Below are 69,272 nucleotides of genomic sequence, written 5' to 3'. Positions count from 1 at the left end.
TAGAACTAACCTCCAAGTTATAATCGTTGTAAACACTGTTGATGTACCGTTGATAGACAAATAGAACTAACCTCCAAGTTATAATCGTTGTAAACACTGTTGATGTACCGTTGATAGACAAATAGAACTAACCTCCAAGTTATAATCGTTGTAAACACTGTTGATGTACCGTTGAAAGAGAAATAGAACTAACCATGCATGTTATAATCGTTGTAAACACTGTTGATGTACCGTTGATAGACAAATAGAAGTAACCATGCATGTTATAATCGGTGTAAACACTGTTGATGTACCGTTGATAGACAAATAGAACTAACCTCCAAGTTATAATCGTTGTAAACACTGTTGATGTACCGTTGAAAGACAAATAAAACTAACCTCCAAGTTATAATCGTTGTAAACACTGTTGATGTACCGTTGATAGACAAATAGAACTAACCTCCAAGTTATAATCGTTGTAAACACTGTTGATGTACCGTTGATAGACAAATGTGTACACATCACTCAGAAGATCAACAACTGGTTCACCTTCACCTGGATACATGACCTTTGCTCGTGTCTGTATATACTGTTTCAGATCTGTCAGGACAGACGAAACGTTGTTCTGGATATAGCCAATTTCCAGAGTTCTAAACTGATACACAACATACAACAATCAAAACTAAATCATGCGAACATACTAGCCTCTGGGTTAATTCAAAGCTATGTAAACTTTTACTTTTAAAATAGCATTTTATACCATTGACAAAATGACTGTAAATCTTATAGTTACAAGAAACATGAGAAAAATAAAAGTTACATTACAAATACACAAAACTATGACATCACACTTCTTACTTGATCATATATAAGATTACAAAACTTTAACATCACACTTCTTACTTCATTATATATAAGATTACAAAACTATAACATCACACTTCTTGCGTGATTCTATATATGATTACAAAACTATAACATCACACTTCTTACTTGATTATATATAAGATTACAAAACTATAACATCACACTTCCTGCTTGATTGTATATAATATTACAAAACTATAACATCACACTTCTTGCGTGATTATATATATGATTACAAAACTATAACATCACACTTCTTACTTGATCGTATATAAGATTACAAAACCATAACATCACACTTCTTACTTGATTGTATATATGACTACAAAACTATAACATCACACTTCTTACTTGATCATATATATGACTACAAAACTATAACATCACACTTCTTACTTGATTGTATATAAGATTACAAAACTATAACATCACACTTCTTACTTGATTGTATATATGACTACAAAACTATAACATCACATTTCTTACTTGATCATATATATGATTACAAAACTATAACATCACACTTCTTACTTGATTATATATAAGATTACAAAACTATAACATCACACTTCTTACTTGATCATGTATATGATTACAAAACTATAACATCACACTTCTTACTTAATTATATACAAGATTACAAAACTATAACATCACACTTCTTACTTGATTGTATATAAGATTACAAAACTATAACATCACACTTCTTACTTGATTGTATATAAGATTACAAAACTATAACATCACACTTCTTACTTGATCATGTATATGATTACAAAACTATAACATCACACTTCTTACTTGATCATGTATATGATTACAAAACTATAACATCACACTTCTTACTTGATTGTATATATGACTACAAAACTATAACATCACACTTCTTACTTTATCATATATATGATTACAAAACTATAACATCACACTTCTTACTTTATCATATATATGATTACAAAACTATAACATCACACTTCTTACTTGATGATGTATATGATTACAAAACTATAACATCACATTTCTTACTTAATTGTATATAAGATTACAAAACTATAACATCACACTTCTTACTTGATCATATATATGATTACAAAACTATAACATCACACTTCTTACTTGATCATATATATGATTACAAAACTATAACATGACACTTCTTACTTGATCATATATAAGATTACAAAACTATAACATCACACTTCTTACTTGATCATATATAAGATTACAAAACTATAACATGAGACTTCTTACTTGATCATATATAAGATTACAAAACTATAACATCACACTTCTTACTTGATCATGTATATGATTACAAAACTATAACATCACACTTCTTACTTAATTATATATAAGATTACAAAACTATAACATCACACTTCTTACTTGCTCATATATAAGATTACAAAACTATAACATGAGACTTCTTACTTGATCATATATAAGATTACAAAACTATAACATCACACTTCTTACTTGATCATGTATATGATTACAAAACTATAACATCACACTTCTTACTTGATTATGTATAAGATTACAAAACTATAACATCACACTTCTTACTTAATTATATATAAGATTACAAAACTATAACATCACACTTCTTACTTGCTCATATATAAGATTACAAAACTATAACATCACACTTCTTACTTGATTATATATAAGATTACAAAACTATAACATCACACTTCTTACTTGATTATGTATAAGATTACAAAACTATAACATCACACTTCTTACTTAATTATATATAAGATTACAAAACTATAACATCACACTTCTTACTTGCTCATATATAAGATTACAAAACTATAACATCACACTTCTTACTTGATTATATATAAGATTACAAAACTATAACATCACACTTCTTACTTGATCATGTATATGACTACAAAACTATAACATCACACTTCTTACTTGATTGTATATATGACTACAAAACTATAACATCACACTTCTTACTTGATCATATATATGATTACAAAACTATAACATCACACTTCTTACTTGATTATATATAAGATTACAAAACTATAACATCACACTTCTTACTTGATTATATATAAGATTACAAAACTATAACATCACACTTCTTACTTGATTATGTATAAGATTACAAAACTATAACATCACACTTCGTACTTAATTATATATAAGATTACAAAACTATAACATCACACTTCTTACTTGATTATATATAAGATTACAAAACTATAACATCACACTTCTTACTTGATTATATATAAGATTACAAAACTATAACATCACACTTCTTACTTGATTATATATAAGATTACAAAACTATAACATCACACTTCTTACTTGATTATATATAAGATTACAAAACTATAACATCACACTTCTTACTTGATTATATATAAGATTACAAAACTATAACATCACACTTCTTACTTGATTATATATATGATTACAAAACTATATATATATATATATATTTAAACATATATTTTGACTGGTTATTATTTTACTAACTTTATTTTTTATGGTCACAAAAGTTTTCTGTAAACAATTAGAGAAATCAGGATCTTCCCATTGTGCTGTTGTTTGTTTCAAAGTACAAAACCGTCTTACGATTCCTACATAGTGAAAGAAAATAGGTGTACTGATATGTATTGGTAATCTGTTATATATGTAACACAATTAGAATATCTTGTCTAGTTAAATAGTTACATGGATCAGAGAGGCAACACAATTAGACTATATAGTCTGGTTAAACACTTACATGGATCAGAGAGGCAACAGAATTAGACTATATAGTCTGGTTAAACACTTACATGGATCAGAGAGGCAACACAATTAGACTATATAGTCTGGTTAAACACTAACATGGATCAGAGAGGCAACACAATTAGACTGTATAGTCTGGTTAAACACTTACATTGATCAGAGAGGTAACACAATTAGACTATAAACTCTGGTTAAACACTTACAGGGATCAGAGAGGCAACACAATTAGACTATATAGTGTGGTTAAACACTTACATTGATCAGAGAGGCAACACAATTAGACTATATACTCTGGTTAAACACTTACATTGATCAGAGAGGCAACACAATTAGACTATATACTCTGGTTAAACACTTACATGGATCAGAGAGGCAACACAATTAGACTATATAGTCTGGTTAAACACTTACATTGATCAGAGAGGCAACACAATTAGACTATATACTCTGGTTAAACACTTACATGGATCAGAGAGGCAACACAATTAGACTATATAGTCTGGTTAAACACTTTCATTGATCAGAGAGGCAACACAATTAGACTATATAGTCTGGTTAAAAACTTACATTGATCAGAGAGGTAACACAATTAGACTATATAGTCTGGTTAAACAGTTACATGGATCAGAGAGGCAACACAATTAGACTATATAGTCTGGTTAAACACTTTCATTGATCAGAGAGGTAACACAATTAGACTATATAGTCTGGTTAAACACTTACATGGATCAGAGAGGCAACAGAATTAGACTATATACTCTGGTTAAACACTTACATGGATCAGAGAGGCAACACAATTAGACTATATAGTCTGGTTAAACACTTACATTGATCAGAGAGGCAACACAATTAGACTATATACTCTGGTTAAACACTTACATGGATCAGAGAGGCAACACAATTAGACTATATGGTCTGGTTAAACACTTACATTGATCAGAGAGGCAAAACAATTAGACTATATAGTCTGGTTAAACAGTTACATGGATCAGAGAGGCAACACAATTAGACTATATAGTCTGGTTAAAAACTTACATTGATCAGAGAGGTAACACAATTAGACTATATAGTCTGGTTAAACACTTACATTGATCACAGAGGCAACACAATTAGACTATATACTCTGGTTAAACACTTACATGGATCAGAGAGGCAACACAATTAGACTATATAGTCTGGTTAAACACTTACATTGATCAAAGAGGCAACACAATTAGACTATATACTCTGGTTAAACACTTACATGGATCAGAGAGGCAACACAATTAGACTATATAGTCTGGTTAAACACTTACATTGATCAGAGAGGCAACACAATTAGACTATATAGTCTGGTTAAACACTTACATTGATCAGAGAGGTAACACAATTAGACTATATAGTCTGGTTAAACAGTTACGTGGATCAGAGAGGCAACACAATTAGACTATATAGTCTGGTTAAACAGTTACGTGGATCAGAGAGGCAACACAATTAGACTATATAGTCTGGTTAAACAGTTACATTGATCAGAGAGGCAACACAATTAGACTATATAGTCTGGTTAAACAGTTACATGGATCAGAGAGGCAACACAATTAGACTATATAGTCTGGTTAAACAGTTACATTGATCAAAGAGGCAACACAATTAGACTATATAGTCTGGTTAAACACTTTCATTGATCAGAGAGGCAACACAATTAGACTATATAGTCTGGTTAAAAACTTACATTGATCAGAGAGGTAACACAATTAGACTATATAGTCTGGTTAAACAGTTACATGGATCAGAGAGGCAACACAATTAGACTATATAGTCTGGTTAAACACTTTCATTGATCAGAGAGGTAACACAATTAGACTATATACTCTGGTTAAACACTTACATGGATCAGAGAGGCAACACAATTAGACTATATACTCTGGTTAAACATTTACATTGATCAGAGAGGTAACACAATTAGACTATAATCTATTTTTTTCTACCTGTCTTTTTCAAGGTTTTGTTATAAGTTTTCACCTTCCCTGGCTATCATTTAACAAATTAAAAATTCCAGGACTCTTTGAATTTTCAGGATACTTTATCAGTTTCCTAACTGTCTTCTTGACTTATTCAAATTTTTCCTGATTTTGTTACAATTTTTTATAACTGTCTTTGAACAAATTCCATAAATTTTCTTGGTTTTAGGATAATTTTTCATTTATCTAGCTGTATCTAGATTGTCCAGTGGATCATGTGACACATGTCACATTACACTTGTTCCACTCTCACTACTTATCACTGCAGTGCCCAATATCCTTATTATGGTGTAAATAATCTTTCAAATACAACTTGTTTGTTTATAGATAAGCACAAAATTACACAATGGGCTACCTGTGCATTGTTCACCACAGGTATCAAAAACAAGTTTCTAGCATTATAAGTGCATAGATATACTGCTGTGCCACTGGGAAACATACAACTTGATCCCAGATAATAGCATGGAGTTTGAATACATTTAGATTCCTGTTAGTGGATATAGATTGAAAACCTCTCAGTCGGAATTTGTTACAGACCACCAGATGACCCTAATGAAATTAGTGAGAAACTTTATAGTGAGATTGATATTTCAGCTGTTAATGAAGCCATAATGATGGATGAGTTTAATTTCAGACATACTGACTGGAAGAGGGGTTTATGGAAAGCGTTCAAGGTGGCTATCTTCACCAATTAGTCAAGGAACCTACTAGAAACAGTATTGTTTTAGATACATTGTTAACGTCTGACATAGAAATGGTTGAGATCGTGTAAACTGGGGAACACCTTGGTACAAGTGGTCATTACTGTAATAGGTTTGATGTTTTGCTGCTTATGTAAATCCGGAATAATAATATTTTGGTTACAAATTTCAAAACAAATTTTGAATGGATGCAACAAGAATTATCTATTGTTCTTTTGGTGGCTGAATTACTTGGAGACACAGATGAGATGTGGAAAGTTTTTAAAGAAACACATACATTCTTTACAGAAATAAAATGGTAGCTGCAAGTTACAAAACAGGTTGGCTGACAAAGGTTATAAAGTTAAAGAAAGGCTTCACAGATTTAAAACATTTAAATTGACTAATGTTACAGTAGATTCAGAATATCATGGAACTCAAACAGAAGGATGTATGAAAAAACATTTGGATGAAAACTTAACTGTAAGGATTTTATATAAATACATTAGGGATAAACAAAACATTATAATGGGGATCTTTGAGTGATGACAAAGGAAGACTTCTATCTGATGATCATTAAATGAATAGGTTATTAAATTGATGGATGAACACAAAGTTGAACAAGACAGTTGTATAAATTGATAGATGAAAACAAAGTTGAACAAGACAGTTGTATAAATTGATGGATGAAAACAAAGTTGAACAAGACAGTTGTATAAATTGATGAATGAAAACAAAGTTGAACAAGACAGTTGTATAAATTGATGGATGAAAACAAAGTTGAACAAGACAGTTGTATAAATTGATGGATGAACACAAAGTTGAACAAGACAGTTGTATAAATTGATACATGAAAACAAAGTTGAAGAGGACAGTTGTATAAATTGATGGATGAAAACAAAGTTGAACAGGACAGTTGTATAAATTGATGGATGAAAACAAAGTTGAACAAGACAGTTGTATAAATTGATGGATGAAAACAAAGTTGAACAAGACAGTTGTATAAATTGATGGATGAAAACAAAGTTGAACAAGACAGTTGTATAAATTGATGGATGAAAACAAAGTTGAACAAGACAGTTGTATAAATTGATGGATGAAAACAAAGTTGAACAGGACAGTTGTATAAATTCATGAATGAAAACAAAGTTGAACAGGACAGTTGTATAAATTGATGAATGAAAACAAAGTTGAACAGGACAGTTGTATAAATTAATGGATGAAAACAAAGTTTAACAAGACAGTTGTATAAAGTGATGGATGAAAACAAAGTTGAACAAGACAGTTATATAAACTGATGGATGAACACAAAGTTGAACAAAACAGTTGTATAAATTGATACATGAAAACAAAGTTGAAGAGGACAGTTGTATAAATTGATACATGAAAACAAAGTTGAAGAGGACAGTTGTATAAATTGATGAAGGAAAACAAAGTTGAACAGGACAGTTGTATAAATTGATGAATGAAAACAAAGTTGAACAGGACAGTTGTATAAATTGATACATGAAAACAAAATTGAACAGGACAGTTCTATAAATTGATGGATGAAAACAAAGTTGAACAAGACAGTTGTATAAATTAATAAATGAAAACAAAGTTGAACAAAACAGTTGTATAAATTAATGAATGAAAACAAAGTTGAACAAGACAGTTGTATAAACTGATGGATGAAAACAAAGTTGAACAAGACAGTTGTATAAATTGATACATGAAAACAAAGTTGAACAAGACAGTTGTATAAATTGATAGATGAAAACAAAGTTGAACAAGACAGTTGTATAAATTGATAGATGAAAACAAAGTTGAACAAGACAGTTGTATAAAATAGACAAAGTTGAACAAGACAGTTGTATAAATTGATAGATGAAAACAAAGTTGAACAAGACAGTTGTATAAATTGATAGATGAAAACAAAGTTGAACAAGACAGTTGTATAAATTGATAGATGAAAACAAAGTTGAACAAGACAGTTGTATAAATTGATGGATGAAAACAAAGTTGAACAAGACAGTTGTATAAATTGATGGATGAAAACAAAGTTGAACAAGACAGTTGTATAAATTGATGGATGAAAACAAAGTTGAACAAGACAGTTGAATAAATTCATGGATGAAAACAAAATTGAACAGGACAGTTGTATAAATTGATGGATGAAAACAAAGTTGAACAAGACAGTTGTATAAATTGATGGATGAAAACAAAGTTGAACAAGACAGTTGTATAAATTGATGGATGAAAACAAAGTTGAACAAGACAGTTGTATAAATTGATGGATGAAAACAAAGTTGAACAAGACAGTTGTATAAATTGATGGATGAAAACAAAGTTGAACAAGACAGTTGTATAAATTGATGGATGAAAACAAAGTTGAACAAGACAGTTGTATAAATTGATGAATGAAAACAAAGTTGAACAAGACAGTTGTATAAATTGATAGATGAAAACAAAGTTGAACAAGACAGTTGTATAAATTGATAGATGAAAACAAAGTTGAACAAGACAGTTGTATAAATTGATAGATGAAAACAAAGTTGAACAAGACAGTTGTATAAATTGATGGATGAAAACAAAGTTGAACAAGACAGTTGTATAAATTGATAGATGAAAACAAAGTTGAACAGGACAGTTGTATAAATTGATACATGAAAACAAAGTTGAACAAGACAGTTGTATAAATTAATGAATGAAAACAAAATTGAACAGGACAGTTGTATAAATTGATGGATGAAAACAAAGTTGAACAAGACAGTTGTATAAATTGATGGATGAAAACAAAGTTGAACAAGACAGTTGTATAAATTGATGGATGAAAACAAAGTTGAACAAGACAGTTGTATAAATTAATGGATGAAAACAAAGTTGAACAAGACAGTTGTATAAATTGATGGATGAAAACAAAGTTGAACAAGACAGTTGTATAAATTGATGGATGAAAACAAAGTTGAACAAGACAGTTGTATAAATTGATGGATGAAAACAAAGTTGAACAAAACAGTTGTATAAATTAATGAATGAAAACAAAGTTGAACAAGACAGTTGTATAAATTGATAGATGAAAACAAAGTTGAACAAGACAGTTGTATAAATTGATAGATGAAAACAAAGTTGAACAAGACAGTTGTATAAATTGATAGATGAAAACAAAGTTGAACAAGACAGTTGTATAAATTGATGGATGAAAACAAAGTTGAACAAGACAGTTGTATAAATTGATAGATGAAAACAAAGTTGAACAGGACAGTTGTATAAATTGATGGATGAAAACAAAGTTGAACAAGACAGTTGTATAAATTGATGAATGAAAACAAAGTTGAACAAGACAGTTGTATAAATTGATGGATGAAAACAAAGTTGAACAAGACAGTTGTATAAATTGATGGATGAAAACAAAGTTGAACAAGACAGTTGTATAAATTGATGGATGAAAACAAAGTTGAACAAGACAGTTGTATAAATTGATGGATGTTGAACAAGACAGTTGTATAAATTGATGAATGAAAACAAAGTTGAACAAGACAGTTGTATAAATTGATGAATGAAAACAAAGTTGAACAAGACAGTTGTATAAATTGATGGATGAAAACAAAGTTGAACAAGACAGTTGTATAAATTGATACATGAAAACAAAGTTGAACAAGACAGTTGTATAAATTGATAGATGAAAACAAAGTTGAACAAGACAGTTGTATAAATTGATAGATGAAAACAAAGTTGAACAAGACAGTTGTATAAATTGATGGATGAAAACAAAGTTGAACAAGACAGTTGTATAAATTGATGGATGAAAACAAAGTTGAACAAGACAGTTGTATAAATTGATGGATGAAAACAAAGTTGAACAAGACAGTTGTATAAATTGATGGATGAAAACAAAGTTGAACAAGACAGTTGTATAAATTGATGGATGAAAACAAAGTTGAACAAGACAGTTGTATAAATTGATGGATGAAAACAAAGTTGAACAAGACAGTTGTATAAATTGATGGATGAAAACAAAGTTGAACAAGACAGTTGTATAAATTGATGGATGAAAACAAAGTTGAACAAGACAGTTGTATAAATTGATGGATGAAAACAAAGTTGAACAAGACAGTTGTATAAATTGATGGATGTGGATGAAAATAACAGTTGTATAAATTGATGGATGAAAACAAAGTTGAACAAGACAGTTGTATAAATTGATGGATGAAAACAAAGTTGAACAAGACAGTTGTATAAATTGATGGATGAAAACAAAGTTGAACAAGACAGTTGTATAAATTGATGGATGAAAACAAAGTTGAACAAGACAGTTGTATAAATTGATGGATGAAAACAAAGTTGAACAAGACAGTTGTATAAATTGATGGATGAAAACAAAGTTGAACAAGACAGTTGTATAAATTGATGGATGAAAACAAAGTTGAACAAGACAGTTGTATAAATTGATGGATGAAAACAAAGTTGAACAAGACAGTTGTATAAATTGATGTGAAAACAAAGTTGAACAAGACAGTTGTATAAATTGATGGATGAAAACAAAGTTGAACAAGACAGTTGTATAAATTAATGAATGAAAACAAAAACAGTTGTATAAATTGATGAATGAAAACAAAGTTGAACAAGACAGTGATGTATAAATTGTATAAATTGATGGATGAAAACAAAGTTGAACAAGACAGTTGTATAAATTGATGGATGAAAACAAAGTTGAACAAGACAGTTGTATAAATTGATGGATGAAAACAAAGTTGAACAAGACAGTTGTATAAATTGATAGATGAAAACAAAGTTGAACAAGACAGTTGTATAAATTGATGGATGAAAACAAAGTTGAACAAGACAGTTGTATAAATTGATGGATGAAAACAAAGTTGAACAAGACAGATGAAAACAAAGTTGAACAAGACAGTTGTATAAATTGATGGATGAAAACAAATGAAAAACAGTTGTATAAATTGATTGAAAACAAGACAGTTGTATAAATTGATGGATGAAAACAAAGTTGAACAAGACAGTTGTATAAATTGATGGATGAAAACAAAGTTGAACAAGACAGTTGTATAAATTGATGGATGAAAACAAAGTTGAACAAGACAGTTGTTGATATAAATTGTATAAATTGGATGAAAACAAAGTTGAACAAGACAGTTGTATAAATTGATGGATGAAAACAAAGTTGAACAAGACAGTTGTATAAATTGATGGATGAAAACAAAGTTGAACAACAGTTGTATAAATTGATGGATGAAAACAAAGTTGAACAAGACAGTTGTATAAATTGATGGATGAAAACAAAGTTGAACAAGACAGTTGTATAAATTGATGGATGAAAACAAAGTTGAACAAGACAGTTGTATAAATTGATGGATGAAAACAAAGTTGAACAAGACAGTTGTATAAATTGATGGATGAAAACAAAGTTGAACAAGACAGTTGTATAAATTGATGGATGAAAACAAAGTTGAACAAGACAGTTGTATAAATTGATGGATGAAAACAAAGTTGAACAAGACAGTTGTATAAATTGTATGAAAACAAAGTTGAACAAGACAGTTGATTGGATGAAAACAAAGTTGAACAAGACAGTTGTATAAATTGATGGATGAAAACAAAGTTGAACAAGACAGTTGTATAAATTGATGAAAACAAATGAAAAACAAAGTTGAACAAGACAGTTGATGAAAACAAATGAACAAACAGTTGTATAAATTGATGGATGAAAACAAAGTTGAACAAGACAGTTGTATAAATTGATGGATGAAAACAAAGTTGAACAAGACAGTTGTATAAATTGATGGATGAAAACAAAGTTGAACAAGACAGTTGTATAAATTGATGGATGAAAACAAAGTTGAACAAGACAGTTGTATAAATTGATGAAAACAAATGAAAACAAAGTTGAACAAGACAGTTGTATAAATTGATGGATGAAAACAAAGTTGAACAAGACAGTTGTATAAAGTGATGGATGAAAACAAAGTTGAACAAGACAGTTGTATAAATTGATGGATGAAAACAAAGTTGAACAAGACAGTTGTATAAATTGATAGAAGAAAACAAAGTTGAATAAGACAGTTGTATAAATTGATGGATGAAAACAAAGTTGAACAAGACAGTTGTATAAATTGATGGATGAAAACAAAGTTGAACAAGACAGTTGTATAAATTAATGAATGAAAACAAAGTTGAACAAGACAGTTGTATAAATTGATGGATGAAAACAAAGTTGAACAAGACAGTTGTATAAATTGATGGATGAAAACAAAGTTGAACAAGACAGTTGTATAAATTGATGGATGAAAACAAAGTTGAACAAGACAGTTGTATAAATTGATGGATGAAAACAAAGTTGAACAAGACAGTTGTATAAATTGATGGATGAAAACAAAGTTGAACAAGACAGTTGTATAAATTGATGGATGAAAACAAAGTTGAACAAGACAGTTGTATAAATTGATGGATGAAAACAAAGTTGAACAAGACAGTTGTATAAATTGATGGATGAAAACAAAGTTGAACAAGACAGTTGTATAAATTGATGGATGAAAACAAAGTTGAACAAGACAGTTGTATAAATTGATGGATGAAAACAAAGTTGAACAAGACAGTTGTATAAATTGATGAAAACAAAGTTGAACAAACAGTTGTATAAATTGATGGATGAAAACAAAGTTGAACAAGACAGTTGTATAAATTGATGGATGAAAACAAAGTTGAACAAGACAGTTGTATAAAGTTGATGGATGAAAACAAAGTTGAACAAGACAGTTGTATAAATTGATGATGATGAAAACAAAGTTGAACAAGACAGTTGTATAAATTGATGGATGAAAACAAAGTTGAACAAGACAGTTGTATAAATTGATACATGAAAACAAAGTTGAACAAAAGTTGATGGATGAAAACAAAGTTGAACAAGACAGTTGTATAAATTGATGGATGAAAACAAAGTTGATGTATAAATTAATGAATGAAAACAAAGTTGAACAAGACAGTTGTATAAATTGATGGATGAAAACAAAGTTGAACAAGACAGTTGTATAAATTGATGGATGAAAACAAAGTTGAACAAGACAGTTGTATAAATTGATGGATGAAAACAAAGTTGAACAAGACAGTTGTATAAATTGATGGATGAAAACAAAGTTGAACAAGACAGTTGTATAAATTGATACATGAAAACAAAGTTGAACAAGACAGTTGTATAAATTGATGGATGAAAACAAAGTTGAACAAGACAGTTGTATAAATTGATACATGAAAACAAAGTTGAACAAGACAGTTGTATAAATTGATGGATGAAAACAAAGTTGAACAAGACAGTTGTATAAATTGATGGATGAAAACAAAGTTGAACAAAACAGTTGTATAAATTAATGAATGAAAACAAAGTTGAACAAGACAGTTGTATAAATTGATGGATGAAAACAAAGTTGAACAAGACAGTTGTATAAATTGATGGATGAAAACAAAGTTGAACAAGACAGTTGTATCAGTTGATGGATGAAAACAAAGTTGAACAAGACAGTTGTATAAATTGATGGATGAAAACAAAGTTGAACAAGACAGTTGTATAAATTGATGGATGAAAACAAAGTTGAACAAGACAGTTGTATAAATTGATACATGAAAACAAAGTTGAAGAGGACAGTTGTATAAATTGATACATGAAAACAAAGTTGAAGAGGACAGTTGTATAAATTGATGAATGAAAACAAAGTTGAACAAGACAGTTGTATAAATTGATGAATGAAAACAAAGTTGAACAGGACAGTTGTATAAATTTATACATGAAAACAAAGTTGAACAGGACAGTTGTATAAATTAATGAATGAAAACAAAATTGAACAGGACAGTTGTATAAATTGATGGATGAAAACAAAGTTGAACAAGACAGTTGTATAAATTGATGGATGAAAACAAAGTTGAACAAGACAGTTGTATAAATTGATGGATGAAAACAAAGTCTAACAAGACAGTTGTATAAATTGATGGATGAAAACAAAGTTGAACAAGACAGTTGTATAAATTGATGGATGAAAACAAAGTTGAACAAGACAGTTGTATAAATTGATGGATGAAAACAAAGTTGAACAAGACAGTTGTATAAATTGATGGATGAAAACAAAGTTGAACAAGACAGTTGTATAAATTGATGGATGAAAACAAAGTTGAACAAAACAGTTGTATAAATTAATGAATGAAAACAAAGTGAACAAGACAGTTGTATAAATTGATGGATGAAAACAAAGTTGAACAAGACAGTTGTATAAATTGATGGATGAAAACAAAGTTGAACAAGACAGTTGTATCAGTTGATGGATGAAAACAAAGTTGAACAAGACAGTTGTATAAATTGATACATGAAAACAAAGTTGAACAAGACAGTTGTATAAATTGATAGATGAAAACAAAGTTGAACAAGACAATTGTATAAATTGATAGATGAAAACAAAGTTGAATAAGACAGTTGTATAAACTGGTGGATGAAAACAAAGTTGAACAAGACAGTTGTATAAATTGATGAATGAAAACAAAGTTGAACAAGACAGTTGTATAAATTAATGAATGAAAACAAAGTTGAACAAGACAGTTGTATAAATTGATGGATGAAAACAAAGTTGAACAAGACAGTTGTATAAATTGATGGATGAAAACAAAGTTGAACAAGACAATTGTATAAATTGATAGATGAAAACAAAGTTGAACAAGACAGTTGTATAAACTAGTGGATGAAAACAAAGTTGAACAAGACAGTTGTATAAATTGATGAATGAAAACAAAGTTGAACAAGACAGTTGTATAATTAATGAATGAAAACAAAGTTGAACAAGACAGTTGTATAAATTGATGGATGAAAACAAAGTTGAACAAGACAGTTGTATAAATTGATGGATGAAAACAAAGTTGAACAAGACAGTTGTATAAATTGATGGATGAAAACAAAGTTGAACAAAACAGTTGTATAACTTGATAGATGAAAACAAAGTTGAACAAGACAGTTGTATAAATTGATGGATGAAAACAAAGTTGAACAAGACAGTTGTATAAATTGATACATGAAAACAAAATTGAACAAGACAGTTGTATAAATTGATGGATGAAAACAAAGTTGAACAAGACAGTTGTATAAATTGATACATGAAAACAAAGTTGAACAAAAGAGTTGTATAAATTGATGGATGAAAACAAAGTTGAACAAGACAGTTGTATAAATTGATGGATGAAAACAAAGTTGAACAAAACAGTTGTATAAATTAATGAATGAAAACAAAGTTGAACAAGACAGTTGTATAAATTGATGGATGAAAACAAAGTTGAACAAGACAGTTGTATAAATTGATGGATGAAAACAAAGTTGAACAAGACAGTTGTATCAGTTGATGGATGAAAACAAAGTTGAACAAGACAGTTGTATAAAGTGATGGATGAACACAAAGTTGAACAAGACAGTTATATAAACTGATGGATGAACACAAAGTTGAACAAGACAGTTGTATAAATTGATACATGAAAACAAAGTTGAAGAGGACAGTTGTATAAATTGATACATGAAAACAAAGTTGAAGAGGACAGTTGTATAAATTGATGAATGAAAACAAAGTTGAACAAGACAGTTGTATAAATTGATGAATGAAAACAAAGTTGAACAGGACAGTTGTATAAATTTATACATGAAAACAAAATTGAACAGGACAGTTGTATAAATTAATGAATGAAAACAAAATTGAACAGGACAGTTGTATAAATTGATGGATGAAAACAAAGTTGAACAAGACAGTTGTATAAATTGATGGATGAAAACAAAGTCTAACAAGACAGTTGTATAAATTGATGGATGAAAACAAAGTTGAACAAGACAGTTGTATAAATTGATGGATGAAAACAAAGTTGAACAAGACAGTTGTATAAATTGATGGATGAAAACAAAGTTGAACAAGACAGTTGTATAAATTGATGGATGAAAACAAAGTTGAACAAGACAGTTGTATAAATTGATGGATGAAAACAAAGTTGAACAAAACAGTTGTATAAATTAATGAATGAAAACAAAGTTGAACAAGACAGTTGTATAAATTGATGGATGAAAACAAAGTTGAACAAGACAGTTGTATAAATTGATGGATGAAAACAAAGTTGAACAAGACAGTTGTATAAATTGATGGATGAAAAGAAAGTTGAACAAGACAGTTGTATAAATTGATGGATGAAAACAAAGTTGAACAAAACAGTTGTATAACTTGATAGATGAAAACAAAGTTGAACAAGACAGTTGTATAAATTGATGGATGAAAACAAAGTTGAACAAGACAGTTGTATAAATTGATGGATGAAAACAAAGTTGAACAAGACAGTTGTATAAATTGATGGATGAAAACAAAGTTGAACAAGACAGTTGTATAAATTGATAGATGAAAACAAAGTTGAACAAAAGACAGTTGTATAAATTGATGGATGAAAACAAAGTTGAACAAGACAGTTGTATAAATTGATGGATGAAAACAAAGTTGAACAAAACAGTTGTATAAATTGATGGATGAATGAAAACAAAGTTGAACAAGACAGTTGTATAAATTGATGGATGAAAACAAAGTTGAACAAGACAGTTGTATAAATTGATGAACAAGACAGTTGTATAAATGAAAACAAAGTTGAACAAGACAGTTGTATCAGTTGATGGATGAAAACAAAGTTGAACAAGACAGTTGTATAAATTGATGGATGAAAACAAAGTTGAACAAGACAGTTGTATAAATTGATGGATGAAAACAAAGTTGAACAAGACAGTTGTATAAATTGATGGATGAAAACAAAGTTGAACAAGACAGTTGTATAAATTGATACATGAAAACAAAATTGAACAAGACAGTTGTATAAATTGATGGATGAAAACAAAGTTGAACAAGACAGTTGTATAAATTGATACATGAAAACAAAGTTGAACAAAAGAGTTGTATAAATTGATGGATGAAAACAAAGTTGAACAAGACAGTTGTATAAATTGATGGATGAAAACAAAGTTGAACAAAACAGTTGTATAAATTAATGAATGAAAACAAAGTTGAACAAGACAGTTGTATAAATTGATGGATGAAAACAAAGTTGAACAAGACAGTTGTATAAATTGATGGATGAAAACAAAGTTGAACAAGACAGTTGTATCAGTTGATGGATGAAAACAAAGTTGAACAAGACAGTTGTATAAAGTGATGGATGAACACAAAGTTGAACAAGACAGTTATATAAACTGATGGATGAACACAAAGTTGAACAAGACAGTTGTATAAATTGATACATGAAAACAAAGTTGAAGAGGACAGTTGTATAAATTGATACATGAAAACAAAGTTGAAGAGGACAGTTGTATAAATTGATGAATGAAAACAAAGTTGAACAAGACAGTTGTATAAATTGATGAATGAAAACAAAGTTGAACAGGACAGTTGTATAAATTTATACATGAAAACAAAATTGAACAGGACAGTTGTATAAATTAATGAATGAAAACAAAATTGAACAGGACAGTTGTATAAATTGATGGATGAAAACAAAGTTCAACAAGACAGTTGTATAAATTGATGGATGAAAACAAAGTTGAACAAGACAGTTGTATAAATTGATGGATGAAAACAAAGTCTAACAAGACAGTTGTATAAATTGATGGATGAAAACAAAGTTGAACAAGACAGTTGTATAAATTGATGGATGAAAACAAAGTTGAACAAGACAGTTGTATAAATTGATGGATGAAAACAAAGTTGAACAAGACAGTTGTATAAATTGATGGATGAAAACAAAGTTGAACAAGACAGTTGTATAAATTGATGGATGAAAACAAAGTTGAACAAAACAGTTGTATAAATTAATGAATGAAAACAAAGTGAACAAGACAGTTGTATAAATTGATGGATGAAAACAAAGTTGAACAAGACAGTTGTATAAATTGATGGATGAAAACAAAGTTGAACAAGACAGTTGTATCAGTTGATGGATGAAAACAAAGTTGAACAAGACAGTTGTATAAATTGATACATGAAAACAAAGTTGAACAAGACAGTTGTATAAATTGATAGATGAAAACAAAGTTGAACAAGACAATTGTATAAATTGATAGATGAAAACAAAGTTGAATAAGACAGTTGTATAAACTGGTGGATGAAAACAAAGTTGAACAAGACAGTTGTATAAATTGATGAATGAAAACAAAGTTGAACAAGACAGTTGTATAAATTAATGAATGAAAACAAAGTTGAACAAGACAGTTGTAAAAATTGATGGATGAAAACAAAGTTGAACAAGACAGTTGTATAAATTGATGGATGAAAACAAAGTTGAACAAGACAATTGTATAAATTGATAGATGAAAACAAAGTTGAACAAGACAGTTGTATAAACTAGTGGATGAAAACAAAGTTGAACAAGACAGTTGTATAAATTGATGAATGAAAACAAAGTTGAACAAGACAGTTGTATAATTAATGAATGAAAACAAAGTTGAACAAGACAGTTGTATAAATTGATGGATGAAAACAAAGTTGAACAAGACAGTTGTATAAATTGATGGATGAAAACAAAGTTGAACAAGACAGTTGTATAAATTGATGGATGAAAACAAAGTTGAACAAAACAGTTGTATAACTTGATAGATGAAAACAAAGTTGAACAAGACAGTTGTATAAATTGATGGATGAAAACAAAGTTGAACAAGACAGTTGTATAAATTGATACATGAAAACAAAATTGAACAAGACAGTTGTATAAATTGATGGATGAAAACAAAGTTGAACAAGACAGTTGTATAAATTGATACATGAAAACAAAGTTGAACAAAAGAGTTGTATAAATTGATGGATGAAAACAAAGTTGAACAAGACAGTTGTATAAATTGATGGATGAAAACAAAGTTGAACAAAACAGTTGTATAAATTAATGAATGAAAACAAAGTTGAACAAGACAGTTGTATAAATTGATGGATGAAAACAAAGTTGAACAAGACAGTTGTATAAATTGATGGATGAAAACAAAGTTGAACAAGACAGTTGTATCAGTTGATGGATGAAAACAAAGTTGAACAAGACAGTTGTATAAAGTGATGGATGAACACAAAGTTGAACAAGACAGTTATATAAACTGATGGATGAACACAAAGTTGAACAAGACAGTTGTATAAATTGATACATGAAAACAAAGTTGAAGAGGACAGTTGTATAAATTGATACATGAAAACAAAGTTGAAGAGGACAGTTGTATAAATTGATGAATGAAAACAAAGTTGAACAAGACAGTTGTATAAATTGATGAATGAAAACAAAGTTGAACAGGACAGTTGTATAAATTTATACATGAAAACAAAATTGAACAGGACAGTTGTATAAATTAATGAATGAAAACAAAATTGAACAGGACAGTTGTATAAATTGATGGATGAAAACAAAGTTGAACAAGACAGTTGTATAAATTGATGGATGAAAACAAAGTCTAACAAGACAGTTGTATAAATTGATGGATGAAAACAAAGTTGAACAAGACAGTTGTATAAATTGATGGATGAAAACAAAGTTGAACAAGACAGTTGTATAAATTGATGGATGAAAACAAAGTTGAACAAGACAGTTGTATAAATTGATGGATGAAAACAAAGTTGAACAAGACAGTTGTATAAATTGATGGATGAAAACAAAGTTGAACAAAACAGTTGTATAAATTAATGAATGAAAACAAAGTTGAACAAGACAGTTGTATAAATTGATGGATGAAAACAAAGTTGAACAAGACAGTTGTATAAATTGATGGATGAAAACAAAGTTGAACAAGACAGTTGTATCAGTTGATGGATGAAAACAAAGTTGAACAAGACAGTTGTATAAATTGATACATGAAAACAAAGTTGAACAAGACAGTTGTATAAATTGATAGATGAAAACAAAGTTGAACAAGACAATTGTATAAATTGATAGATGAAAACAAAGTTGAATAAGACAGTTGTATAAACTGGTGGATGAAAACAAAGTTGAACAAGACAGTTGTATAAATTGATGAATGAAAACAAAGTTGAACAAGACAGTTGTATAAATTAATGAATGAAAACAAAGTTGAACAAGACAGTTGTAAAAATTGATGGATGAAAACAAAGTTGAACAAGACAGTTGTATAAATTGATGGATGAAAACAAAGTTGAACAAGACAGTTGTATAAATTGATGGATGAAAACAAAGTTGAACAAAACAGTTGTATAAAATAATGGATGAAAACAAAGTTGAACAAGACAGTTGTATAAATTGATTGATGAAAACAAAGTTGAATAAGACAGTTGTATAAACTGATGGATGAAAACAAAGTTGAAAAAGACAGTTGTATAAATTGATGGATGAAAACAAAGTTGAACAAGACACTTGTATAAATTGATAGATGAAAACAAAGTTGAACAAGACAGTTGTATAAACTAGTGGATGAAAACAAAGTTGAACAAGACAGTTGTATAAACTAGTGGATGAAAACAAAGTTGAACAAGACAGTTGTATAAATTGATGAATGAAAACAAAGTTGAACAAGACAGTTGTATAATTAATGAATGAAAACAAAGTTGAACAAGACAGTTGTATAAATTGATGGATGAAAACAAAGTTGAACAAGACAGTTGTATAAATTGATGGATGAAAACAAAGTTGAACAAAACAGTTGTATAACTTGATAGATGAAAACAAAGTTGAACAAGACAGTTGTATAAATTGATGGATGAAAACAAAGTTGAACAAGACAGTTGTATAAATTGATACATGAAAACAAAGTTGAACAAGACAGTTGTATAAATTGATGGATGAAAACAAAGTTGAACAAGACAGTTGTATAAATTGATACATGAAAACAAAGTTGAACAAAAGAGTTGTATAAATTGATGGATGAAAACAAAGTTGAACAAGACAGTTGTATAAATTGATGGATGAAAACAAAGTTGAACAAAACAGTTGTATAAATTAATGAATGAAAACAAAGTTGAACAAGACAGTTGTATAAATTGATGGATGAAAACAAAGTTGAACAAGACAGTTGTATAAATTGATGGATGAAAACAAAGTTGAACAAGACAGTTGTATCAGTTGATGGATGAAAACAAAGTTGAACAAGACAGTTGTATAAAGTGATGGATGAACACAAAGTTGAACAAGACAGTTATATAAACTGATGGATGAACACAAAGTTGAACAAGACAGTTGTATAAATTGATACATGAAAACAAAGTTGAAGAGGACAGTTGTATAAATTGATACATGAAAACAAAGTTGAAGAGGACAGTTGTATAAATTGATGAATGAAAACAAAGTTGAACAAGACAGTTGTATAAATTGATGAATGAAAACAAAGTTGAACAGGACAGTTGTATAAATTAATGAATGAAAACAAAGTTGAACAAGACAGTTGTATAAATTAATGAATGAAAACAAAGTTGAACAAGACAGTTGTATAAATTGATGGATGAAAAGAAAGTTGAACAAGACAGTTGTATAAATTGATGGATGAAAACAAAGTTGAACAAGACAGTTGTATAAATTGATGGATGAAAACAAAGTTGAACAAGACAGTTGTATAAACTGATGGATGAAAACAAAGTTGAACAAGACAGTTGTATAAATTGATGAATGAAAACAAAGTTGAACAAGACAGTTGTATAAATTGATGAATGAAAACAAAGTTGAACAAGACAGTTGTATAAATTAATGAATGAAAACAAAGTTGAACAAGACAGTTGTATAAATTAATGAATGAAAACAAAGTTGAACAAGACAGTTGTATAAATTGATGGATGAAAAGAAAGTTGAACAAGACAGTTGTATAAATTGATGGATGAAAAGAAAGTTGAACAAGACAGTTGTATAAATTGATGGATGAAAACAAAGTTGAACAAAACAGTTGTATAAATTGATAGATGAAAACAAAGTTGAACAAGACAGTTGTATAAACTGGTGGATGAAAACAAAGTTGAACAAGACAGTTGTATAAATTGATGAATGAAAACAAAGTTGAACAAGACAGTTGTATAAATTGATGAATGAAAACAAAGTTGAACAAGACAGTTGTATAAATTGATAGATGAAAACAAAGTTGAACAAGACAATTGTATAAATTGATAGATGAAAACAAAGTTGAACAAGACAGTTGTATAAACTGGTGGATGAAAACAAAGTTGAACAAGACAGTTGTATAAATTGATGAATGAAAACAAAGTTGAACAAGACAGTTGTATAAATTAATGAATGAAAACAAAGTTGAACAAGACAGTTGTATAAATTAATGAATGAAAAGAAAGTTGAACAAGACAGTTGTATAAATTGATGGATGAAAAGAAAGTTGAACAAGACAGTTGTATAAATTGATGGATGAAAACAAAGTTGAACAAGACAGTTGTATAAATTGATGGATGAAAAGAAAGTTGAACAAGACAGTTGTATAAATTGATGGATGAAAACAAAGTTGAACAAAACAGTTGTATAAATTGATAGATGAAAACAAAGTTGAACAAGACAGTTGTATAAACTGGTGGATGAAAACAAAGTTGAACAAGACAGTTGTATAAATTGATGAATGAAAACAAAGTTGAACAAGACAGTTGTATAAATTGATAGATGAAAACAAAGTTGAACAAGACAATTGTATAAATTGATACATAAAAACAAAGTTGAACAGGACAGTTGTATAAATTGATGGATGAAAACAAAATTGAACAGGACAGTTGTATAAATTGATACATGAAAACAAAGTTGAACAAGACAGTTGTATAAATTGATAGATGAAAACAAAGTTGAACAAGACAGTTGTATAAATTGATAGATGAAAACAAAGTTGAACAAGACAATTGTATAAATTGATAGATGAAAACAAAGTTGAACAAGACAGTTGTATAAATTGATGGATGAAAACAAAGTTGAACAAGACAGTTGTATAAATTGATGGATGAAAACAAAGTTGAACAAAACAGTTGTATAATATGATAGATGAAAACAAAGTTGAACAAGACAGTTGTATAAACTGGTGGATGAAAACAAAGTTGAACAAGACAGTTGTATAAATTGATGGATGAAAACAAAGTTGAACAAGACAGTTGTATCAGTTGATGGATGAAAACAAAGTTGAACAAGACAGTTGTATAAATTAATGAATGAAAACAAAGTTGAACAAGACAGTTGTATAAATTAATGAATGAAAACAAAGTTGAACAAGACAGTTGTATAAATTGATGGATGAAAAGAAAGTTGAACAAGACAGTTGTATAAATTGATGGATGAAAAGAAAGTTGAACAAGACAGTTGTATAAATTGATGGATGAAAACAAAGTTGAACAAAACAGTTGTATAAATTGATAGATGAAAACAAAGTTGAACAAGACAGTTGTATAAACTGGTGGATGAAAAGAAAGTTGAACAAGACAGTTGTATAAATTGATGAATGAAAACAAAGTTGAACAAGACAGTTGTATAAATTGATACATGAAAACAAAGTTGAACAAGACAGTTGTATAAATTGATAGATGAAAACAAAGTTGAACAAGACAATTGTATAAATTGATAGATGAAAACAAAGTTGAACAAGACAGTTCTATAAACTGGTGGATGAAAACAAAGTTGAACAAGACAGTTGTATAAATTAATGAATGAAAACAAAGTTGAACAAGACAGTTGTATAAATTGATGGATGAAAAGAAAGTTGAACAAGACAGTTGTATAAATTGATGGATGAAAACAAAGTTGAACAAGACAGTTGTATAAATTGATGGATGAAAAGAAAGTTGAACAAGACAGTTGTATAAATTGATGGATGAAAACAAAGTTGAACAAAACAGTTGTATAAATTGATAGATGAAAACAAAGTTGAACAAGACAGTTGTATAAACTGGTGGATGAAAACAAAGTTGAACAAGACAGTTGTATAAATTGATGAATGAAAACAAAGTTGAACAAGACAGTTGTATAAATTGATAGATGAAAACAAAGTTGAACAAGACAATTGTATAAATTGATACATAAAAACAAAGTTGAACAGGACAGTTGTATAAATTGATGGATGAAAACAAAATTGAACAGGACAGTTGTATAAATTGATACATGAAAACAAAGTTGAACAAGACAGTTGTATAAATTGATAGATGAAAACAAAGTTGAACAAGACAGTTGTATAAATTGATAGATGAAAACAAAGTTGAACAAGACAATTGTATAAATTGATGAATGAAAACAAAGTTGAACAAGACAGTTGTATAAATTAATGAATGAAAACAAAGTTGAACAAGACAGTTGTATAAATTGATGGATGAAAACAAAGTTGAACAAGACAGTTGTATAAATTGATGGATGAAAAGAAAGTTGAACAAGACAGTTGTATAAATTGATGGATGAAAACAAAGTTGAACAAAACAGTTGTATAAATTGATGGATGAAAACAAAGTTGAACAAGAAAGTTGTATAAATTGATGGATGAAAACAAAGTTGAACAAAACAGTTGTATAAATTGATGGATGAAAACAAAGTTGAACAAAACAGTTGTATAAATTAATGAATGAAAACAAAGTTGAACAAGACAGTTGTATAAATTGATAGATGAAAACAAAGTTGAACAAGACAGTTGTATAAATTGATGAATGAAAACAAAGTTGAACAAGACAGTTGTATAAATTGATAGATGAAAACAAAGTTGAACAAGACAGTTGTATAAATTGATAGATGAAAACAAAGTTGAACAAGACAGTTGTATAAATTGATAGATGAAAACAAAGTTGAACAAGACAGTTGTATAAATTGATAGATGAAAACAAAGTTGAACAAGACAGTTGTATAAATTGATGGATGAAAACAAAGTTGAACAGGACAGTTGTATAAATTGATACATGAAAACAAAGTTGAACAAGACAGTTGTATAAATTGATACATGAAAACAAAGTTGAACAAGACAGTTGTATAAATTGATACATGAAAACAAAGTTGAACAAGACAATTGTATAAATTGATGGATGAAAACAAAGTTGAACAAGACAGTTGTATAAACTGATGTATGAAAACAAAGTTGAACAAGACAGTTGTATAAATTGATACATGAAAACAAAGTTGAACAAGACAGTTGTATAAATTGATAGATGAAAACAAAGTTGAACAAGACAGCTGTATAAACTGATGGATGAAAACAAAGTTGAACAAGACAGTTGTATAAATTGATGGATGAAAACAAAGTTGAACAAGACAGTTGTATAAATTGATACATGAAAACAAAGTTGAACAAGACAGTTGTATAAAGTGATGGATGAAAACAAAGTTGAACAAGACAGTTGTATAAATTGATACATGAAAACAAAGTTGAACAAGACAGTTGTATGAATTGATGGATGAACACAAAGTTGAACCAGACAGTTGTGTAAATTGTGAGTTTCATAAAATATTAGGAAATCTAACGAATCACAAGGATTTTAGGCCAGGTAATATTTCTATGAAGGTTTTAAAGGAAGTGAAGGGTTGGATATGTGAACCACTTTTTGTAAGTCATTGAATAGTGAACAAGTACCAACAGATTGAAAGTCACCTAATGTCACTACTGTCTTCAACAGAGGTTACAGAAATACTTCCAGTAATTATATGCCTATTAGTTGTTGGTTGGTTGGTTGTATTTAAGCGCAAAGCAACACAATGGGTTATCTGCAATATGCTCACCATAAGTTGTATTTACAGAAATATTGAATACAAGTCTAAAGAGGTTATAATTTTATTGTACAAGTCACTGGTTAGGCCACTTTTAGAATATTATGTTCAGTCTTGGGATTCTTACTTTAGGAAAGACATCAACTTGTTGGAAAAAGGTCAGAGAAGGGTCACTAGAATGGTGACTGGAGAGAAAGAGTTGACATGTAACGAGCATCAGAAATCTTGGAAACTGCTTTCTTTTGAAAAATGAGGAGTTAGTGAGGATCTGATTGTGTTGACATGTAACGAGCAGCAGAAATCTTGGAAACTGTTTTCTTTTGAAAAATAAGGAGTTAGTGAGGATCTGATCGTGTTGACATGTGATGAGCATCAGAAATCTTGGAAATTGTTTTCTTTTGAAAAATGAGGAGTTAGTGAGGATCTGATCGTGTTGTCATGTGATGAGCATCAGAAATCTTGGAAACTGCTTTCTTTTGAAAAATGAGGAGTTAGTGAGGATCTGATTGTGTTGACATGTAACGAGCATCAGAAATCTTGGAAACTGCTTTCTTTTGAAAAATGAGGAGTTAGTGAGGATCTGATTGTGTTGACATGTAACGAGCAGCAGAAATCTTGGAAACTGTTTTCTTTTGAAAAATAAGGAGTTAGTGAGGATCTGATCGTGTTGACATGTGATGAGCATCAGAAATCTTGGAAATTGTTTTCTTTTGAAAAATGAGGAGTTGGTGAGGATCTGATCGTGTTGACATGTGATGAGCATCAGAAATCTTGGAAACTGCTTTCTTTTGAAAAATGAGGAGTTAGTGAGGATCTGATTATCATGTTTGACAATAAGAACAGTAGAACTAGGGCACAGAAGTATACATTGTGACATGGTAGGAGCTACAGCAGTCTCTGTTTTGTAACAGGGTGGTTGGCCACTGGAAATTGTCACTATCAGTTGTAGAAGCAGTAAATTTGAGTTTTTAAGAAGAAACTTGATATGAATGACCAGAACTAGTTTTAGGTTTATTTGTTTGTTCTTAAGTTAATTTATTTAAAATATGGAACAGTCGAGATGGACCAACAGGTCATCCAAAACACTATGTTAGGTTAGATGTTACCATATATAAAAAGTTGAGGCATGAACTTTAAGTTAACATACTTTCTAAAACAAAATTTCTGTATTGAATATTATCTTTTTTTAAAACTTAAAACTCAAAAACCTCATGCTGCTGAATTTTCTGTTTCATATGTTTGTTTGTTTTTGAATTTTGCACAAAGCTACTCAAGGGCTAGCTCTGCTAGCCATCCCTAATTTAGCAGTGTAAGGCTGGATGGAAAACAACTGGTCATCACCACCCATTGCCAACTCTTGTGCTACTCTTTTACCAACAAATGGTTGGATTGACTGTCACATTATAACACCCCCATGGCTGAAAGGGCGAGCATGTCTGGTGTGACAGGGATTCGAACCTATGACCCTCACATTAGAAGTCGAGAGCCTTAACCATCTGGCCATGCCAGACCCTGTTTGATATGATTAAAATATTCGTGAGGCAGTTCTCCACAGACATATATGTAAATATTACTAAACACAGAAATGCCCACCTCTGAATCCTCTTGGACAGTGAAACTTATGTTCAGAGTTTCCTGCTGTTATTTTCCATGTTAAACCTTCAAAGTGTTGTGCAGGACAGACTGGAAAGTCTTTAAAAGGAAGAGATAAAATAATGTATTATGTAGTAAACAGGTATTGTGGGAAGTATGTTGAAAAACACAGGATAAATTATCTTTAATTTGAGATTTAAAACATCCTGTCAATCATTCCATGGTGGATACTTCATGAGTTAAGTTGATTTAGAACTATAATACAGAACTACTGAATTAATATTAGAAACTATTTCCTTCAAAATAAAATACGACACAATTTAAGCTTTAAGCATACATTTATAGTACCTAAAATATGAATTCTGCCCAATTTAAAATAATGAAACTGTGTTCCAGATTATAATGCAAAAATCAATTTACATCAATTTAAGATGACAATACCAAAACGGTGTACAACCTGAATTACAAGTTCTAAAGGCCTGTCTACATCTACGTCAACTATACATATATCTTCTAACTTAACAAATACATACTCATTGAATGAGATGTTTTATAACTTATAAAAAATACCAATATATTAACACACGAGTAACAGATGACAAATAAATGTTTATATAATATAATATAATATAATATAATATAATATATATATATATAAATGTTTATTAAATACAGTTACTTATCATCAACTTTCAGACTCACCTTTAGACTTCAGAACAGTGATGATACTTTTCCTGCTTGTCTTCCCTGCAGAGCTTGTTACAATACATGTGTACGTAGCTGAGGAATTGATAGATCTAATGACGAGTCGACTCCCGGTTCGGAACAAATCTTCAATGATCTCTGGTTCTTTGGAGGGATTCAAAGTCTTTCCATTTCTTAACCAAATATAGCCAAACTTCTCAGAAGCATCTTCCTGTAGAAGACACCGGAGTTCGATGTTGTCTCCTTCCACCACAGTTGCAGTCAGGGGTATGAGCTTCGGTCGTGGTAGGCCCCTGGTATAAATCTGTTTGTTCATTCTTTTAATTATGCCCCATTCTACGACTTCACAAGTAAAAACCCCTAAAGAAATAACAGAGGATGACTAACAAAGGTGCTAACATATATGGTTCAGTTCTTCATTTGCTGGAATGCATGAAAAGATATCTAGCATTAATTCCGTGATTCGGATATGGAAAACAACAGACTAAACTGATAGTTGACACTAGCTACTTTTTGTTGCCAACAAAAAGTGTGATTAACTATTACATTTCTCCAAAGATAAAAGCAGAACATGTTTGGTTAGGTCATTCAAACCCATGACCAACAAGTTGAGAAACAGGACAAAGCGTCATCTGTTTGTATTCAGTCAGATCACTTAACACACTTACATACAGACATACTGACATCAGGTGCTGTATTGAAATTGTAAAGTCTAGTACTAACATCAGGTGCTGTATTATAATTGTAAGGTCAGTTACTAACATCAGACGCTGTTATTTAATACTAAATTCAACTACTAACATCAGGTGCTGTATTATAATTCTAAATTCAACTACTAACACCAAGTGCTGTATTATAATTGTGACGTCAGTTACTTACATCAGGTGCTGTATTATAATTCTAAATTCAACTACTAACGTCAGGTGCTGTATTATAATTCTAAATTCAACTACTAACGTCAGGTGCTGTATTATAATTCTAAATTCAACTACTAACATCAGGTGCTCTATTATAATTCTAAATTCAACTACTAACATCAGGTGCTGTATTATAATTCTAAATTCAACAACTAATAACAGGTGCTGTATTATAATTCTAAATTCAACTACTAACAACAGGTGCTCTATTATAGTTCTAAATTCAACTACTAACAACAGGTGCTCTATTATAATTCTAAATTCAACTACTAAATCAGGTGCTGTATTATAATTCTAAATTCAACTACTAACAACAGGTGCTCTATTATAATTATAAATTCAACTACTAACATCAGGTGCTGTATTATAATACTAAATTCACCTACTAATGTCAGGTGCTGTATTATAATACTAAATTCACCTACTAATGTCAGGTGCTGTATTATAATACTAAATTCAAATACTAATGTCAGGTGCTGTATTATAATTCTAAATTCAACTACTAACAACAGGTGCTCTATTATAATTCTAAATTCACCTACTAATGTCAGGTGCTGTATTATAATACTAAATTCAACTACTAACATCAAGTGCTGTGTTATAATTATAAAGTCAGTTATTAACATCTATCATTTCATTACGAAATACAATTTTAATATATACATATTTGTCATATTCTTAAGTACTTGCTTACCTTTATCAACACATTTGTATCAATGTTCCACAACAAAACAAAACTGCCTATGAGCTTGCACTAATCAGTTTCATTACCTAAATGTCTATTCATTCTTTGAAGAGAAACCCATACACATGTTACCTGCATCGAGTATGTCGGTGCTGTCAAACCCAAGTAAGTGTGTAAATTGGTCTTGAGAGTTTTTGGGTACAACAGCTGTCCACATTCTTTGGTGAGAGACATTTTTGTTTATTGGAAAACCATCCTTGTACCATGTGACTTCCATCTTGCTTGACCCACTGACAATACACTCAAGGGTCAGTTGGCTTCCCACAGTAACTGGTAACTTCTCCGAAGTCTTCAGACTTAAGATGTTGAGGGCTGAAAATGTAAAAATATCCTCCTTATAAAGATATTGATTGGTCACAAAACTAAATCGTAATAATTAGTTGAATGTTGTCATTTTAACACTATAATTATGACACATGTAACTACCATATATAGTTGTTGATTTGTAACATTATTATCAATGTGAAAACACTCTTCACATCAGTTTATGGAGGAGTATTTACATACATTTACTGTCTTTGTCCAATTTTCAGCCTTATTGTTGAAATGCATCAGTAAACTCAATGTTGCATTTTATATAATTTTAAGATACATTAAACCAGAGTTGAGGGGAAACCAGCATTACTCTCAAGAGCTACTTCCTTCTGAGTTCTGCTTTCTCTTAGTTTTCTTCCTTATGGAAAATCTCATTTCCATTTATATCCTCTTTTCAGTGAACTTCTCGTCATGGACACATCAACAATACCTTTATTTACTGCACTTGAAACAGCTTTTTACTCCACAGTTACAAGTGAACACTTTTCACTCTACATTTACAAGTAACAGGAGGCACCGAATAACGCCTTTTTACTTTACAAATAAACATTTTTCTCTTTATATGTACAAGTAACAGGAGGCACAGAATAACACCTTTTTACTCTACAGTTACAAGTGAACACTTTTCACTCTACATTTACAAGTAACAGGAGGCACCGAATAACGCCTTTTTACTTTACAAATAAACATTTTTCTCTTTATATGTACAAGTAACAGGAGGCACAGAATAACACCTTTTTACTCTACAGTTACAAGTAAACACTTTTCACTCTACATTTACAAGTAATAGGAGGCATGTAAGAATACATTTTTACTTTACAAATAAACTTTTGGTGTTTTTATTCATTTCCTATGTTTAAAATAAGATACAGTGAAAGAAAGAAATGCAGTTGACTTTGGATCAACATATGAGAACTAAAAGGGACTGAAAATACTGTTGAATAATGGAAGTTACTGACATTCCAGCTTCAAAGAGTGTGAAGCTCTAATCCTAGTTCCTTTTCACAAAAATGTGAAGCCATAATCTACACCTCATCTTCACAGAATGTGAAGCCCTAATGAACAGCTATTGTTTTAAAAGTTTATGGATGTTATGCACTTAAGCCTTATTAACAATCTAGACCTAACTACACTAGGCCTGACTAAGTCCTGAATTTAAGGTTGAAATACACAATTTTTAAGTCATAATTTACTGCATTACTAAATAAATACTACAAAATATAAGCAATACTACACTAAACAAAAGCATGTGAAGTAATGTGACTTTATTTATATGTCTATAAGTGCATATTTAGTTTGGAATGAAAATAAAAAGTTATAACTTTACTGCTTATTTCAAAACCAAATTAACTCTAATAACACATTTTAAAATGAATTTAAAGTAATAAAAGTCTGAGAGATTAAAACAACTTGCATGGCCTCAAAATAAATTTCTGTTCCAATTCTGTATACTTAAATTCCAAAAAGTGAATATGCTTGTCTTAACTCAAGGACCACAATCTTATGTATGTGACCCCCACTTATTTTCCTTAATCTTTATTTTAGGTATTTCGAGTGGTTTCTACATACTTATAAATATATAAGATATCAAAACTCAAAATACAAAATCAACACTTTAAAATTACTGTACTTTAACTGAAAATAACCCACTTTCACCACTTGGTTGTTACCTCTTCTAATGATTCGGTGAACATACCCACTCTGTTGTAATACATGCTTTCCTTCAACACTAGAACTATGAGCACTTCTTCTCTCAACTCACTCTCTACATCAGCTGAACATTAACAATTTTGTTTCTCACATCTGACCTTCAACATCTTGACAGTACATCTGCTGGTTGTTCTCTCAGTTCACAATAATTAGTGGCTTTGCAGGGATCTCAGTAAGTTTTGTATTACAACAAACTATGATAACAATGAAAACTTAGCAAAAACGTCTCTTTCTACAAAATGTAGAAAATCATTGTATATGTTTTCTTAGTTTTTATGAATATCATTGGATGCCTCATACAAAAGTTCATGTTTTGTAAGAACGTTGAGGAAGTAACAAACCTTCCAGAAGGTGGAATGCCATACATAGTCTCTCATTATCACAGTTTCACTTTTGAGTCCTACCTTAATAAATAAACTCTAAATTATCACTACATACAGTATAATCCATCATCTAAGTACATCTATTGTCTACACCATTGTTATTGTATTTTGTATCACAAATCACTAAGATACAACACTTACAAGGTTTTCTTTCAAACTGGAAGTAGTGAGGGTCAACCCTGTAGCCACTAATTTCACCATTTCTCACAACCTTTTCCATCAATGTCTTCACATTTTCGCTTTCTCTTTTCTCACCAAAAAAGTGAAACTGGACAACTTCTACGTCACTGAAATGACATAAAGACCTCACGTGTCTGTGGTGATTTGGATAACAAATATTTTTTTCATTCAATCAAGATTTATTTAAATCTTTAAAAGTAAGATTACCTTTTACATTGCTCTCAACAAACATCAAGAAAACTGATATTATGTAATGTTCAGAAGTTTCTTTTGCCATCTTACTACTTATACATTTTTATCTAATTACTTACTTGATAGATAAGACCAGTAGGTTCTTTAATGTGGACAAACCAGGTTGAAGTAAAGACACCAACTAAACAAACATAGAAGATTTGCAGGTAAAAATGTATTACCTAGTGAATGTTACGTTATACTAACCGTGGTGTTACAAATATAAACATTAAAAAGATTCATTAAAAGACCTTTAGGTTCCATAAATTGAGATTTCAAAAGCTGTAGACTTAATTTTAAGATTGTATTAAACATTGTTCTCAACACAATTTTCTGAATATGATTTATACTTACTACATTTAACACAATTGTACCAATAAATACTTCTGGTTACTAGAGTTAACATAGCTGTGTAAATAGTTACTAAATATAATATAGCTGGATACATAGTCACTTCTAGTAACTGCAGGTAACATAGCTGGGTACACAGTCACTTCTAGTAACTACAGGCAACATAGCTGGGTACATAGTCATTTCTAGTAACTACAGGTAACATAGCTGGGTACATAGTCACTTCTAGTAACTATGGGTAACATAGCTGCGTACACAGTCACTTCTAGTAACTACAGGTAACATAGCTGCGTACACAGTCACTTCTAGTAACTACAGGTAACATAACTGGGTACACAGTCACTTCTAGTAACTACAGATAACATAGCTGTGTACACGGTCACGACTAGTAACTACAGTTAACATAGGTGTGTGCATGGTCACTTCTAGTAACTACAGATAACATAGGTGTGTGCATGGTCACGTCTAGTAACTACAGATAACATAGGTGTGTGCATGGTCACGTCTAGTAACTACAGGTAACATAGGTGTGTGCATGATCACTTCTAGTAACTACAGATAACATAGCTGTGTGCATGATCACTTCTAGTAACTACAGATAACATAGGTGTGTGCATAGTTACTTCTAGTAACTACAGATAACATAGGTGTGTGCATGGTCACTTCTAGTAACTACAGGTAACATAGGTGTGTGCATGATCACTTCTAGTAACTACAGATAACATAGCTGTGTGCATGATCACTTCTAGTAACTACAGATAACATAGCTGTGTGCATGATCACTTCTAGTAACTACAGATAACATAGGTGTGTGCATGATCACTTCTAGTAACTACAGATAACATAGCTGTGTGCATGATCACTTCTAGTAACTACAGATAACATAGCTGTGTGCATGATCACTTCTAGTAACTACAGATAACATAGCTGTGTGCATGATCACTTCTAGTAACTACAGATAACATAGGTGTGTGCATGGTCACTTCTAGTAACTACAGGTAACATAGCTGTGTACACAGTCACTTCTAGTAACTACAGGTAACATAGGTGTGTGCATGATCACTTCTAGTAACTACAGGTAACATAGCTGTGTGCACAGTCACTTCTAGTAACTACAGATAACAGAGGTGTGTGCATGATCACTTCTAGTAACTACAGATAACATAGCTGTGTGCATGATCACTTCTAGTAACTACAGATAACATAGGTGTGTGCATGATCACTTCTAGTAACTACAGGTAACATAGCTGTGTACACAGTCACTTCTAGTAACTACAGATAACAGAGGTGTGTGCATGATCACTTCTAGTAACTACAGATAACATAGCTGTGTGCATGATCACTTCTAGTAACTACAGATAACATAGCTGTGTGCATGATCACTTCTAGTAACTACAGATAACATAGCTGTGTGCATGATCACTTCTAGTAACTACAGTTAACAGGTATGTAGTGGCCACTTCCATTTAATTAGTTAACGCTATTGAATGTTTAGGTGACCGTCTATACTTACAGCAGTTTGTAGATGTCGTTTTAGTTCCATTGAAGTGACTGGACTCCATGTTTGAAGATCAGTGTTTGAGTACGTATATTCCACTGTTGGCGATAGTATCTTGAAGCTCATAACGTATCGCACCGTTTCTAAATGAATATATACCAATAAGAATCAGATATAAAACATTGAACATTTTCACTGAGTTTTCTCTCTTCTTAAGTAGTTTATTGTTTTACTTACATCTCAATAGATGGCACAAGAAGTAAACAAACAATAAAATACAAATAAATCCTGCTCAATCTCGTATTCACCTTTCAGTTTGTTTTGATACGTTCTGTGTGTATTTTATTAACTGTTAAAACGCCCATATTATACAAAAATATCGCATTACTGTTGAATTATGTGACTAAATCATTCAAAGAAGTATTCTTTTATGCCTATAAAACATTGCATTATCTACTTTATCAAATTGTGACAGGAGAATCAATATATGACACGACTTTATTAAACATTTAATATAAACTAGTAATTTAAACACTAAGTTATTCTTTACGTGTTGTCTCATTCACATATTTTTATAACACAGTCATACATATTACTTAGTTATAATCATGGTATAACTGCGGGCTTGTACTACTAGAAACAGGGTTTCGATACCCATGGTTGGCCGAGCACAGATAGCCCTTTGCGCACGACAAAATAAATACACGACCATATCGAATATTATTTTAAGCCATGTGATTACGTAAAGTTTCTGAAACTTAAAGTAAACACCAAGAAATAATTGTGGTTTAGTAAACAAAAACCTATCTGGTTCTGAGCTCCAGAAAACAAAATCAAAACACTATAATAATAATTAATCTTATAAACTGCTGGTGTGGGTGTTAAAACTTTTATTAAAGTAGAGAACAACATTTGTACCTTCGTATAGTTTGCAAACTCGCATTGTTAACCTGAAGATGACCTAGGAAGGTCGAAACTTTGTTCTGTATTTTAATTAAAGTTTTAACACCCATACCAGCCATTTTGAGAATACAGAATGGTGCAAACATTAGAACACCTAGAACGATTAAGACTGTAAGTCGTAGGTCAGCCAAATAATTCTGTCTTCTTCAGGTTTTTGAATGATCTGGATAACACCCAGAATACTGCTGCATTTACTTTTACTTTGAAAGTAAACTTTGCTGAGGCTCTAAAATACATGCACAATGAAATGTAAGACTTGACCACGTGAAAACAAGGGATATTCGGTTGATCTTTAAACTTGCCCGGTACTGAACAGTTGCGTTTTTATTACTATGCAAAAATATTACAATGTCCAGTTGTGTAGTGGGGGTCAGGTGAAAGCTCATGAAACATTTTTGGCCGAAAATATAATTTAAAAATACACAAATATTTTATAATGTTAAGATGCTATACAAGGTACAGATATTAATACCAACTGCATTTCTATGACTCATATAAAGCTGTTGGTTATATAGGCTTAAATTTTAGTTGTAAGTAAATTAACACAACTGAAATATAGCTTACATGCGCACCTATAATCAAAGGGTTAGGTATTTGTTAGCATGTAGATGGCGCTCCAACACAAAATATTTTATTACTATGGTACCTTTGTTACATATATAGTCTAACTGTTAGACTCTAACACTTATTGAGAGATTCCCCCCAATATTGTCTTTAGTAAACCTTCATCACTAACGTTTAAGGTAAATAATAAATTTAAAGACTCACTTCATTGACAAAAAACACACCTCTTACAATACAATGTTCAGAATCATCTGCCAACTGCTTTCTTGGTGGGCATGTGCACACTTGAGTACCGTTAGGGGTGTTTTCACATTTGAGAAACTTTGAGCCTAGGTGAGAAATATTTGAAGCAATCAAGGAAGGTAATGTTTGTGTGCAGGCTGAAGATTCTTGTATTCTGTTCCTAGTTTTTACAAGTATCAATTTCTTTGACACAATTTAGATACTAGTTTTAAGACGTGTTTATTTTTCAAAGAATATATTCCGGTACAGCTAGATCTAAATATATACAAATACAGTCTCACAGTACTAGCTTTCATTTATTCGGCAGAGGGCGCACCGATCTACCCAAGAAAAAAATCTTGGTAAAAAAATAGGCCTAAGTAATCGATCAGTAGTTTGTGTGATCTATGGATCAGGTATAATTCACTACCAGATGAACTTCTTTTGTAAAAGCAGATAAAAATGGTGGGAACCAACACCTACCAAATCTGAATTAATAAATATGCATTTGTAACTTTGTAACATAAGAAACAATTAATAGTTTTCTAGTTTCGTGAAACCAGTCTGTCACGAAAAATATGTACTTTACGTAAATAATTCATTGATCGCACTTATTTTATAATAACACTAGTTTCACTGTTGCAAAAATTATATTAACACTTCATTTATCGTTAATACTCGACTGTCGTTCAAAAACTTTCCTTCGTAACAAACGACAAATTAATTTCACTCGGTGACAAATAAACCCTTAGTATAAAAACTCCCTTCTTTATAGGCTTCTATATAGCAGAAAACTATTGAAATGTAAGAAATATTCACGGTTATTTTAGCGATTTAATTAAATTATAATGGGAACGGATCATCAAAAGGGGAAGTATCATGAAAAAAAGTGGAATTTGCCTTATGTAACTCAAATTTCGGTAGAGGGCGCTTTGACCTACCCAACAATAAACCTTAGGTAAGATAAAGTACAAATAATTCATTAAAAACGTTCCTAATGAAAGACAGATAAGAGTATTTTTTGTCACTCTGCATCAAACGGTAAAAACTAGTCGGTGCTTTAAAAGTTAAGATGATTTCAAAAATATTGTGATCCAAAAAACAACTATCCAGTAGCAACTGCCCAAAACACTGACGCAAGAAACAACCATCCAGTGGCAGTTGTCCAAAGCAGTGATAAAACGACGTAAACGACATTAAATGAACTAATTCTCTCTTATTTAAAACAAACTTATCTGAAGTTATATGAAATAGTGTCATCTACCTCTAAGTTACGACCTATCCAGCTCCTGTCTTAAACCAGCGATTCCAAACTTTTAAGATGTTTACCCCCTCCCAGTTAGAACTTTGACACACTAGCATATCCTTGAAACATAACACTTACTAAGAGTCCTTCTTTTATACTAATGAAGAATGATTTAAATGAAATAATTTATGGGTGATCTCTACGTGTTTGTTCTTATATATCCAGCCGCCAGCAGAACTCGTATACCACAGTGTGGGAGAAAACTATTAACAGAATGTTGGCATAAAAGGTCTCGAGCTTGCTGGAAGGTCAACACTGGACTTACCGTCCATACTGTGAACTTTCTGCTGTCTTCTTTCACAGAAGACTCCCTCGTAGCCCAAAGGGCACTCGCATTTCCGAGCTCTAGATCCAATGTAGTGTCTAAAGTAATAGATACAATCCGTATAATATTAAACAGTATATATCTTCAAACCAATGACTGAACATCATCAGTAGTGGACAATTAATTCTCTTCTTCTGTGTTATTACTTTAGGTTCAGCTTCCTGAGCTGCTTTATATCAGTATCGGTCAGCACAAGTAAAGTGGACAATTAACAAACACCATTCAAACAAACACAAAACACACGTGGAATTGCATAATGACAGTAAAGTGGACAATTAACAAACACCATTCAAACAAAACACGAAACACACGTGGAATTGCATAATGACAGTAAAGTGGACAATTAACAAACACCATTCAAACAAACACGAAACACACGTGGAATTGCATAATGACAGTAAAGTGGACAATTAACAAACACCATTCAAACAAACACAAAACACACGTGGAATTGCATAATGACAGTAAAGTGGACAATTAACAAACACCATTCAAACAAACACAAAACACACGTGGAATTGCATAATGACAGTAAAGTGGACAATTAACAAACACCATTCAAACAAACACGAAACACACGTGGAATTGCATAATGACAGTAAAGTGGACAATTAACAAACACCATTCAAACAAACACGAAACACACGTGGAATTGCATAATGACAGTAAAGTGGACAATTAACAAACACCATTCAAACAAACACGAAACACACGTGGAATTGCATAATGACAGTAAAGTGGACAATTAACAAACACCATTTAAACAAACACGAAACACACGTGGAATTGCATAATAACAGTAAAGTGGACAATTAACAAACACCATTCAAACAAACACGAAACACACGTGGAATTGCATAATGACAGTAAAGTGGACAATTAACAAACACCATTCAAACAAACACAAAACACACGTGGAATTGCATAATGACAGTAAAGTGGACAATTAACAAACACCATTCAAACAAACACAAAACACACGTGGAATTGCATAATGACAGTAAAGTGGACAATTAACAAACACCATTCAAACAAACACGAAACACACGTGGAATTGCATAATGACAGTAAAGTGGACAATTAACAAACACCATTCAAACAAACACGAAACACACGTGGAATTGCATAATAACAGTAAAGTGGACAATTAACAAACACCATTCAAACAAACACGAAACACACGTGGAATTGCATAATGACAGTAAAGTGGACAATTAACAAACACCATTCAAACAAACACAAAACACACGTGGAATTGCATAATGACAGTAAAGTGGACAATTAACAAACACCATTCAAACAAACACGAAACACACGTGGAATTGCATAATGACAGTAAAGTGGACAATTAACAAACACCATTCAAACAAACACGAAACACACGTGGAATTGCATAATGACAGTAAAGTGGACAATTAACAAACACCATTCAAACAAACACGAAACACACGTGGAATTGCATAATGACAGTAAAGTGGACAATTAACAAACACCATTCAAACAAACACGAAACACACGTGGAATTGCATAATGACAGTAAAGTGGACAATTAACAAACACCATTCAAACAAACACGAAACACACGTGGAATTGCATAATAACAGTAAAGTGGACAATTAACAAACACCATTCAAACAAACACGAAACACACGTGGAATTGCATAATGACAGTAAAGTGGACAATTAACAAACACCATTCAAACAAACACAAAACACACGTGGAATTGCATAATGACAGTAAAGTGGACAATTAACAAACACCATTCAAACAAACACAAAACACACGTGGAATTGCATAATGACAGTAAAGTGGACAATTAACAAACACCATTCAAACAAACACGAAACACACGTGGAATTGCATAATGACAGTAAAGTGGACAATTAACAAACACCATTGAAACAAACACAAAACACACGTGGAATTGCATAATGACAGTAAAGTGGACAATTAACAAACACCATTCAAACAAACACGAAACACACGTGGAATTGCATAATGACAGTAAAGTGGACAATTAACAAACACCATTCAAACAAACACAAAACACACGTGGAATTGCATAATGACAGTAAAGTGGACAATTAACAAACACCATTCAAACAAACACGAAACACACGTGGAATTGCATAATGACAGTAAAGTGGACAATTAACAAACACCATTCAAACAAACACGAAACACACGTGGAATTGCATAATGACAGTAAAGTGGACAATTAACAAACACCATTCAAACAAACACAAAACACACGAGGAATTGCATAATGACAGTAAAGTGGACAATTAACAATAATATCAGAGACTATATTACTTTCAGTGTTCTCTTATTCTAACAATAACTGTGTTTCTTCTATTTTAAACGTTAATAACTCTTCAAGTCAGATGTTTGTCAGACAAAGACTCACGGACCTGCAGAAGCCCCCATTCAAGCACATGGTATCGTTTGAGTGTGGTCCACAGACCGGAGAATATGTACAGTCATCACCGTAGTAGGGCTGGAGACACGTGCATGTGTAAGTCTTGAAGTCTGCAGTAGCGTAGCAGATCCCGTTGAAGGAACAGTGGCTATCAATGCAAGAATCTGTTCGTCCATCTTTCTGTTTGTCGATGACTTCATACGTCACATTAAAACCGTAGACGTCCAAGAAAAAGTCCATCACTCTCATGTGAATGTTGTCGTTTTCTCGGACGTCCAAGTCCAGCACCAAATGGCTCTTCAGACCAATGTACCGAGTAGGTTCAGCGTCCGAACTTACTACACTAGAAACCTGCTTCGAGCGTGCGAGTGGTTTATCAAAGAAGTCGTATTCCGAAATTCGAACCCTCGTCTCATATAGAACTGTGTAAAATATATGGCAATGCCTTTACCCTTAGGAGCTTCTATAACCCACGTGCATGTAATAGGAACAGGAAAAGGTTTCGGAAAATTAGGGTAGAAATCACACCAAAAGGTTCTTTCAACCATGCACCACATTGTACAAGCTCGTCTTCTCTACTATTCGCTGGATTTCCTTCGTACACGCTGATTAAGAACAGCAAAAGACGTAGTAACCACAACGGTTTGAATCGTGGAAGTGTTCGAGAAATTTCCCGATACATGTGTTTATTTTCAGTCACTCACACGAGCTACAGTAAGTCCTGATCATTCAATATTCCACCAGTCTTTAGGACCGGTTCCAAAGAAGGGTAGAAAATAAACTGTAACGCCATCTGTAAAATAAAAGACAATATTCACGTCATGAGCCGTTAGAATTGATTCACAATAACAATATGATTACAGGAATTTTCGTTAACTTACATTTTTAGTTTTGGTGTCTTATGATAATAACAAATTGCTATTTATATCAACTTAACCACAGTTACAAGATGATCAGTGATTAATTTAACCACAGTTACAAGATAATCAGTGATTAATTTTAACGAAAACTTTTAGTCCAGACACAAAAACAGCTTACACAAAACAAGGGTGTCTCATTTACACAGAACAGGGGTGTTTCATTTACACAGAACAGGGTGTCTCATTTACACAAAACAGGGGTGTCTCATTTACACAGAACAGGGGTGTCTCATTTACACAGAACAGAAGTGTTTCATTTACACAGAACAGGGGTGTTTCATTTACACAGAACAGGAGTGTGTCTCATTTAAATAGAAGAGGGGTGTTTCATTTACACAAACAGGGGTGTTTCAGTTACACAGAACAGGGGTGTCTCATTTAAATAGAACAGGGGTGTTTCATTTAAATAGAACAGGGGTGTGTCATTTACACAGACAGGGGTGTGTCATTTACACAGACAGGAGTGTTTCATTTACACAGAACAGTGGTGTTTCATTGACACAGAACAGGGGTGTTTCATTTACACAGAACAGGGGTGTCTCATTTACACAGAACAGTGGTGTTTCATTTAAATAGAACAGGGAAGTTTCATTTACACAGAACAGGGGTGTCTCATTTACACAGACAGGGGTGTTTCATTTACACAGAACAGGGGTGTTTCATTTACACAGACAGGAGTGATTCATTGACACAGAACAGGGGTGTTTCATTTACACAGAACAGTGGTGTGTCTCATTTAAATAGAAGAGGGGTGTTTCATTTACACAAACAGGGGTGTTTCAGTTACACAGAACAGGGGTGTCTCATTTAAATAGAACAGGGGTGTTTCATTTAAATAGAACAGGGGTGTTTAATTTACACAGAAAAGGGGTGTCTCATTTACACAAAATAGGGGTGTTTCATTTACAAAGAACAGGGATGTTTCATTTACACAGAACAGGGGTGTTTCATTTACATAGAACAGGGGTGTGTCATTTAGACAGATAGGGGTGTCTCATTTACACAGAACAGGGGTGTTTCATTTAAATAGAACAGGGGTGTGTCATTTACACAAACAGGGGTGTATCAGCTACACAGAACAGGGGTGTTTCATTTACACAGAACAGGAGTGTTTCATTTACACAGAACAGGGGTGTCTCATTTACACAGAACAGTAGTGTTTCATTTAAATAGAACAGGGGTGTCTCATTTACACAGATAGGGGTGTCTCATTTACACAGAACAGGAGTGTCTCATTTAAATAGAACAGGGGTGTCTCATTTACACAGAACAGGAGTGTCTCATTTACACAGAACAGGGGTGTCTCATTTAAATAGAACAGGGGTGTGTCATTTAGACAGATAGGGGTGCTTCATTTACAAAGAACAGGGATGTTTCATTTACACAGAACAGGGGTGTTTCATTTAAATAGAACAGGGAAGTTTCATTTACACAGAACAGGGGTGTCTCATTTACACAGACAGGGGTGTTTCATTTACACAGAACAGGGGTGTTTCATTTACACAGACAGGAGTGATTCATTGACACAGAACAGGGGTGTTTCATTTACACAGAACAGTGGTGTGTCTCATTTAAATAGAAGAGGGGTGTTTCATTTACACAAACAGGGGTGTTTCAGTTACACAGAACAGGGGTGTCTCATTTAAATAGAACAGGGGTGTTTCATTTAAATAGAACAGGGGTGTTTAATTTACACAGAACAGGGGTGTCTCATTTACACAGAAAAGGGGTGTCTCATTTACACAAAATAGGGGTGTTTCATTTACAAAGAACAGGGATGTTTCATTTACACAGAACAGGGGTGTTTCATTTACATAGAACAGGGGTGTGTCATTTAGACAGATAGGGGTGTCTCATTTACACAGAACAGGGGTGTTTCATTTAAATAGAACAGGGGTGTGTCATTTAAAAAGAACAGGGGTGTGTCATTTACACAAACAGGGGTGTATCAGCTACACAGAACAGGGGTGTTTCATTTACACAGAACAGGAGTGTTTCATTTACACAGAACAGGGGTGTCTCATTTACACAGAACAGTGGTGTTTCATTTAAATAGAACAGGGGTGTCTCATTTACACAGATAGGGGTGTCTCATTTACACAGAACAGGAGTGTCTCATTTAAATAGAACAGGGGTGTCTCATTTACACAGAACAGGAGTGTCTCATTTACACAGAACAGGGGTGTCTCATTTAAATAGAACAGGGGTGTGTCATTTAGACAGATAGGGGTGCTTCATTTACAAAGAACAGGGATGTTTCATTTACACAGAACAGGGATGTTTCATTTACACAGAACAGGGGTGTTTCATTTACATAGAACAGGGGTGTCTCATTTAGACAGATAGGGGTGTCTCATTTACACAGAACAGGAGTGTCTCATTTAAATAGAACAGGGGTGTCTCATTTACACAGAACAGGAGTGTCTCATTTACACAGAACAGGGGTGTTTCATTTACACAGAACAGGGGTGTGTCATTTACACAGACAGGGGTGTGTCATTTACACAGACAGGAGTGTTTCATTTACACAGAACAGTGGTGTTTCATTTAAATAGAACAGGGGTGTCTCATTTACCCAGACAGGGGTGTTTCATTTACACAGAAAAGGGGTGTTTCATTTACACAAAACAAGGGTGTCTCATTTACACAGAACAGTGGTGTTTCATTTAAATAGAACAGGGGAGTTTCATTTACACAGAACAGGGGTGTCTCATTTGCACAGACAGGGGTGTCTCATTTACACAGAACAGGGGTGTGTCATTTACACATACAGGAGTGTTTCATTGACACAGAACAGGGGTGTTTCATTTACACAGAACAGGGGTGTCTCATTTACACAGAACAGTGGTGTGTCTCATTTAAATAGAAGAGGGGTGTTTCATTTACACAGAACAGTGGTGTTTCATTTAAATAGAACAGGGAAGTTTCATTTACACAGAACAGGGGTGTCTCATTTACACAGACAGGGGTGTTTCATTTACACAGAACAGGGGTGTTTCATTTACACAGAACAGTGGTGTGTCTCATTTAAATAGAAGAGGGGTGTTTCATTTACACAAACAGGGGTGTTTCAGTTACACAGAACAGGGGTGTTTCATTTACACAAACAGGGGTGTTTCAGTTACACAGAACAGGGGTGTCTCATTTAAATAGAACAGGGGTGTTTCATTTAAATAGAACAGGGGTGTTTAATTTACACAGAACAGGGGTGTGTCATTTACACAGAAGAGAAGTGTTTCATTTACACAGAACAGGGGTGTCTCATTTACACAAAATAGGGGTGTTTCATTTACAAAGAACAGGGATGTTTCATTTACACAGAACAGGGGTGTTTCATTTACATAGAACAGGGGTGTGTCATTTAGACAGATAGGGGTGTCTCATTTACACAGAACAGGGGTGTTTCATTTAAATAGAACAGGGGTGTGTCATTTAGACAGATAGGGGTGTCTCATTTACACAGAAAAGGGGTGTCTCATTTACACAAAATAGGGGTGTTTCATTTACAAAGAACAGGGATGTTTCATTTACACAGAACAGGGGTGTTTCATTTACATAGAACAGGGGTGTGTCATTTAGACAGATAGGGGTGTCTCATTTACACAGAACAGGGGTGTTTCATTTAAATAGAACAGGGGTGTGTCATTTAAAAAGAACAGGGATGTTTCATTTACACAGAACAGTGGTGTTTCATTTAAATAGAACAGGGGTGTCTCATTTACACAGATAGGGGTGTCTCATTTACACAGAACAGGAGTGTCTCATTTAAATAGAACAGGGGTGTCTCATTTACACAGAACAGGAGTGTCTCATTTACACAGACAGGGGTGTGTCACTTACACAGACAGGAGTGTTTCATTTACACAGATAGGGGTGTCTCATTTACACAGAACAGGAGTGTTTTATTTAAATAGAACAGGGGTGTTTCATTTACACAGAACAGGGGTGTGTCATTTACACAGACAGGGGTGTGTCACTTACACAGACAGGAGTGTTTCATTTACACAGAACAGTGGTGTTTCATTTAAATAGAACAGGGGTGTTTCATTTACACAGAAAAGGGGTGTTTCATTTACACAAAACAAGGGTGTCTCATTTACACAGAACAGTGGTGTTTCATTTAAATAGAACAGGGGAGTTTCATTTACACAGAACAGGGGTGTCTCATTTGCACAGACAGGGGTGTCTCATTTACACAGAACAGGAGTGTTTTATTTAAATAGAACAGGGGTGTTTCATTTACACAGAACAGGGGTGTGTCATTTACACAGACAGGGTGTGTCACTTACACAGAACAGGAGTGTTTCATTTACACAGAACAGTGGTGTTTCATTTAAATAGAACAGGGGTGTTTCATTTACACAGAAAAGGGGTGTTTCATTTACACAAAACAAGGGTGTCTCATTTACACAGAACAGTGGTGTTTCATTTAAATAGAACAGGGGAGTTTCATTTACACAGAACAGGGGTGTCTCATTTGCACAGACAGGGGTGTCTCATTTACACAGAACAGGGGTGTGTCATTTACACATACAGGAGTGTTTCATTGACACAGAACAGGGGTGTTTCATTTACACAGAACAGGGGTGTCTCATTTACACAGAACAGTGGTGTTTCATTTAAATAGAACAGGGAAGTTTCATTTACACAGAACAGGGGTGTCTCATTTACACAGACAGGGGTGTTTCATTTACACAGAACAGGGGTGTTTCATTTACACAGACAGGAGTGATTCATTGACACAGAACAGGGATGTTTCATTTACACAGAACAGTGGTGTGTCTCATTTAAATAGAAGAGGGGTGTTTCATTTACACAAACAGGGGTGTTTCAGTTACACAGAACAGGGGTGTCTCATTTACACAGACAGGGGTGTTTCATTTACACAGAACAGGGGTGTTTCATTTACACAGACAGGAGTGTTTCATTGACACAGAACAGGGGTGTTTCATTTACACAGAACAGTGGTGTTTCATTTACCCAGAACAGGGGTGTGTCATTTACACAGACAGGGGTGTCTCATTTACATAGAACAGGGGTGTTTCATTTACACAGATAGGGGTGTCTCATTTAAATAGAACAGGGGTGTGTCATTGACACAGACAGGGGTGTTTTCATTTACACAGAATAGGAGTGTCTCATTTACACAGAACAGGGGTGTTTCATTTACACAGAACAGGGGTGTTTCATTTACACAGAAGAGGGGTGTTTCATTTAAATAGAACAGGGGTGTGTCATTTACACAGAACAGGGGTGTTTCATTTACACAGAAAAGGGGTGTTTCATTTACACAGAACAGGGGTGTTCCATTTACACAGAACAGGGGTGTTTCATTTACACAGAACAGGGGTGTGTCATTTACATAGATAGGGGTGTCTCATTTACTCAGAACAGGGGTGTCTCATTTAAAAAGAACAGGGGTGTTTCATTTACACAGAACAGGGGTGTTTCATTTACACAGAACAGGGGTGTTTTATTTAAATAGAACAGGGGAGTTTCATTTACACAGAACAGGGGTGTCTCATTTACACAGACAGGGGTGTCTCATTTACACAGAACAGGGGTGTCTCATTTACACAGAACGGGGTGTTTCATTTACACAGAACAGGGGTGTTTTCATTTACACAGAACAGGGGTGTGTCATTTACATAGATAGGGGTGTCTCATTTACTCAGAACAGGGGTGTCTCATTTAAAAAGAACAGGGGTGTCTCATTTACACAGAACAGGGGTGTTCCATTTTCACAGAACCGGGGTGTTTCATTTAAATAGAACAGGGGTGTTTCATTTGCACAGACAGGGGTGTCTCATTTACACAGAACAGGGGTGTGTCATTTACACAGACAGGGGTGTTTCATTTACACAGAACAGGGGTGTTTTATTTAAATAGAACAGGGGAGTTTCATTTACACAGAACAGGGGTGTTTACATTTACACAGAACAGGAGTGTTTCATTTACACAGAACAGGTGTGTCTCATTTACACAGAACAGGGGTGTGTTATTTACACAGACAGGGGTGTCTCATTTACATAGAACAGGGTTGTGTCATTTACACAGAACAGGGGTGTTTCATTTACAAAGAACAGGGGTGTTTCATTTACACAGAACAGGGGTGTTTAATTTACACAGAACAGGGGTGTTTCATTTACACAGAACAGGAATGTTTCATTTACACAGACAGGGGTTTCTCATTTACACAGACAGGGGTGTTTCATTTACACAGACAGGGGTGTTTCATTTACACAGAACAGGAGTGTTTCATTTACACAGAACAGGTGTGTCTCATTTACCCAGAACAGGGGTGTGTCATTTACACAGACAGGGGTGTCTCATTCACACAGACAGGAGTGTTTCATTTACACAGAACAGGGAGGTCTCATTTACACAGAACAGGGGTGTTTCATTTAAATAGAACAGGGGTGTTTTATTTACACAGAACAGGAGTGTTTCATTTACAAAGAACAGGGGTGTCTTATTTACACAGAACAGGGGTATCATTTACACAGAACAGTGGTGTTTCATTTACACAGACAGCTTTGTGTCATTTACACAGACAGGGGTCTCTCATTTACATAGAACAGGGTTGTGTCATTTACACAGACAGGGGTGTCTCATTTACACAGAAGAGGGGTGTTTCATTCACACAGAATAGGGATGTTTCATTTACACAGACAGGGGTGTTTCATTTACATAGACAGGGGTGTTTCATTTACACAGAAGAGGAGTGTTTCATTTACACAGAACAGGTGTGTCTCATTTACCCAGAACAGGGGTGTGTCATTTACACAGACAGGGGTGTCTCATTCACACAGACAGGAGTGTTTCATTTACACAGAACAGGGGTGTCTCATTGACACAGAACAGGGGTGTTTCATTTACACAGAACAGGGGTGTCTCATTTACACAGAACAGGGGTGTCTCATTTAAATAGAACAGGGGTGTTTCATTTAAATAGAACAGGGGTGTTTTATTTACACAGAACAGGAGTGTTTCATTTACAAAGAACAGGGATGTCTTATTTACACAGAACAGGGGTATCATTTACACAGAACAGGGGTATCATTTACACAGAACAGGGGTGTCTCATTTACACAGACAGCTTTGTGTCATTTACACAGACAGGGGTCTCTCATTTACATAGAACAGGGTTGTGTCATTTACACAGACAGGGGTGTCTCATTTACACAGAAGAGGGGTGTTTCATTTACACAGAATAGGGATGTTTCATTTACACAGACAGGGTTGTGTCATTTACACAGACAGGGGTGTCTCATTTACACAGAAGAGGGGTGTTTCATTTACACAGAATAGGGATGTTTCATTTACACAGACAGGGGTGTTTCATTTACACAGAACAGGGGTGTTTCATTTACACAGACAAGGGTGTTTCATTTCAGAATGGGGGTGTTTCATTTACACAGAAGAGGGGTGTCTCGAAGTTATTTTGAAGAAGCATTCTAACAGTTTTCACGGTTTTCCAAGAAGTGTGGGAACCTGGGTTCTTACCACCCATTCGTCATTAATATAACCATTACGTTCATCTTTATATCTTCCTTAATACAACCATTACGTTTTTGTTGATACCTTCCTTATTAGAACCATGCGTTCATGTTTATATTTTTTAAATGTAATCATTACGTTCATGTTTATATCTTCTTTAATATAAACATTACGTTTATGTTTATATCTTCCTTAATATAACCATTACGTTCATGTTTATATCTTTTTTAATATAACCATTACGATTATGTTTATATCTTCCTTAATATAACCATTACGTTCATGTTTATTTCTTCCTTAATATAACCATTACGTTATTGTTTATATCTTCCTTAATACAACCATTACGTTGTTGTTTATATCTTCCTTAATACAACCATTACGTTATTGTTTATATCTTCCTTAATATAACCATTACGTTCATGTTTATATCTTCCTTAATACAACCATACGTTCATGTTTATATCTTCCTTATTACAATCATTAGGTTCATGTTTATATCTTTTATACCTACTAATGTTTGTTAATTTCTTTAAATGCCCAACTATTAATGTTTCGTTATTTTCTTTAATTGTCCAGTTGTTGTTGTTTTCAATTAAGCACAAAGCTACTCAATGGGCTATCTGTGCTCTGCCCACAACGGGTATCGAAACCCGGTTTTTTGCGTTGTAAGTCTGCAGCTATCTGTCCAGCTATTAATGTCTTGTTAATTTCTTTACTTGTCCAGCTATTAATGTCTTGTTAATTTCTTTACTTGTCCAGCTATTAATGTCTTGTTAATTTCTTTACTTATCCAGCTATTAATGTCTTATCTTTCCTTGTGTACCAACATTAAAATCTACACTTGTTTTCAGGATGAAATGAATAAAACGAAAACAAAAGATTTTTATGAAAACGTACTGTTTGTAAAACCTTCTTTACGATGATGAAGACAATAATATTACCTGAAACATTTCCTCTTTGTTAAAGAAATAATCTTCAGTGGTTTTAAAAACACAGAAAACAGTCATCGTTTTCGAGTACCATCCTAAACATGTCAAGTTTCGCTATACTAGAAGCCCACCTAATGGAAATTACGTGATTGGGCGAACAAAAAGTGGACGTTTTCGCATTTTCAGACAGCCTTACACAACCAACTGTTTTAATTAAGACATTATAGAACATCTGTTCACGTTTTAAAGTGACCAAACGAAACAAAACAACTTTTGTGAATCCGTGAGCCTCAGACCCACATTTAAAGTTAGTTCACACTCATAACGAAAACATTTCAACCAAGTTACGAACGGTTTGTTTTAATTTTGCGCAAATCCACGCAAGGACTATCTGCGCTAGCCGTCCCTAATTTAGCAGTGTAAGACTAGAGGGAAGGCAGCTAGTCATCACCACCCACCGCCAACTCTTAGGCTACTCTTTTACCAACGAATAGTGGGATTAAACGTGACATTATAATACTCCCACAGCTGAAAGGCGAGCATGTTAGGTGCGACGGGGATTCAAATCCGCGACCCTCGGTTTACGAGTCGAGTGCCTTAACCACCTATCCATGCCAGACGTTACAAACGGTAATTAGTTGACTTACGTTCTTTATTGTAACTTGACATCAAATCTGGAGTCTTGTTTCGGAGATTACCCTGAAAATATTTTCACGAAAAACCAGTGTTCCCTAAATGGCTGGGTGAATAGTCCTGGTATTTGTACATACCTTGTTTCATTTGGTACAATTTAGAAGTCGAGTTAGGAAGAGTTACTCTGAATCTTATTATTTTATTGGAAATATTGATTCGATTATGGAGATAGATACTGATTATTTGGACTTGAAGTGTAGATTCAGCACAAGAGGGAATAATCTGGATTTCTTAAAACTTTGTGGTAACTTTCATCTCGTTATAAAGGCTCCTTACACAGAAAAACACGAACCTAAGTTGTCCACCTCTGATAAAAAAAAAAACCAAATGAGAAACAGTACCTCATGACCGGAGTAAAAATACAGTTTTAACCCACAAAAGGAATGCCTGTTATAAATAATATAGTTACTGATTTTAAAATAATCTGCGTTTTTATTGCATATCTACCAGTAAAGCGCCTTTCCCTTAAAATATAACTAATGTCTTGTTTTTCCTGCGACTATCATTGTTCACTGGTTATGTTATTGTTACCTCAAGTAGGTATTATTGTAATATGAACAATATAACTAATGTCTTGTTTTACCTGCGACTATCAATGTTCACTGGTTATGTTATTGTTACCTCTAGTTGGTATTATTGTAATAGGAACAATATAACTAATGTCTTGTTTTTCCTGTGACTATCATTGTTCACTGGTTATGTTATTGTTACCTCTAGTTGGTATTATTGTCATATGAACAATATAACTAATGTCTTCCTTTTTCCTGTGACTATCATTGTTCACTGGTTATGTTATTGTTACCTCTTGTTGGTATTAGTGTCTTATGAACAAAATAACTAATGTCTTGTTTTTCCTGTGACTATTATTGTTCACTGGTTATGTTATTGTTACCTCTAATTGGAATTATTGTAATATCAACAATATAACTAATGTCTTGTTTTTCCTACGACTATCATTGTTCACTGGTTATGTTATTGTTACCTCTAGTTGGTATTATTGTAATAGCAACAATACAACTAATGTCTTGTTTTACCTGTCAATATCACTGTTCACTGGTTATGTTATTGTTACCTCTAGTAGGTAATATTGTAATATGAACAATATAACTAATTTCTTGTATTTTCTACAACTATAATTGTTCACTGGTTATGTTATTGTTACCTCTAGTTGGTATTATTGTAATAGCAACAATACAACTAATGTCTTGTTTTACCTGTCACTATCACTGTTCACTGGTTATGTTATTGTTACCTCTAGTTGGTATTATTGTGATATGAACAATATAACTAATGTCTTGTTTTTCCTACAACTATCATTGTTCAATGGTTATGTTATTGTTACCTCTAGTTGGTATTATTGTCATATGAACAATATAACTAATGTCTTGTTTTTCCTGTGACTATCGTTGTTCACTGGTTATGTTATTGTTACCTCTAGTTGGTATTATTGTAATATGAAATATATAACTAATGTCTTGTTTTTCCTGCGACTATCATTGTTCACTGGTTATGTTATTGTTACCTCTAGTTGGTATTATTGTGATATGAACAATATAACTAATGTCTTGTTTTTCCTGCAACTATCATTGTTCAATGGTTATGTTATTGTTACCTCTAGTTGGTATTATTGTCATATGAACAATGTAACTAATGTCTTGTTTTTCCTGTGACTATCGTTGTTCACTGGTTATGTTATTGTTACCTCTAGTTGGTATTATTGTAATATGAAATATATAACAAATGTCTTGTTTTTCCTGCGACTATCATTGTTCACTGGTTATGTTATTGTTACCTCTAGTTGGTATTATTGTAATATGAACAATATAACTAATGTCTTGTTTATCCTGCGACTATCATTGTTCACTGGTTATGTTATTGTACCTCTAGTTTGTATTATTGTATAGGAACAATACAACTAATGTCTTGTTTTACCTGTAACTATCACTGTTCACTGGTTATGTTATTGTTACCTCTAGTGAGTATTATTGTAATATGAACAATATAACTAATGTCTTGTTTATCCTGCGACTATCATTGTTCACTGGTTATGTTATTGTTACCTCTAGTTGGTATTATTGTAATATGAACAATATAACTAATGTCTTGTTTTTCCTGTAACTATCATTTTTAACTCGTTATGTTATTGTTAACTCTAGTTGGTATTATTGTAAAATGAGCAATATAACTAATGTCTTATTTGTCCTGTAACTATCATTGTTCACTGGTTATATTATTGTTACCTCTAGTTGGTATTATTGTAATAAGAACAATAATACTAATGTCTTGTTTTTCCTGCGACTATCATTGCTCACTGGTTATGTTATTGTTACCTCTAGTTGGTATTATTGTCATATGAACAATATAACTAATGTCTTCTTTTTCCTGTGACTATCATTGTTCACTGGTTATGTTATTGTTACCTCTAGTTGGTATTATTGTAATATGAACAATATAACTAATGTCTTGTTTTTCCTGTGACTATCATTATTCACTGGTTATGTTATTGTTACCTCTAGTTGGTATTATTGTAATATGAACAAAATAACTAATGTCTTGTTTTCCTGTAACTATCATTGTTCACTGGTTATGTTACTGTTACTTCTAGTTCGTATTATTGTAATAGGAACAATATAACTAATGTCTTGTTTTTCCCCTGACTATCATTTTTAACTCGTTATGTTATTGTTACCTCTAGTTGGTATTATTGTAATATGAACAATATAACTAATGTCTTGTTTTTCCTGTAACTATCATTTTTAACTGGTTATGTTATTGTTACCTCTAGTTGGTATTATTGTAATATGAACAATATAACTAATGTCTTGTTTTTCCTGTAACTATCATTTTTTAACTCGTTATGTTTTTTGTTACCTCTAGTTGGTATTATTGTAATATGAACAATATAACTAATGTCTTGTTTTTCCTGTAACTATCATTTTTAACTCGTTATGTTATTGTTACCTCTAGTTGGTATTATTGTAATATGAACAATATAACTAATGTCTTGTTTTTCCTGTAACTATCATTTTTAACTCGTTATGTTATTGTTACCTCTAGTTGGTATTATTGTAATATGAACAATATAACTAATGTCTTCTTTTTCCTGTGACTATCATTTTTAACTCGTTATGTTATTGTTACCTCTAGTTGGTATTATTGTAATATGAACAAAATAACTAATGTCTTGTTTTTCCTGTAACTATCATTGTTCACTGGTTATGTTATTGTTACCCCTAGTTGGTATTATTGTAATAGGAACAATACAACTTATGTCTTGTTTAACCTGTCACTATCACTGTTCACTGGTTATGTTATTGTTACCTCTAGTGGGTATTATTGTAATATGAACAATATAACTAATGTCTTGTTTTACCTGCGACTATAATTTTTAGCTGGTTATGTTATTGTTACCTCTAGTTGGTATTATTGTAATATGAACAATATAACTAATGTATTATTTTTCCAGTGACTATCATTGTTCACTGGTTATGTTATTGTTACCTCTAGTTGGTATTATTATAATATGAACAATATAACAAATGTCTTGTTTATCCTACGACTATCATTGTTCACTGGTTATGTTATTCTTACCTCTAGTTGGTATTATTGTAATATGAACAATATAACTAATGTCTTGTTTTTCCTGTAACTATCATTTTTAACTCGTTATGTTATTGTTACCTCTAGTTGGTATTATTGTAATATGAACAATATAACTAATGTCTTGTTTTTCCTGTGACTATCATTTTAACTCGTTATGTTATTGTTACCTCTAGTTGGTATTATTGTAATATGAACAAAATAACTAATGTCTTGTTTTTCCTATAACTATCATTGTTCACTGGTTATGTTATTGTTACCTCTAGTTGGTATTATTGTAATAGGAACAATACAACTAATGTCTTGTTTAACCTGTCACTATCACTGTTCACTGGTTATGTTATTGTTACCTCTAGTTGGTATTATTGTAATATGAACAATATAACTAATGTCTTGTTTTTCCTGCGACTATCATTTTTCACTGGTTATGTTATTGTTACCTCTAGTTGGTATTATTGTAATATGAACAATATAACTAATGTCTTATTTTTCCTGTGACTATCATTGTTCACTGGTTATGTTATTGTTACCTCTAGTTGGTATTATTGTAATATGAACAATATAACTAATGTCTTGTTTTTCCTACGACTATCATTGTTCACTGGTTATGTTATTGTTACCTCTAGTTGGTATTATTGTAATATGAACAATATAACTAATGTCTTGATTTTCCTGTAACTATCATTGTTCACTGGTTATGTTACTGTTACCTCTAGTTCGTATTATTGTAATATGAACAATATAAATAATGTCTTGTTTTTCCTGTGACTATCATTTTTAACTCGTTATGTTATTGTTACCTCTAGTTGGTATTATTGTAATATGAACAATATAACTAATGTCTTGTTTTTCCTGTAACTATCATTTTTAACTCGTTATGTTATTGTTACCTCTAGTAGGTAATATTGTAATATGAACAATATAACTAATTTCTTGTATTTTCTACAACTATAATTGTTCACTGGTTATGTTATTGTTACCTCTAGTTGGTATTATTGTAATATGAACAATATAACTAATGTCTTGTTTTTACCTGTCACTATCACTGTTCACTGGTTATGTTATTGTTACCTCTAGTTGGTATTATTGTAATATGAACAATATAACTAATGTCTTGTTTTTCCTACAACTATCATTGTTCACTGGTTATGTTATTGTTACCTCTAGTTGGTATTATTGTAATATGAACAATATAACTAATGTCTTGTTTTTCCTGTGACTATCGTTGTTCACTGGTTATGTTATTGTTACCTCTAGTTGGTATTATTGTAATATGAACAATATAACTAATGTCTTGTTTTTCCTGTGACTATCATTGTTCACTGGTTATGTTATTGTTACCTCTAGTTGGTATTATTGTAATATGAACAATATAACTAATGTCTTGTTTTTCCTGCGACTCTCATTGTTCAATGGTTATGTTATTGTTACCTCTAGTTGGTATTATTGTCATATGAACAATATAACTAATGTCTTGTTTTTCCTGTGACTATCATTGTTCACTGGTTATGTTATTGTTACCTCTAGTTGGTATTATTGTAATATGAAAATATAACTAATGTCTTGTTTTTCCTGCGACTATCATTGTTCACTGGTTATGTTATTGTTACCTCTAGTTGGTATTATTGTAATATGAACAATATAACTAATGTCTTGTTTTTCCTGTGACTATCATTGTTCACTGGTTATGTTATTGTTACCTCTAGTTGGTATTATTGTAATAGAAACAATAGAACTAATGTCTTGTTTTACCTGTAACTATCATTGTTCACTGGTTATGTTATTGTTACCTCTAGTTGGTATTATTGTAATATGAACAATATAACTAATGTCTTGTTTTTCCTGTGACTATCATTGTTCACTGGTTATGTTATTGTTACCTCTAGTTGGTATTATTGTAATATGAACAATATAACTAATGTCTTGTTTTTCCTGTAACTATCATTTTTTAACTCGTTATGTTATTGTTACCTCTAGTTGGTATTATTGTAAAATGAGCAATATAACTAATGTCTTATTTTCCTGTAACTATCATTGTTCACTGGTTATGTTATTGTTACCTCTAGTTGGTATTATTGTAATATGAACAATATAACTAATGTCTTGTTTTTCCTGCGACTATCATTGTTCACTGGTTATGTTATTGTTACCTCTAGTTGGTATTATTGTAATATGAACAATATAACTAATGTCTTGTTTTCCTGTGACTATCATTGTTCACTGGTTATGTTATTGTTACCTCTAGTTGGTATTATTGTAATATGAACAATATAACTAATGTCTTGTTTTTCCTGTGACTATCATTGTTCACTGGTTATGTTATTGTTACCTCTAGTTGGTATTATTGTAATATGAACAATATAACTAATGTCTTGTTTTTCCTGTAACTATCATTGTTCACTGGTTATGTTATTGTTACCTCTAGTTGGTATTATTGTAATATGAACAATATAACTAATGTCTTGTTTTACCCCTGACTATCATTTTTAACTCGTTATGTTATTGTTACCTCTAGTTGGTATTATTGTAATATGAACAATATAACTAATGTCTTGTTTTTCCTGTAACTATCATTTTTAACTCGTTATGTTATTGTTACCTCTAGTTGGTATTATTGTAATATGAACAATATAACTAATGTCTTGTTTTTCCTGTAACTATCATTTTTAACTCGTTATGTTATTGTTACCTCTAGTTGGTATTATTGTAATATGAACAATATAACTAATGTCTTGTTTTTCCTGTAACTATCATTTTTAACTGGTTATGTTATTGTTACCTCTAGTTGGTATTATTGTAATATGAACAATATAACTAATGTCTTGTTTTTCCTGTAACTATCATTTTTAACTGGTTATGTTATTGTTACCTCTAGTTGGTATTATTGTAATATGAACAATATAACTAATGTCTTTTTTTCCTGTGACTATCATTTTTAACTGGTTATGTTATTGTTACCTCTAGTTGGTATTATTGTAATATGAACAATATAACTAATGTCTTGTTTTTCCTGTAACTATCATTGTTCACTGGTTATGTTATTGTTACCTCTAGTTGGTATTATTGTAATATGAACAATATAACTAATGTCTTGTTTTTCCTGTCACTATCACTGTTCACTGGTTATGTTATTGTTACCTCTAGTTGGTATTATTGTAATATGAACAATATAACTAATGTCTTGTTTTTCCTGCGACTATCATTTTTAACTGGTTATGTTATTGTTACCTCTAGTTGGTATTATTGTAATATGAACAATATAACTAATGTCTTATTTTTCCTGTGACTATCATTGTTCACTGGTTATGTTATTGTTACCTCTAGTTGGTATTATTGTAATATGAACAATATAACTAATGTCTTGTTTTTCCTACGACTATCATTGTTCACTGGTTATGTTATTGTTACCTCTAGTTGGTATTATTGTAATATGAACAATATAACTAATGTCTTGTTTTTCCTGTGACTATCATTTTTAACTGGTTATGTTATTGTTACCTCTAGTTGGTATTATTGTAATATGAACAATATAACTAATGTCTTGTTTTTCCTGTGACTATCATTTTTAACTCGTTATGTTATTGTTACCTCTAGTTGGTATTATTGTAATATGAACAATATAACTAATGTCTTGTTTTTCCTGTAACTATCATTGTTCACTGGTTATGTTATTGTTACCTCTAGTTGGTATTATTGTAATATGAACAATATAACTAATGTCTTGTTTTTCCTGTCACTATCATTGTTCACTGGTTATGTTATTGTTACCTCTAGTTGGTATTATTGTAATATGAACAATATAACTAATGTCTTGTTTTTCCTGCGACTATCATTTTTCACTGGTTATGTTATTGTTACCTCTAGTTGGTATTATTGTAATATGAACAATATAACTAATGTCTTTTTTTTCCTGTGACTATCATTGTTCACTGGTTATGTTATTGTTACCTCTAGTTGGTATTATTGTAATATGAACAATATAACTAATGTCTTGTTTTTCCTACGACTATCATTGTTCACTGGTTATGTTATTGTTACCTCTAGTTGGTATTATTGTAATATGAACAATATAACTAATGTCTTGTTTTTCCTGTAACTATCATTGTTCACTGGTTATGTTATTGTTACCTCTAGTTGGTATTATTGTAATATGAACAATATAACTAATGTCTTGTTTTTCCTGTGACTATCATTTTTCACTGGTTATGTTATTGTTACCTCTAGTTGGTATTATTGTAATATGAACAATATAACTAATGTCTTGTTTTTCCTGTGACTATCATTTTTAACTGGTTATGTTATTGTTACCTCTAGTTGGTATTATTGTAATATGAACAATATAACTAATGTCTTGTTTTTCCTCTAACTATCATTGTTCACTGGTTATATTATTGTTACCTCTAGTTGGTATTATTGTAATATGAACAATATAACTAATGTCTTGTTTTCCTGCGACTATCATTGTTCACTGGTTATGTTATTGTTACCTCTAGTTGGTATTATTGTAATATGAACAATATAACTAATGTCTTCTTTTTCCTGTGACTATCATTTTTAACTCGTTATGTTATTGTTACCTCTAGTTGGTATTATTGTAATATGAACAATATAACTAATGTCTTGTTTTTCCTGTGACTATCATTGTTCACTGGTTATGTTATTGTTACCTCTAGTTGGTATTATTGTAATATGAACAATATAACTAATGTCTTGTTTTTCCTACGACTATCATTGTTCACTGGTTATGTTATTGTTACCTCTAGTTGGTATTATTGTAATATGAACAAAATAACTAATGTCTTGTTTTCCTGTAACTATCATTGTTCACTGGTTATGTTATTGTTACCTCTAGTTGGTATTATTGTAATATGAACAATATAACTAATGTTTTGTTTTTTCTGTGACTATCATTGTTCACTGGTTATGTTATTGTTACCTCTAGTTGCTATTATTGTAATATGAACAATATAACTAATGTCTTGTTTTTCCTGTAACTATCATTTTTAACTCGTTATGTTATTGTTACCTCTAGTTGGTATTATTGTAATATGAACAATATAACTCATGTCTTGTTTTCCTGTGATTATTATTGTTCACTGGTTATATTATTGTTACCTCTGGTTGGTATTATTGCCATATGAACAATATAACTTGTGTCTTGTTTTTCCTGTAACTATCATTGTTCACTGGTTATGTTATTGTTACCTCTAGTTGGTATTATTGTAATATGAACAATATAACTAATGTCTTGTTTTTCCTGTAACTATCATTGTTCACTGGTTATGTTATTGTTACCTCTAGTTGGTATTATTGTAATATGAACAATATAACTAATGTCTTGTTTTTCCTGTGACTATCATTGTTCACTGGTTATGTTATTGTTACCTCTAGTTGGTATTATTGTAATATGAACAATATAACTAATGTCTTGTTTTTTCCTGTGACTATCATTTTTAACTGGTTATATTATTGTTACCTCTAGTTGGTATTATTGTAATATGAACAATATAACTAATGTCTTGTTTTTCCTGCGACTATCATTGTTCACTGGTTATGTTATTGTTACCTCTAGTTGGTATTATTGTAATAGCAACAATACAACTAATGTCTTGTTTTTCCTGTAACTATCATTGTTCACTGGTTATGTTATTGTTACCTCTAGTTGGTATTATTGTAATATAAACAATATAACTAATGTCTTGTTTTTCCTGTGACTATCATTGTTCACTGGTTATGTTATTGTTACCTCTAGTTGGTATTATTGTAATATGAACAATATAACTAATGTCTTGTTTTTCCTGTGACTATCATTGTTCACTGGTTATGTTATTGTTACCTCTAGTTGGTATTATTGTAATATGAACAATATAACTAATGTCTTGTTTTTCCTGTGACTATCATTGTTCACTGGTTATGTTATTGTTACCTCTAGTTGGTATTATTGTAATATGAACAATATAACTAATGTCTTGTTTTTCCTGTAACTATCATTGTTCACTGGTTATGTTATTGTTACCTCTAGTTGGTATTATTGTAATATGAACAATATAACTAATGTCTTGTTTTTCCTGTGACTATCATTTTTAACTCGTTATGTTATTGTTACCTCTAGTTGGTATTATTGTAATATGAACAATATAACTAATGTCTTGTTTTTCCTGTAACTATCATTTTTAACTCGTTATGTTATTGTTACCTCTAGTTGGTATTATTGTAATATGAACAATATAACTAATGTCTTTTTTTCCTGTAACTATCATTGTTCACTGGTTATGTTATTGTTACCTCTAGTTGGTATTATTGTAATATGAACAATATAACTAATGTCTTGTTTTTCCTGTAACTATCATTTTTAACTCGTCATGTTATTGTTACCTCTAGTTGGTATTATTGTAAAATGAGCAATATAACTAATGTCTTATTTTCCTGTAACTATCATTGTTCACTGGTTATATTATTGTTACCTCTAGTTGGTATTATTGTAATAAGAACAATAATACTAATGTCTTGTTTTTCCTGTGACTATCATTGTTCACTGGTTATGTTATTGTTACCTCTAGTTGGTATTATTGTAATATGAACAATATAACTAATGTCTTGTTTTTCCTGTGACTATCATTGTTCACTGGTTATGTTATTGTTACCTCTAGTTGGTATTATTGTAATATGAACAATATAACTAATGTCTTGTTTTTTCTGTAACTATCATTTTTAACTCGTTATGTTATTGTTACCTCTAGTTGGTATTATTGAAATATGAACAATATAACTAATGTCTTGTTTTTCCTGTGACTATCATTTTAACTGGTTATGTTATTGTTACCTCTAGTTGGTATTATTGTAATATGAACAATATAACTAATGTCTTGTTTTTCCTGTAACTATCATTTTTAACTCGTTATGTTATTGTTACCTCTAGTTGGTATTATTGTAATATGAACAATATAACTAATGTCTTGTTTTTCCTGTGACTATCATTTTCACTGGTTATGTTATTGTTACCTCTAGTTGGTATTATTGTAATATGAACAATATAACTAATGTCTTGTTTTTCCTGTAACTATCATTGTTCACTGGTTATGTTATTGTTACCTCTAGTTGGTATTATTGTAATATGAACAATATAACTAATGTCTTGTTTTTCCTGTCACTATCATTGTTCACTGGTTATGTTATTGTTACCTCTAGTTGGTATTATTGTAATATGAACAATATAACTAATGTCTTGTTTTTCCTGCGACTATCATTTTTCACTGGTTATGTTATTGTTACCTCTAGTTGGTATTATTGTAATATGAACAATATAACTAATGTCTTGTTTTTCCTCTGACTATCATTGTTCACTGGTTATGTTATTGTTACCTCTAGTTGGTATTATTGTAATATGAACAATATAACTAATGTCTTGTTTTTCCTACGACTATCATTGTTCACTGGTTATGTTATTGTTACCTCTAGTTGGTATTATTGTAATATGAACAATATAACTAATGTCTTGTTTTTCCTGTAACTATCATTGTTCACTGGTTATGTTATTGTTACCTCTAGTTGGTATTATTGTAATATGAACAATATAACTAATGTCTTGTTTTTCCTGTGACTATCATTTTTAACTGGTTATGTTATTGTTACCTCTAGTTGGTATTATTGTAATATGAACAATATAACTAATGTCTTGTTTTTCCTGTGACTATCATTTTTAACTGGTTATGTTATTGTTACCTCTAGTTGGTATTATTGTAATATGAACAATATAACTAATGTCTTGTTTTTCCTGTAACTATCATTGTTCACTGGTTATGTTATTGTTACCTCTAGTTGGTATTATTGTAATATGAACAATATAACTAATGTCTTGTTTTTCCTGTGACTATCATTGTTCACTGGTTATGTTATTGTTACCTCTAGTTGGTATTATTGTAATATGAACAATATAACTAATGTCTTGTTTTTCCTGTGACTATCATTTTTCACTGGTTATGTTATTGTTACCTCTAGTTGGTATTATTGTAATATGAACAATATAACTAATGTCTTGTTTTTCCTGTGACTATCATTGTTCACTGGTTATGTTATTGTTACCTCTAGTTGGTATTATTGTAATATGAACAATATAACTAATGTCTTGTTTTTCCTACGACTATCATTGTTCACTGGTTATGTTATTGTTACCTCTAGTTGGTATTATTGTAATATGAACAATATAACTAATGTCTTGTTTTCCTGTAACTATCATTGTTCACTGGTTATGTTACTGTTACCTCTAGTTCGTATTATTGTAATATGAACAATATAACTAATGTCTTGTTTTTCCTGTGACTATCATTGTTCACTGGTTATGTTATTGTTACCTCTAGTTGGTATTATTGTCATATGAACAATATCACTAATGTCTTGTTTTTCCTGTGACTATCATTGTTCACAGGTTATGTTATTGTTACCTCTAGTTGGTATTATTGTAATATGAACAATATAACTAATGTCTTGTTTTCCTGTAACTATCATTGTTCACTGGTTATGTTATTGTTACCTCTAGTTGGTATTATTGTAATATGAACAATATAACTAATGTCTTGTTTTTCCTGTAACTATCATTGTTCACTGGTTATGTTATTGTTACCTCTAGTTGGTATTATTGTAATATGAACAATATAACTAATGTCTTGTTTTTCCTGTAACTATCATTGTTCACTGGTTATGTTATTGTTACCTCTAGTTGGTATTATTGTAATATGAACAATATAACTAATGTCTTCTTTTTCCTGTGACTATCATTGTTCACTGGTTATGTTATTGTTACCTCTAGTTGGTATTATTGTAAAATGAGCAATATAACTAATGTCTTATTTTCCTGTAACTATCATTGTTCACTGGTTATATTATTGTTACCTCTAGTTGGTATTATTGTAATAAGAACAATATAACTAATGTCTTGTTTTTTCCTGTGACTATCATTGTTCACTGGTTATGTTATTGTTACCTCTAGTTGGTATTATTGTAATATGAACAATATAACTAATGTCTTGTTTTTCCTGTGACTATCATTGTTCACTGGTTATGTTATTGTTACCTCTAGTTGGTATTATTGTAATATGAACAATATAACTAATGTCTTGTTTTTCCTGTAACTATCATTTTTTAACTGGTTATGTTATTGTTACCTCTAGTTGGTATTATTGTAATATGAACAATATAACTAATGTCTTGTTTTTCCTGTAACTATCATTTTTAACTCGTTATGTTATTGTTACCTCTAGTTGGTATTATTGTAATATGAACAATATAACTAATGTCTTGTTTTTCCTGTAACTATCATTGTTCACTGGTTATGTTATTGTTACCTCTAGTTGGTATTATTGTAATATGAACAATATAACTAATGTCTTGTTTTTCCTGTAACTATCATTGTTCACTGGTTATGTTATTGTTACCTCTAGTTGGTATTATTGTAATATGAACAATATAACTAATGTCTTGTTTTTCCTGTGACTATCATTGTTCACTGGTTATGTTATTGTTACCTCTAGTTGGTATTATTGTAATATGAACAATATAACTAATGTCTTGTTTTTCCTGTGACTATCATTTTTCACTGGTTATGTTATTGTTACCTCTAGTTGGTATTATTGTAATATGAACAATATAACTAATGTCTTGTTTTTCCTGTGACTATCATTTTTCACTGGTTATGTTATTGTTACCTCTAGTTGGTATTATTGTAATATGAACAATATAACTAATGTCTTGTTTTTCCTGTGACTATCATTTTTAACTGGTTATGTTATTGTTACCTCTAGTTGGTATTATTGTAATATGAACAATATAACTAATGTCTTGTTTTTCCTGTAACTATCATTGTTCACTGGTTATGTTATTGTTACCTCTAGTTGGTATTATTGTAATATGAACAATATAACTAATGTCTTGTTTTTCCTGTGACTATCATTGTTCACTGGTTATGTTATTGTTACCTCTAGTTGGTATTATTGTAATATGAACAATATAACTAATGTCTTGTTTTTCCTGTAACTATCATTGTTCACTGGTTATGTTATTGTTACCTCTAGTTGGTATTATTGTAATATGAACAATATAACTAATGTCTTGTTTTTCCTGTGACTATCATTGTTCACTAGTTATGTTATAGTTACCTCTAGTTCGTATTATTGTAATATGAACAATATAACTAATGTCTTGTTTTTCCTGTGACTATCATTGTTCACTGGTTATGTTATTGTTACCTCTAGTTGGTATTATTGTAATATGAACAATATAACTAATGTCTTGTTTTTCCTGTAACTATCATTGTTCACTGGTTATGTTATTGTTACCTCTAGTTGGTATTATTGTAATATGAACAATATAACTAATGTCTTGTTTTTCCTGCGACTATCATTGTTCACTGGTTATGTTATTGTTACCTCTAGTTGGTATTATTGTAATATGAACAATATAACTAATGTCTTGTTTTTCCTGTGACTATCATTGTTCACTGGTAATGTTATTGTTACCTCTAGTTGGTATTATTGTAATATGAACAATATAACTAATGTCTTGTTTTGCTGTGATTATCATTGTTCACTGGTTATATTATTGTTACCTCTAGTTGGTATTATTGTAATATGAACAATATAACTAATGTCTTGTTTTCCTGTAACTATCATTGTTCACTGGTTATGTTATTGTTACCTCTAGTTGGTATTATTGTAATATGAACAATATAACTAATGTCTTGTTTTTCCTGTAACTATCATTGTTCACTGGTTATGTTATTGTTACCTCTAGTTGGTATTATTGTAATATGAACAATATAACTAATGTCTTGTTTTTCCTGTGACTATCATTTTTCACTGGTTATGTTATTGTTACCTCTAGTTGGTATTATTGTAATATGAACAATATAACTAATGTCTTGTTTTTTCCTGTGACTATCATTGTTCACTGGTTATGTTATTGTTACCTCTAGTTGGTATTATTGTAATATGAACAATATAACTAATGTCTTGTTTTTCCTGTAACTATCATTTTCACTGGTTATGTTATTGTTACCTCTAGTTGGTATTATTGTAATATGAACAATATAACTAATGTCTTGTTTTTCCTGTAACTATCATTTTTCACTGGTTATGTTATTGTTACCTCTAGTTGGTATTATTGTAATATGAACAATATAACTAATGTCTTGTTTTTCCTGTGACTATCATTTTTCACTGGTTATGTTATTGTTACCTCTAGTTGGTATTATTGTAATATGAACAATATAACTAATGTCTTGTTTTTCCTGTAACTATCATTGTTCACTGGTTATGTTATTGTTACCTCTAGTTGGTATTATTGTAATATGAACAATATAACTAATGTCTTGTTTTTCCTGTGACTATCATTGTTCACTGGTTATGTTATTGTTACCTCTAGTTGGTATTATTGTAATATGAACAATATAACTAATGTCTTGTTTTTCCTGTGACTATCATTGTTCACTGGTTATGTTATTGTTACCTCTAGTTGGTATTATTGTAATATGAACAATATAACTAATGTCTTGTTTTTCCTGTGACTATCATTGTTCACTGGTTATGTTATTGTTACCTCTAGTTGGTATTATTGTAATATGAACAATATAACTAATGTCTTGTTTTTCCTGCGACTATCATTGTTCACTGGTTATGTTATTGTTACCTCTAGTTGGTATTATTGTAATATGAACAATATAACTAATGTCTTGTTTTTCCTGTGACTATCATTGTTCACTGGTTATGTTATTGTTACCTCTAGTTGGTATTATTGTAATATGAACAATATAACTAATGTCTTGTTTTGCTGTGACTATCATTGTTCACTGGTTATGTTATTGTTACCTCTAGTTGGTATTATTGTAATATAAACAATATAACTAATGTCTTGTTTTTCCTGTGCTATCATTGTTCACTGGTTATGTTATTGTTACCTCTAGTTGGTATTATTGTAATATGAACAATATAACTAATGTCTTGTTTTTCCTGTGACTATCATTGTTCACTGGTTATGTTATTGTTACCTCTAGTTGGTATTATTGTAATATGAACAATATAACTAATGTCTTGTTTTTCCTGTGACTATCATTGTTCACTGGTTATGTTATTGTTACCTCTAGTTGGTATTATTGTAATATGAACAATATAACTAATGTCTTGTTTTTCCTGTAACTATCATTGTTCACTGGTTATGTTATTGTTACCTCTAGTTGGTATTATTGTAATATGAACAATATAACTAATGTCTTGTTTTTCCTGTGACTATCATTTTTCACTGGTTATGTTATTGTTACCTCTAGTTGGTATTATTGTAATATGAACAATATAACTAATGTCTTGTTTTTCCTGTAACTATCATTTTTAACTCGTTATGTTATTGTTACCTCTAGTTGGTATTATTGTAATATGAACAATATAACTAATGTCTTGTTTTCCTGTGATTATCATTGTTCACTGGTTATATTATTGTTACCTCTAGTTGGTATTATTGTAATATGAACAATATAACTAATGTCTTGTTTTTCCTGTAACTATCATTGTTCACTGGTTATGTTATTGTTACCTCTAGTTGGTATTATTGTAATATGAACAATATAACTAATGTCTTGTTTTTCCTGTGACTATTATTTTTCACTGGTTATGTTATTGTTACCTCTAGTTCGTATTATTGTAATATGAACAATATAACTAATGTCTTGTTTTTCCTGTGACTATCATTGTTCACTGGTTATGTTATTGTTACCTCTAGTTGGTATTATTGTAATATGAACAATATAACTAATGTCTTGTTTTCCTGTAACTATCATTGTTCACTGGTTATATTATTGTTACCTCTAGTTGGTATTATTGTAATATGAACAATATAACTAATGTCTTGTTTTTCCTGTGACTATCATTGTTCACTGGTTATGTTATTGTTACCTCTAGTTGGTATTATTGTAATATGAACAATATAACTAATGTCTTGTTTTTCCTGTGACTATCATTGTTCACTGGTTATGTTATTGTTACCTCTAGTTGGTATTATTGTAATATGAACAATATAACTAATGTCTTGTTTTTCCTGTAACTATCATTGTTCACTGGTTATGTTATTGTTACCTCTAGTTGGTATTATTGTAATATGAACAATATAACTAATGTCTTGTTTTTCCTGTGACTATCATTGTTCACTGGTTATGTTATTGTTACCTCTAGTTGGTATTATTGTAATATGAACAATATAACTAATGTCTTGTTTTCCTGTGATTATCATTGTTCACTGGTTATGTTATTGTTACCTCTAGTTGGTATTATTGTAATATGAACAATATAACTAATGTCTTGTTTTTCCTGTAACTATCATTGTTCACTGGTTATGTTATTGTTACCTCTAGTTGGTATTATTGTAATATGAACAATATAACTAATGTCTTGTTTTTCCTGTGACTATCATTTTTCACTGGTTATGTTATTGTTACCTCTAGTTGGTATTATTGTAATATGAACAATATAACTAATGTCTTGTTTTTCCTGTAACTATCATTGTTCACTGGTTATGTTATTGTTACCTCTAGTTGGTATTATTGTAATATGAACAATATAACTAATGTCTTGTTTTTCCTGTAACTATCATTTTTCACTGGTTATGTTATTGTTACCTCTAGTTGGTATTATTGTAATATGAACAATATAACTAATGTCTTGTTTTTCCTGTGACTATCATTGTTCACTGGTTATGTTATTGTTACCTCTAGTTGGTATTATTGTAATATGAACAATATAACTAATGTCTTGTTTTCCTGTAACTATCATTGTTCACTGGTTATGTTATTGTTACCTCTAGTTGGTATTATTGTAATATGAACAATATAACTAATGTCTTGTTTTTCCTGTAACTATCATTGTTCACTGGTTATGTTATTGTTACCTCTAGTTGGTATTATTGTAATATGAACAATATAACTAATGTCTTGTTTTTCCTGTGACTATCATTGTTCACTGGTTATGTTATTGTTACCTCTAGTTGGTATTATTGTAATATGAACAATATAACTAATGTCTTGTTTTTCCTGTGACTATCATTGTTCACTGGTTATGTTATTGTTACCTCTAGTTGGTATTATTGTAATATGAACAATATAACTAATGTCTTGTTTTTCCTGTGACTATCATTGTTCACTGGTTATGTTATTGTTACCTCTAGTTGGTATTATTGTAATATGAACAATATAACTAATGTCTTGTTTTTTCCTGTGACTATCATTTTTCACTGGTTATGTTATTGTTACCTCTAGTTGGTATTATTGTAATATGAACAATATAACTAATGTCTTGTTTTTCCTGTGACTATCATTGTTCACTGGTTATGTTATTGTTACCTCTAGTTGGTATTATTGTAATATGAACAATATAACTAATGTCTTGTTTTTCCTGTGACTATCATTGTTCACTGGTTATGTTATTGTTACCTCTAGTTGGTATTATTGTAATATGAACAATATAACTAATGTCTTGTTTTTCCTCTGACTATCATTTTTAACTGGTTATATTATTGTTACCTCTAGTTGGTATTATTGTAATATGAACAATATAACTAATGTCTTGTTTTCCTACGACTATCATTGTTCACTGGTTATGTTATTGTTACCTCTAGTTGGTATTATTGTAATATGAACAATATAACTAATGTCTTGTTTTCCTGTGACTATCATTGTTCACTGGTTATGTTATTGTTACCTCTAGTTGGTATTATTGTAATATGAACAATATAACTAATGTCTTGTTTTTCCTGTAACTATCATTGTTCACTGGTTATGTTATTGTTACCTCTAGTTGGTATTATTGTAATATGAACAATATAACTAATGTCTTGTTTTTCCTGTGACTATCATTGTTCACTGGTTATGTTATTGTTACCTCTAGTTGGTATTATTGTAATATGAACAATATAACTAATGTCTTGTTTTTCCTGTGACTATCATTGTTCACTGGTTATGTTATTGTTACCTCTAGTTGGTATTATTGTAATATGAACAATATAACTAATGTCTTGTTTTTCCTGTAACTATCATTGTTCACTGGTTATGTTATTGTTACCTCTAGTTGGTATTATTGTAATATGAACAATATAACTAATGTCTTGTTTTTCCTGTGACTATCATTGTTCACTGGTTATGTTATTGTTACCTCTAGTTGGTATTATTGTAATATGAACAATATAACTAATGTCTTGTTTTCCTGTGACTATCATTTTTC

The 69,272-nt window shown here is 31.3% G+C and overlaps 1 protein-coding gene across 1 annotated transcript; it reads right to left on the bottom strand.

The window, feature by feature from the left end:
• Positions 1–27,521: 27,521 nt before the first annotated feature.
• LOC143241747 (uncharacterized) lies at positions 27,522–41,058 on the bottom strand. The gene is made up of 10 exons (XM_076484970.1): positions 40,905–41,058; positions 40,369–40,798; positions 37,897–37,994; positions 36,328–36,432; positions 34,592–34,719; positions 32,808–32,869; positions 32,458–32,603; positions 29,981–30,220; positions 28,244–28,606; positions 27,522–27,640 (listed from the first exon to the last, which is right to left on the bottom strand). The coding sequence occupies exons 1-10, from the start codon at positions 41,056–41,058 to the stop codon at positions 27,522–27,524; spliced, it is 1,845 nt and encodes a 614-aa protein (XP_076341085.1).
• Between the last annotated feature and the right edge of the window lie 28,214 nt (positions 41,059–69,272).

The sequence above is a fragment of the Tachypleus tridentatus genome, unplaced genomic scaffold, assembly GCF_004210375.1.
Source record: "Tachypleus tridentatus isolate NWPU-2018 unplaced genomic scaffold, ASM421037v1 Hic_cluster_1, whole genome shotgun sequence".
Classification (NCBI taxonomy): domain Eukaryota; kingdom Metazoa; phylum Arthropoda; class Merostomata; order Xiphosura; family Limulidae; genus Tachypleus; species Tachypleus tridentatus.
Note: the sequence above shows the minus strand (reverse complement) of the source record. Positions and strands in the feature narration are given on the sequence as shown.

Coding starts and splice junctions, on each gene's coding strand:
- LOC143241747 (XM_076484970.1), bottom strand. CDS start 41,058: ATGTATCGGGAAATTTCTCGAACACTTCCACGATTCAAACCGTTGTGG. Junction 37,995..40,368: donor TTGAATGGGGGCTTCTGCAG/GTCCGTGAGTCT, acceptor CTATTACTTTAG/ACACTACATTGGATCTAGAG. Junction 28,607..29,980: donor CACCGACATACTCGATGCAG/GTAACATGTGTA, acceptor TTATTTCTTTAG/GGGTTTTTACTTGTGAAGTC.